Source organism: Arachis ipaensis, chromosome B8, assembly GCF_059453495.1.
Source record: "Arachis ipaensis isolate K30076 ecotype BB chromosome B8, ASM5945349v1, whole genome shotgun sequence".
NCBI lineage: Eukaryota > Viridiplantae > Streptophyta > Magnoliopsida > Fabales > Fabaceae > Arachis > Arachis ipaensis.
This window is the reverse complement of record NC_142443.1, coordinates 132,243,186-132,297,300: the sequence shown is the minus strand read 5'-3', so window position 1 is coordinate 132,297,300 and position 54,115 is coordinate 132,243,186. Positions and strand designations below refer to the sequence as shown.

The 54,115-nt window shown below is 33.9% G+C and overlaps 6 protein-coding genes across 11 annotated transcripts; all 6 read right to left on the bottom strand.

Annotated features, from left to right (window-relative positions):
• Window positions 1-4,757: 4,757 nt before the first annotated feature.
• GR1 (protein gamma response 1) lies at window positions 4,758-10,715 on the bottom strand. 2 transcript variants are annotated; one of them, XM_016316276.3, is made up of 4 exons: window positions 9,741-10,715; window positions 8,552-8,629; window positions 6,269-6,355; window positions 4,758-5,692 (listed from the first exon to the last, which is right to left on the bottom strand). In XM_016316276.3, exons 1-4 carry the CDS (start codon window positions 10,516-10,518, stop codon window positions 5,025-5,027), a joined length of 1,611 nt encoding a protein of 536 aa, XP_016171762.1. In that variant the 5' UTR covers window positions 10,519-10,715; the 3' UTR covers window positions 4,758-5,024. The 2 variants fall into 2 exon arrangements, with proteins under 2 accessions (XP_016171762.1, XP_020965556.1); XM_021109897.2 differs by lacking the exon at window positions 6,269-6,355 and having other exon boundaries at window positions 9,741-10,705.
• A 2,604-nt stretch (window positions 10,716-13,319) lies between these two features.
• On the bottom strand, window positions 13,320-13,733 carry LOC148549891 (protein FAR1-RELATED SEQUENCE 5-like). The gene has a single exon (XM_088495832.1). It carries the CDS (start codon window positions 13,731-13,733, stop codon window positions 13,320-13,322), a length of 414 nt encoding a protein of 137 aa, XP_088351958.1.
• Window positions 13,734-23,497: 9,764 nt separating this feature from the next.
• On the bottom strand, window positions 23,498-24,730 carry SAP5 (A20/AN1-like zinc finger family protein). The gene has a single exon (XM_016315566.3). The coding sequence runs from the start codon at window positions 24,383-24,385 to the stop codon at window positions 23,843-23,845; it is 543 nt and encodes a 180-aa protein (XP_016171052.1). The 5' UTR covers window positions 24,386-24,730; the 3' UTR covers window positions 23,498-23,842.
• Window positions 24,731-31,353: 6,623 nt separating this feature from the next.
• LOC148549889 (uncharacterized) lies at window positions 31,354-32,781 on the bottom strand. The gene is made up of 2 exons (XM_088497665.1): window positions 32,677-32,781; window positions 31,354-32,582 (listed from the first exon to the last, which is right to left on the bottom strand). The coding sequence occupies exon 2, from the start codon at window positions 32,123-32,125 to the stop codon at window positions 31,355-31,357; it is 771 nt and encodes a 256-aa protein (XP_088353791.1). The 5' UTR covers window positions 32,126-32,582; window positions 32,677-32,781; the 3' UTR covers window position 31,354.
• Window positions 32,215-32,574, bottom strand: LOC148549890 (uncharacterized). Its single transcript, XM_088495831.1, has one exon. It carries the CDS (start codon window positions 32,572-32,574, stop codon window positions 32,215-32,217), a length of 360 nt encoding a protein of 119 aa, XP_088351957.1.
• Window positions 32,782-33,595: 814 nt separating the features above from the next.
• On the bottom strand, window positions 33,596-49,155 carry LOC107614268 (uncharacterized). 5 transcript variants are annotated; one of them, XR_015896946.1, is made up of 5 exons: window positions 48,970-49,155; window positions 44,871-45,944; window positions 44,719-44,773; window positions 44,518-44,639; window positions 33,596-33,866 (listed from the first exon to the last, which is right to left on the bottom strand). XR_015896946.1 is itself a non-coding variant. In XM_088497662.1 (5 exons), the coding sequence occupies exon 5, from the start codon at window positions 41,030-41,032 to the stop codon at window positions 40,253-40,255; it is 780 nt and encodes a 259-aa protein (XP_088353788.1). In that variant the 5' UTR covers window positions 41,033-41,726; window positions 44,518-44,639; window positions 44,719-44,773; window positions 44,871-45,944; window positions 48,970-49,155; the 3' UTR covers window positions 39,722-40,252. The 5 variants fall into 5 exon arrangements, 3 of the variants coding, with proteins under 3 accessions (XP_088353788.1, XP_088353789.1, XP_088353790.1); XM_088497662.1 differs by lacking the exon at window positions 33,596-33,866 and adding an exon at window positions 39,722-41,726; XR_001614353.3 differs by lacking the exon at window positions 33,596-33,866 and adding an exon at window positions 42,075-42,400.
• Between the last annotated feature and the right edge of the window lie 4,960 nt (window positions 49,156-54,115).

Below are 54,115 nucleotides of genomic sequence, written 5' to 3'. Positions count from 1 at the left end.
ATCCAAGAGAGAGACATTTGCAGGCTGTAAAGAAGATTATTCAGTAGTTGAAAGCCTCACCAGGAAAAGGATTGCTATTCAAAAAGGAAGGGATTTTATCCATGAAAGTATATACTGATCTGACGACGCTGGATCAATTATTGATAGGAGATCCACCTCAGGATATTGCATGTTCTTGGGTGGAAACTTGGTGACATGGAGGAGCAAGAAGCAAAATGTAGTTGCAAGATCAAGTGCAGAGGCGGAATTTAAAGCCATGCCCAAGGGATGTGCGAATTATTATGGATGAAGATCATACTCGATGACCTCAAAGTAAAGTGTGAAGCTCCTATGGAACTGGTTTGTGATAATAAGTCTGCCATTAGTATTACACACAATCCAGTTCAACATGACCGAACAAAGCATGTAGAAATAGACCGACATTTCATTAAGGAGAAATTGGACAATGGTCTTATAGCCACCAAGTACATCCCTTCAAGACTCCAATTGGCAGATATGTTCACTAAGGGACCTCCCACAGAGCACTTAAAAGACCTTACTTGCAAGCTGGGAATGATAGATATACATTCATCAGCTTGAGGGGGAGTGTTGTAATTATTCTATAATTAGTACAGATTTGTTTATATTAGGACATATTTGGTGCAGATTTGTTTTGAATAGCTTTTATTACCTGTTATTTTCTTTCCTTAATTAGGTTGTAAATAATCTTTATATTCTGTATGTAATCACACTATAAGTGAAACAATTCAGGAATAATATTCAAAAATCTTCTTTTCAAGTTGGTAGCAGAGCTCCCGATTCAGAGGGTTCTGCTTCCGCATTTTTCCAGGCAGCCTTCATTGCTGCAACTATACCTGTTTCGGTGCCCTGCCGCCGCCACTGGAATTTTTTCGACGAGTTTCTGAACGAGACCACCACCATCAGAAGCGGGATTTGTCGATCTACAAAGCCTAGGAGATTTCGTTGCCATCGGCCACTCCACACGCGTTCTCTTTGATTGCGACGCTGCTTGCCCAAACACGATCGTCGGTTTTCTTTTTTCTTCTTCTATCTTCCTTTTGCTACCGATTCTTACCAATGACGGATGATAAGATTGCGCCTCTCGTCAGCCCCAATAATCTACCGGTGTTACAAGGGTCGTATCGTTTTGATGAGCGCAACTACCTCCAATGGTCTCAACTGGTTCGCACTACTCTCAAGGGACGAAAGAAATTAAATCATCTATAAGGGAACCCTCCAGCCACGACAGACCCCAAATATGAAGCCTGGGATGATGAGGATGCTCTTATCATGACCTGGTTATGGCATTTTATGACACCAGAAATCGGCCATAATTATATGTTATTCCCCACTGTTAAGGAGATTTGGAATAATCTAAGTCAGGCATACTCAATGAAGAAGGATACTGCAGCATGTTATGAAATAGAAAATAAGATCTTCAATACTCTGTTTTGACTATGAATTGTCCATCCCTCCTGTACGACCACCTTAGAGTATCTTCTTTATCAAGCATGCTTACCGGTGTTTGAAAGACCTTTTCTCTTATAAAATCTGGGAATAATTCCTGAACCTTTGTTCTGTTACAATTTCCACCTATATCAGCATGTCCGATACCTTGCTAACATCAGAATGGCGTCTTTCCAACGATTGTCTTAATCCGTGAATCTAGTTATCCTCCCATATGTTAATCTTAAACTTATTTTCTACACTCCACTTTCCGTTCCTTTTAAGAAAATTTCTTCCTTGCAAAATGCTACTCCATGTCCAAGGAGCTTTCCTCTTCTTCTTTGCCTCTCAAAATTCCTCCCCAAAGAAGTATATGGCTTTGAGGATTTTAGCCCACAACACATCCGAGTTATTTGCTAGTCTCCATGCTTGCTTAGCCAACTGTGCTGTGTTCTGATGACAGAAATCTTTGAAGCCCAAACCCCTTCTTTTCTACTCACGCATAACTTGTCCCAACTTCTCCAATGAATCTCCTTCTCTTTACCCGTAGATTTTTACTTGAATCTTACTATCTTTGAGCACAGCCTTCTACAAAAATTCTTAAAGAATCTAAGGATACTCATAGCATAAGAAGGAATGACTTGAATTATTGCTTTGATGAGGACCTCCTTTCCTGCTTGATTAAGAAGGCTTTTCTTACACTCCTCTATTTTTTCGGTCACTTTTTCTTCTATCTATTCCAAAGATTTTTTTTTATCTTCCCCATTGCCTAGCATTTTTAGGCATTTTCCGGGGTTGTCCCAAGTTAGAATGCCTAAGATGTCTTCTATATTCACTCTGGTCTATATTGAGACTCTGTGTCCGAAAGTAATCCTTGATTTCTCCAAATTTATCATTTGGCCAGATGCTATAGTGTAGGTGTTTAAAATTTGTATGAGTTGGTATACTTCATCCTACTAAGCTCCTGAAAATATAATACAATCATCAGCAAAGAGAAGGTAAGTGAGCGCTAAGCTGTATGAGCCAGTTTAATCCTTTTTTATTAACTTATTATTTTATGCGCAAATCATCAAAATAGTGAAAACTTCAGATGCTATGATAAATAAATAAGGGAATAGAGGATCTCCCTATCTAAGTCCCCTTTGAGGGATAACTTCCTTAATTAGGTCTCCATTGATCTTGAACCTGTACTTGACTCCCCTTATGCACTTTATAACTAGCTCTATCCACTCTTGACTGAATCCAAACGCTTTCTGAACCTCCTCCAAAAAGTCCCATTTCATCCGGTCATAAGCCTTGTTCATATCAACCTTGATAGCCAGCTCTTGGGAGTTTTTCATGACCTTCTCTGTAAGAACGTGAAACACTTCTTGCACTATGAGAATTTTGTCTTGGATAAGTCTCCCTCCTACAAAAGCACTTTGAATCGAAAAAATAATGTCTTCTATAAACTCTTTTAACTTGGTAACCATAATCTTTGAGATGATTTTGTAGATAAAATTTTAATAGCTGATCGGTCTAAGGTGATTTAAACTCTCAGTTTGTTTTATCTTTGATGCCATAACTACGTGGGTGTGGTTCACTTTCTCCGGCAGTTCACTATTTTCAAAAAATTTTCTGACCACTGCTCCTACTTCTTTCCATAAATCCCTCCAGTGTTTTTAGTAAAATTGACCATTCAACCCATCTGGTCCTGGAGTCCTTAGACCATTCATGCTGAAAGCCGCTTTCTTAGCCTCTTCATCTGTGACTTTTCTCAATAGTCTTTCATTCATATGATTGGTGACTCTAATAGATATTTTATCCAGGAAGTCCCATATGTTTACCGAACCTTTGGTAGTATAAAGGGATTTAAAATGCTCATCAATGAGTTTTTTAACTGTATTCTGCCTTGCACACAGTTTTTCTCTACATTCTTAAAATTTTCAATTCTGTTTTGGTCTCTTCTTTAGATAGTTGAAGCATGAAAGAAGGCTGTATTTTTATTCCCCCATTTGATCCATTTCAACCTCGATCTTTAACCTCAGTATTTCTCTTCCCTTTTCCACAGCTCAATTATTTTCTACTTTGCTTCTTGAATTTGTTTTTGCTTCTCTTCAGAAAATTCTGAGTTCCGTAGTTTTTGTAACTTGTCTTACTATTTGTCTATTTCTCTATCAACTCTCTTAAATTTATCCTTGCTCTACTTCTTGAGATATGTCCTATAAGTGTTCAATCTCCCTAAGAACTCACCCCATTCCCCTTGCTTGTCCAAGCCTTTGGCCCAAGCTCTTCTTATGATGTCTCCGCATTCTACCTCATCGTCCCAGTAGACTGGCCTCGTATTTAAACATTCTCTTATTGAAGAGTATTAACTATTAAGAAACCGGGCCTTTCACAATAAAATTTTGTTTATAAAGCATAGAAAGCCATTTTAAAGTTTATGACAATGACTCCGTCCAATTTTCCTTTTTTGTGCAAAAAAATAACTATTAAAGGTTATGACAATGACCCAGCCACCACGAAAGTTTAAACTTGCTTTTTTTCTTAAAAAAAATAACCAATGTGCTACGTTTTAGAAAGTTGCTAAAATCTCACTCTTTTAAAACTATCTAAATATCACACTTTTTATATTACTATAATTAGTTATAATTAAAAATAAAATGACAAATCAAATTAAACAATTACCAGCTTAGCAAAAGAGTGATACTTGAATAATAAGTTTAAAAATTAGGCTAAGTTTTTTAAAAATAGAAGAAGATTATGCGTAATTCAGTATAATAGTTAATGTGTTTTTTTCCTAATATAGATTTTAATTTTTTAAAATTTTAAATAATAAATTGGACCTTTAAATTTATGTTGAAATATTTTTGTTTCCCCGTAAAATAAATCAGAAGATCTGATTTGCACATTTAAAAAAACTTTTAATACTAAAATACAAATTTAACCCTCAAATTTGCATGTTTAAGAAAATTTAAAATATAAAAAAAAAACAAATCTAAAGATCAGATTTGCATGTTTAAAAAAAGTTTTTAAAAAGTCACATGATCTTCACAAAAAAAAAAACACCAAATTTTAACATTGATGAAAAACACCACTGGACAACACCAAAATTAAGAAGTGTAAAAAATATAGTATTTTGATAATGAGTTTCAAAAAGACTCATTAGTAAAAAACCCTCAAACTTTGACACCATAGTCAAGTTTCCTGCCCTCATTTTCAAAAAACAAAAAAGAAAAAGAAGAAAAATAAGTGTATATCTAAATGAACAAGGCAAAAATAAATTATTTATAGGAATAATTCAAAGCATTTCGATACCCGTTACAAGAGTGTAGTAAAACGGATAAATTTATCTTCTAATAAATGGGAGCATGAGGTTTATTTGTTACAAGGCATCTAATACTATTATTAGTATAAGCAATGCCTACAAAATATGTTTAGTACACTAGAATAATTTTGTTTAAACAAATTGTACAAGTCATTGCTCTTGCAATCTGAAAGGTTGCTTCTCAAATTTGAACTTGTATTCTCGTTTTTACGAGACCAAGTTGCTTATCACTCGTAGAACAACTTACTAATTAGTAAGCTAGATTATATACTTACATTTCAGATTCAAATCCAATATTCCAAAATCCTTCAGGAGTCATAGGTGGAACATACCTATATCGATGCCTAGAAACACCATCATGATGTTCACAGCGGAAATTCTGCTCACTTACATCATGGTCCTTACCATCAGCACTAGGAAGAACAGCTTCATAGAACTTCCTACACTGTTTGCATTCAACTCCTTTCAAATTTTCACGCTCGGCTTTCTTCCTCACCGGTTCAATGTACTTGAAACTCCTCTTGTTGACCACTTGAATTGAAGATTGCTTCTTTAGGGGACTGCTTCTAAGATTCAAATTCTGTGTTTCATCGTCTGAGCTGTTCATGACAATGTCTTCCTCAATTGGATTTGGGAGATCTTCCTTAATCAACTCTCTATTCAAATTTTCTCTCACATTCTCAAGTGGTGTATCAAGAAAATCATCATGGAGGTCAGGACCTGCTCGACTTTGATGTGCCCGGGTCTGCCGCCAAGAAGATGCACGCCGTTTTGTACCAGATACAGAAACCGGTTTTGTGTTTGACGGACATCTTGGGACACGAAAAATGGAAGGAGGAGGACTCAAATCGGCCCCTCTAGCATCTTCCAATATCTTCTCCTCCACTTTGATTGTGTCACAGGCAGCAACAAACACATCAGGATTTGTATTCTCAAGACCTAGTAAAAATAGGTAGTGGATGATCTGTTATTAACCTATATTGTACTTTCAACACAAATCTATGCAAGTGACTCAATTCAACACAGACTATCAGAGTTAGGGCCATCCCATACCAGACAGCAAAATGGGATCAGAGATAGGGAAAATGGGTGGAGATTAAATTGAGGCAGTGTGTTTTACAAAGGGTGAGGGTGAGAAATACAAGGGATAACCATACTGCAACAGACAAAGTAAGTATAGTTAAGTGATGAGTTCACTAACGAAAATGAACACTTATTCAACACACTAAAATCACAATATATCATTTAGCAAGCAAAATCCATGCAAGACACATACTTGCATACATATTGGTTGGAGCAAAGACTAGATCCAAACAGACAAGGAAATATTAAGACCATGCAGATACTTAAGTAACAAGAGCATACAAGCATCCTGCGTTACGCAGGGTCTAGGATAAGGCCGCACCCAAAGGTGTAACGTAGGTAGCCTAACCTGGAAAATGAATTAGTGGCTTATCCATGGCTTAAACCTGTGAACTTGAGATCACAAAGCAACAAGGACTATTGGAAATTTACCTTCCATGTGTTCCTCCGGGATTTCACTCTTCACTTTAGCTGCTTTGCAAGCATCCTTGGAGGTATTACAGGTCTCAAATGCACCATCTGCAACCACATGCAATAACTGATTGTTCACTTTGAAGGAGACAAAGACACCAGATTTTAAATTGCAATCTGCAATTGCCACTGTAGCTACAATACTAATAATTTCTAAATTTTCCACTGCCACAGTTGCAGCACACACAAATCATAAATTCACTAAATATATCAGAGTAACTGTTTGTGCTGATATGTCAGTGTTGGACAAAACGTCAGTGTAATATTGTTTATCAGTTGGTAACTGAAAACATGATCAGCCGTCGACATGTCTCAGACTCTCAGCTACTGCAACACTCACTTCTGATCAAAAGGTTACAACTCAGTCCACTCTGCGTATCCAATTTTTGAATAAACTCTCTCAACCACTAATGCCTCTTATCAGTGTCCCATTTCAAATCATCTTTCAAGCCAACCTTTTTCTCCTCAGTACAGTGCGTGTATCTCATTGAAGTCTCTTCTCATTATTAACCTCACTTCTATGGCAGCGAGATATCCTAAGTGAAGATTTGTTATGAAAGAATAACTTGACACCTTGGAAAACTTGAACCAATAACTCATTGAAAACAATAGTCTACAAATGCACATACAAAATAAGTATAATATAATGGCTCGGTTATCCCGTTGAACAATGGTTCATGGAATTTGTGACTACCATTTTACTTTGAGGTTTCAAACATTTAAAGCCAGTCATTATATCTTTTTCAATGGAGCAGGCCATTCTTCTGTAGTTCTCTCATTCCTACTCAGTTGAACTCATTTCTCAATTTAAGCATGCTCCGTAAGAGGCATCCAATGAAGCTTAACAATAGAGTATTTCCTAGCCTTTGCAAAGCAAATATACACTTTCACATGTTCAAGACACTAGATTCCTTGATGCTAAACCGGCTGTTGCATTACTATGTATAACAGAATCCGAAACTCAAGATCTAGCCCTTTTTGTGATGATTCTTGGTATTGAAGAGCCACTAGCAGAGAAATATTTGATTGTAACCAAACCAGCCATTACGTATGCAGTTAATATGCCTGGTCAATTCATGTCTAAGACTAGAACAACTTACTTTCAAGTTGTTCACTTCCTGTTATGTGTTTTAAGGACATCCTTGGCTAAGGTTATTATTTTCTCTTTGCAACTCATCTTCAAGCCTATGCAGATGCAGATTCATGATTGTCTTGGTAGAAGAAAGTAGGTATCACAACATAGTATTATCTTTGGCGATTTCCTCGTCTCTTAAAAATCATAAAAGAAAAGACCATTACTATATCGTCTGCTGAAACAGAGAATTCTTCCCTAGGAGTCTAAGCCATTAAGATACTTGGTTAAGATCTTTACTTGCAGAATTAGGCTTGACAATTGACACTACAATGGCTTATTGTGAGAACCAGACAGCTATTCACATGTGTGATGTATCCACAATCCAACATTTTATGAATGTCCCAAACACATTTGAACTGATCATCATTTCATCTAACAAAAGTACATTCAACATCTCAGCAAATTGGTGCATATTCCTCAGCACATCAATTAGTTGATCTATTAATTATGCTCCTGCTATTGAAAATATCAAAATTGCTACTCAATATGGGAAAGAGCAATATCCTCATTCCATCTTGTGGGACAGTGTCACACTTGTATTTTGGTTAGAATTTATTTAAGTAGTTATCTATCCCAGTTATATTTCAACTTAAAAGATTGATGAAATTTTAACTACACTTTTTATAGAAATCAGTATAATATGTCAGTGTAGAAATTAGCAAACAAAAGTGATGCATGGAGGCATAATTTAGCATAAACTGATCCGAGTGAAGGCCAGTTTGTACCAGAGAAACACGGAATCAGAGACAAGAAAATCTAGAAAAGGATAATACAAATAATGAACACATATATATAGATTAATATGTCTAACCAACTTCTAAACAAACGCCCACTCAATCTTCTGACTACCTCCTATTATGACCTGTAGCTAACTTAACACTAACATAGTGTAAAAGAAAGCAATGTAAACATTATGGGATGATGGATTGCTTAACAAGAAAATGAATAACTTCTCAACTCTTCACTATCTCAAATCTCAATGTAGAAAGCCAATAAAGGTACTTTCATACATATTGATCGAAGCAACAACCAATTTTCTCAGTCCAAATGATATAGCAAATATTAACACCATGCAAATATTAAGAGTCTGGAAAGATAATTTAATTTACCTCCCAAGTCTTCTGGGATTTCATTCTCCACCTTACCTGCATTACAAGCATCCATAGAGGTCTCTGAGTTCTCCACAACTGCAGTTGCATCACAGACAGACCATGTTATAGTAACTGAATAAACTGTCTTTGTAACTGTGCTGCCATGTCATAGCTAGTTAGAATGCTAATTCTATGCTCTTTTTTTATTGAGGAAAAAAACAAATAAACAAACGAACTTAGTAACAGAGAATGATTGAATGCTTGGCTAACACTTATTTCTGATTAATAGAATGCAAGTTACTCCAGAAAAATACACTCTTTTCTTCAATTTCTTCTGTTTTCAATATTTTTTTTCCTGCTTACTTGTTTTCAATCAACACAGCAAGTTTGAAACTCAAATGTTCCTTGTTTATGAGACTACAAATGACCAAAAGTGTCTTGTTAGACAGATGATGAATAATGAACTAGCAACTAGAAAATTCAGTTAAGTGTTAAATATACCTCTAATCTCTAAATAATTATATTGTGAAAAATAGAGGATCAATTAGGAAGTAACAGGAATTTCAGTTAAGTCACCGTTAATTGTGCTAAGGAGACATATAATGTAATTAATCTGGTTTTCAATATCTGTCAATTTAGTCATTTGCATACTAATTAAACTATTAAAGAATTCTAAATAAATAATTAATTACAAATTTATTTACCAAAAAATCCTGATTTAATAACTAGTTTATATTTATATTTTAAATATTTCATTGTTTACTATGCTTAATATTGTTTGCATGGTAAAATGAAAAATATATTTAACATATAATTACATTGAAAAATGTGAAAATGACTAACATATTGAAACGAGAAATTCCTCTAGAGTAATGAATATTGTGAACTAAGGTGTAACAAGAATCTTAGTAAATATTTATGCCTTGATCACATTTTCTAAAACATGAACATATTAAAATAGAGTTTAATTTTGATGACCTATTTTACACTTTGATGACTATTCACGCAGTCAAGTCAATGTAAAAGATATTTATTTTTGCTAATAACAATGTAAAAAGATATTTATTTTTGCTAATACGGTGTTATGAATTGAATACACCTGTAAAACGGTCATAGTGCATCAAAATTAAAATTAAAATATATATTAAAAAAAAAAAGTGAAAACAAACAACAGTACCATGTTGGATGACAGGAAACTTAAGCTTACATAAATCTTCAGATTTGTTTTGCTGAATCATGTTTTCGTCGGTGATCCCAACCTTGCGTCGAAGGTAATTATGCTGAGACTTAAGCTTCTTATATGCCTCAACCAAACGATTCTTCTTCGTTCTCTCGCCATTCAGCTTTGATTTCGTATTCTCCAATCTCTCACTCATCTCCCTGCACGAGCCCTCAGCCTTGCTAACCCTCTCTTCCAAAACCCTAACCTTCTCGGCAAAACCCTCATTCTCCAACCTCAAGTTCTCGCGAGATTCTCCAACCTCCCGAGATCTATCACTCAGCTTCTTCTCCAACTCACCGATCTTCTCCAAAAGCACCTTCTTCTCCCTCTCAAAACCTTCAATTTCGTTCTGCCGCGACTTTCTCTTCTGGCAATCTCTGAACTCCCTCTCCCTCTCTGCCTCCTCCAGCTCCTCAATCCGGTGCCGTTTCGCCTCGTTATCGACGCGGAGCCGGTCGAGTGTGAGCGAGAGCGCGTTCTGCTTGTCCTTATGGATCTGGAGAGATTCAAGAATGTTCCGAAACGAGTTGGAATTTGATTTTAAATTGGGGAAGAGGAGAGTGCAGAAGATGTGTTCGATCTGCGCGATTCGCTCTTTCGCGTCTTGGATCGACGCGACGAGGACGGTGCTGAGTCCGAAAACGTCTTTATATTTGGGCTTGTCGTCGTCGCCGCCGCCGTTGGGAGGAAGAAGGTGTGGCGGCGATGAGTTGAGGAGAGGGTCTGTGGGTAGTTCATTGAAGGGTATTTCGGGTATTTCCATTGTGAATTGGATTCCAAAAAATGGAAGAATGATGGAGACGTAGGAAGAGATTCAGAGTTGAGAGTGTGGAGACTGCTGAAGTGCAGGGAAACCCGCGCGGGTATTTTGTGCTTTTCATTTTCAGTTTTGAAAAAATGAGTAGCGTGGCGCGGAAGGACCAGGGCAAAATGTTACTTCGTTCCTAGCTGCTTGCCGGTGAAAAAAGTGAATTTTGAATATAATAAAATAATATATTTATGTATAAAATATATAATTTTTTTGAAAAAATATTTTTTTTGTATTTTATTATTTTAAATTAATTAATTACTAAAAATTGAATCGATTTACCTAATTAACTGATTTATTGTTAGTTGATTTTCATTTTAAACCGAACTAATTTGGTGACCTATTTCTAATTAACTGAACTGATTCTCAATTTTCAATTCGGTTCTTAAAATATTAATTTTTGCATAAATAACTTTTTTTAAAAAAAAATTTTTTTTTGGTGACCAAAAAAAAAAATATTTAATTTTTCTAAACAAGTTTTAAGAAATTTTTTTATGTTTTTATTTTTTTCTCTATAAAACGTGACAGTTTTTGGGTTTAAATATTTTTTGTATGAATTCTAATGAAAATGTCAAAAATATTTTTAAAAGTGTAATTTATAGAAAAAAATAATGATTTAAAAGAATAATAACACTTTTGGATAAGATACCCTAAAATAATAGTATTGTTGGAAAAACGAATAAAATTCGACAATAATTTAATTACCGTCGGAAATGATTAGACCTTGTCAATAAATGTTTACCGTCGAAAATTTTTCTTCCGACAATAATTACCGTCCGATGTTGCGACGAATTATCGGCTCGAAAAACTAGTTGGTGGTGCAAAAAAATGTCGTTTCACGCACTATTACCGTCGGATTAATCCTACGGTAATTCTGGCGGTAATGTCAATTTTTTTTTAATTTGAAATAAATAATCAATTTTAATTTTAAATTTTTTTTACACAATTAGTGGTCCATTCATAAATAATGAAAAATATTTATTCAAAATAAATAATACAATATTCAAATAAATTAAAAAAAAAGTACACCAAATAAATACAATGAAACAATAAAATGAAAAACTAAAAACTAATAACATTAAAGAAGTATGAACACAATCCTCTGAATAAGTTATGGCTTATATCCGATCGATTCACGACATGGCTACTCTTGATGTAGGGGTGTTTGCGCTGTACATTCTTGCTCCATTGAGGGAGAACATAGCATGATGGTACTCCATCTACTCTGTAAGCTGAAAACACAACAAGGCAACGGCAACACAGTATATTTCTTTATTCAAACATATTGCAATTGCACCGAACCTTGTGTGACGAAGGGTCAAAATGAATGTCGTAAGTGCAATACCTATACTCCCCGTACAGTAGGTATTGATCGTCCACATTAACGCGAAACAAATCACCCTCTCGTGTCACGCCACGGATTAAACAATCACCTTTCTTCCTGAATTTTTGTTGGACTTCCCTAAACATACTGTATGTGTATTCTTGTTGAAATTGTCTCTCAATTGTAGAGTTGGATGTACATGAGATAACTCCTTTAGAGTCTGCATCATCGTCTTCTAGATCTTTTTGTTCTTTATTCCCAAATATGTTATCATACTCATGCACAAGCTGAACCAAACCACTCTTGCAATGTAAAAATCCGCTGTAAAAAATATACATATTTTCACTCTTTTGAATACTCTTCATACCAGCCGAAAAATCACCTTAAAAAAATATTAAAACCTATATTCGTCGGTCATTATAAAGATCTACACAAAAAAATAAGCACCTCCATGAAGTCTAGCACAAACATAGATTGACTTAGGAAAGGAAACACAAAGCGAACTTGAAAGAGATACATCCAATATATTATACTAAATAAATGAAACTTGTGTGGCAGCTGTACTTGATTTTGGATTTATTAAGAAGTCTATTTCAAAATGCCACCTATGAATTATGATTATATTTAGGTTAGATGCAATATTGTACTTTTGAATAAGAAAAAGTATTTATTACTTAATAAATACAAAGTTTTATATAATAATTTTTAAACAAATAATTATTGAGCACTTAACCAAACCCTGTTGACTATACTGGAAAACGACCTTCGAGGATTAATAGCACATATATTCAATCATAGAGATAAATAAATAGATTGATTTCAATTGAGAACATACAGACACGTGACAAAAACGTAATACAAAAACTAAAACTTGATATAGGATAGTGATAACGAACCTGATAGCCATATGTTTTGTCTTAGGTCGAACTTTGCAATGAATTCAGTCCAATCAATTTCGAAAGATTTGACAGACCGAGCATTCTATACAATGCCGGTCATTTTAGCATGTATTTCTCTATACCGAGCATATCCTCTGAACTTACTCGGTATCTTCTTCAAAATATGCCATATGCATCATCAGTGGCGCGTGTTTGGAAGGACATTTCTAATAGCACCAAACATTACCTTACATTGGTCCGTGATGACACCCTGTGGCGCATTACCCATGCACTTAACCCATTGCGTAAAGACCTACTTAAAACTCAGGATTTCCTCATTCCCAAGCAAAGTACAGCCAAGCAGGGTGGACTTCCCGTGATGGTTGACACCAATAAAAGATGCAAATGGTAGTCCATGCCTATAAGAAAAACAGCCACTTGTGAGGACTTGCGATAATTTCAAAACAGAAAAGCTTTCACAAGAGACACAATCAGACACATACTTGTTTTCTCCTGTATGTTGTATCAAACGACACCACATCTCCATAATATTCCTACGATGTCTTGCATCTTGCATTTACCCAGAGCACACTCCTAAACGTGTTAGCATCGTCAACATCTACTGCATAAAAGAAATTTGGATTGATCTCTTTCATTCGCAAGGAATAGCTCAACATTTCCTTATCATCTGCATTATTATCAGCACAACGGACTTTGCTTGTGATGTAGTTCCTCACGTCCTTCTCTGAGTAACTCAAGTTTGATGACCCACCAACCTCGTTGGCCAATGCGGGGTAGGTCTTGTTGGGCCATATGCCAACCTCATTGTTGTCCTCAATCACACACTTAGCATGCATGCTCAGTTCTCTGTACTCGTGGTAATAGACCGATTGCTTAGCAGAACAGGGGTGAGTATGCTTCAATTCTAATTTCGACACTATCCTATTATTCTTATCCCTATCCAACATCACGTACATCCTTACTTTGCATCTCGTTGTTGTTATTTTCTTTACCCGAGCTACTGCCTTCACTCAGGACTCCTAATAACCTTCCTGATTGCAATGAATCGATTGGTTAATAGGGATCCTTAACTCCTTCCCAGTCTTGTCAAAATTTGTGTTTCTAATCTTAGTGACGAACCGAACATTCTTTGCATAGTTCGAATAGAATCCATGTGCCTGCTGCAACGAATCAAACTGCAATCCTACATAGGGGTTTTCCTTTAGAAGAATGCCACTATGATCCAGCAACTACAAATTCATCTAGAAAAAAATAAAAATCAATGTCGTATGCACATAAAAATTCGACTCCAATCTCTGACTTAGTGCTATCGTAACAATAAAATATAATTCATACCTCGTGACTCAACTGTGAATCATCATTTTCCAACATAATCACATATGTAGCTTCTTCCACCTGTAGTAAAAAAATCTCTAATACAGCTGCGTGAATCAAATAAAAAATATCAATTACTGCTTTTTGATCCAACATAATAAACAAAGACACATCCACTGGTTTATATAAAAAAATCTACTACTATACAGTGGAAGATCAAATAATGCTCACAATTAAATAATAACAAAATGAAAACATATTAAACAACTCATTAAATTGTTTATTTAAGTTAAAATGCAAACATTTGACCTTCAATTATTAATCGCAATTGTGAGAACTTAATCCCAAATTAACAATTGAAAGGAGCACCCAAAAGATAGAAATAGTATACAAACAAAAATATTTAATTTGGAAGCATTTACCCCTACACATTCAAAACTTGCGTACCTATTTTTTTAGGTGAAATTCTTCCATAGTATATACATTGAAAAAAAGAAAGCAAGCAAACTAAAGATAGTAGTAGTATCCAATTTGAAAAGAATGTGCATTAATGCATGCGCAGTGATGAATTGAAGCATAAATAATGCAAAATTATTAATTTAAGCACACAAATGTAATGTGAATCATATTGTTGTGGAGCCATGTATGCATATTCCATCAAGCTAATTAAGCAACTAACAAGGCTCAAGTTGATAATCATCCACTGGTTTACATAAAAAAAATTCACTATTATACTGCAAAAGATAAAAAAAAAATGCACAAGATTATCACTATTGCTACCTACCAAGACAAAAATTAGAACAAATTTGAAAGGAAACATGCAACTTGCATAAAAGAATTCCACCAAAAACAAATTATATATCATAGTTGGAAGATTCAGTATGCATTAAAAACAATCTACACCAAGTATACTACTAAACCACCACTTACCTTAATACATTGTCTCCACATTGACAATCATCACCACTCAAGCACGGACAATGCTTTCTGTGCAATTAGAGTGATCACTCACATCATAGCAAGTGTCATTCGATCCTTATTCAACCTTTGATGGTTCCATTGATGCAACACTACGGAAATGCTTACAGTGGCAACCATAGCACCGTGTTGACGTCATTGTTGTTGGGCGGTCTATTCGGCGTTATGACGTTATGACGATGGCGCATGCATGACAACGACGACAATTGGAGTGTGGTTAGGATGCGATCGCAGTGTGTGTATTGAGTTTCTCCTTGACGGGACGGTGTGGTTGAGAAATGGAAGCGGAGATGGTGGCACGACAATGGCACAGGAACGACAACAGTGCAAGCACGATGATGGCGACAGTACATGCGGAGGGGTTGTGTGCGATTGCCGGGTTTAGGTTTGGTTTAATGTTTTTCGTAATGTGAATATGGAGTTATTATTTTGGGCAATCCTTTTTTTCAAATTCTTAATTAATGTTGATAATTAACCTATTATTTTTATTAACAAAATAGTTATTAATTATTGGTGTTACAACTTGGCTGATTATGAGTTGGTCTCTAATACTTTTCCTATTATTATTGAGGTATTAACTAAATGAATAACATTCAACAAGTAGTGCAACTAAGCTGCCAATACATACATTTAGATTAAACATTAGGTGCGGTTGTTGAAAATTTTTTGTCCTCTCGAACATTTTCTTATTTTTAATCATTAGGCAAGGTTGTGTTGTATTGTGTTGTACTCTTAAGGTCAAATTTAGAGATTTGGTTGAGACATTAGAGTTATTGCTATCCAATATGATTTGATTTTCAACTTGTATTATTACTTATTAGGTTTTTCTGATTTGTTACGTAGGAATATTTCTACAAAAATAATTGGATTGACAGAAAACCAAAAGATTAAGTTATAAACATAATAGCATATTGGGTTTGGCTCCATAACCTAGCTTATCATACAGATTTGGAATTTATTCTTTGAACTATGGGTCTTGAAAATTATTTGTGTTGCTTTGGTTTTTAATCAAATTCTTTGTTGACAGTGCAATGGATTTTAATTTATATGAGAATATAAAGTTGATAGTAGTTTATAGTTCAGAATTCAATGCAAGTAGTCTATTATTGTTCTGTCATTTTGATGAATTTAGAGTGGCTCTTTCTATTTAATCAACAAGCTATACCATCTTCAACATTGAATATCCAACTATAATCAAACACCAAGTAGAAACATGATATTATGCATTATGATTTTTTATAGATATTATGCATTTTGATTATTCATGTTTTAGATTGTCCCAACTATATGAATTTTATTTTTCTGTGGAAGATTATGATGTATTTTATACCAATTATGCAAAGAGAGTTAATTTTTCATGGAATAGAAGATCTACTAAGTGGGATCAAAATGAATAGATTACGTACTAAATCTTGGTATGGTCTAGAACTGGTTATCGAAGATCAAAAATTGATTTGCTAAAGAAGACAAATCCAACTTCTGATAAAAACTATAAAGCTAGGATAATTGTGAAGAGGGATAAGAAGCTGGAGTATATGTTAACCTCTGTTAACACTCAGCATAACCATGATGTTAGTCTTAGCATGGCAAAGTCTCTAAAGAAGAACAGGAAACTAAGTTTGCATGTCAAATGGATAGCTGAGATCAATGATGAATCTAGTGTTACAATGAGAAATACCTATCAAAGTTTTAGCAATTGTGAATGGTAATCATGACAAATTGATTTTACAAAAAAAGATCTTTGTAATTGTATAGTAACAAATGTCAGAGTCATACAAGAGGAGGGGATGCCCAATCATTAATGCAATATTTTCATAAGATGTAGCAACAAAACCACAACTTCTTTTACAAAGTTAAATTGGAAGAGCAACACTACGTAGAGCATGATTTTTGGGCCAATGCTAGAAGTCATGATGTTTATGAGTACTTTGGCAATTTTGTGAGCTTTGATACGACATACCAAATAAATAGGTACGACACCACAATTATATATTTCAAGTTAATTATATCTACTCTTGTTTTTGCATGTGTGTGATGTATAGGGATAGGCAAAATAGAATGCATTTGATACTACTGTGCATCTTATACTGAGTTTGATTATTTTATTGAGTGAGTTTGATTAGAGTATGATTATATCATGAGGTTAAAACTTTGATTTAGATTTTTGAGTTTGATTGCTACTTTGGCAACTATAATTGGATTCCCAATTTTGATTATAGGTATGATATGCCTTTTGTCTCATTTGTTGGGGTTAACCACCATGGCCAACCAGTGCTACTTGGTTGCGCTCTTCTTTCATGCGAAGAAGAGAGCTCATTTGTTTGGTTATTTGATAGTTGGATCCGATGTACGGGCGGCAAGCCGCCTATTAGCATATTGATGGATCAATGGAAAGCTATGTGAAATGCCATTGAAAAATTCTTGCCGATGACACATCATTGATGGTGTATTTGGCATATCTTGAAGAAAATTCCAGAAAAATTAGGAGCATACAAGCAATTTAAAGAGATTAGTGGTGAGATAAGACATATTATGTGGGAGTCTAGGTCTAATAAAGCATTTGAAAGCTCTTAGATTGCTTTTCTCAATAGATCCAATTCGCATGATAAAAATTGGTTATCAAGTACATTATAAGTTTGATTATTTTATATCTAATGTTTGATTATTTATCAATTATTAATCATAGGCCTTATAAATTTAATTATACACATTTTATGTTTTTAGTTTTGTACGAAGAACGTGACAAGTGGGTCTCTGTTTTTCTCAGCAACAAGTTTTCGATAGGCATGAGTTGTATTCAAAGGAGTGAAAGCATGCATGCATTTATGAATAGCTACCTAACCTCAAAGAGCAATTTGCAATAATTTGTACTATAATATGACAATTGTCTTTCAAATAAAGTCCAAAAGAGATATAAATTGGATAATGCTACCTTTAATATCATTATCCATTGTGTTACTGTCTCTCCAATTGAGAAACAATTTCAAACAAAATATACTCATGGCATGTTTAGTGAACTTCAAAAGAAATTTAGGGCAACGATTAATTACATTATAACAAAAGATCATGAGGAGGGTTATATTATCACTTACAAGATTATAAAAGAGATTGAGCATAATGATAAGATGTTTGATTCTATGTATGAGGTGCTATTTGATTCCTCAACTCCAAATGTTTGTTGCCAATACCATCTTTTTGAGTCAAAGAAAATCTTATGCCGCCATAGTCTTTTTGTCCTTGGTCTTGAAAGAGTGAAGAAATTGCCAAACAAGTACATCCATGATCGGTGGAAGAAAACTTTAAAGTGCAAGCACAATAGCATAAAGTGTAGCTATGATCATTTAGAGCCCGCAAAGAAACAATATTATGACATGTGCAAGCAATTTTATAACATTGCCGAAGTAGCTGCTACATCTAAGGAGTTCACCAAAATCGTACATCGTGTACTTAACTTGAATTAGGTTATGTTGTTGGAACCAAATGCCTCTATAATGAATAATATATATGATTAACATTCAAATGAGGTAGATAAAAATGCAAATGGTTTGGAGATTCACAAGCCCCAATAAGTATCACAAAAATGTCGAAAGCATAAGAAGAGGCTTCAATCTACTATAGAAGCAATTATTAAACAATATAGGAAGAAGAATCTTCAAATTGCTAACACTAAGAAACATAGCAAGAATGTGAAAGAGAAAAAAGAGACAAGTCCAGTATTTGATTGATATTATTATTATTGCTAAAATGTTTTATTATCACGTTATTGATTTTTATGTTTTTTTTAGCCAACCTTGGAGTTACCGTCAGAATTGAACATGAGCTTTAACTAATCAAACACAACAAACTTTAAAGACAATTTGTTTTTTAATGGAATGTATTGTAATAGGGAGTATCAAGGAACAATCAACTGGATTTATATCCCTTTAAACTCAATGTAACAAAGCTATTATTGATCAAAATTCGAAGCATGGTATGAATATTTTTTTTCTAGCTATTTGATTGTTATTCATCATCTAGCTATTTAATTTGTTTTTTCTAAAGTTTGTTTTTCTATTATTTATGCAGGACATATCGTGCTAGTTTGGATTGGCTTTTTTATTGAAAAAGTTTTTTTTAACTAAAGTAATTTTATCCAATTTAAAACCTATTTGGATACGTCTTTAAAAAAGAGTACTTTTATTAAAAAAAGCAAATTATTTACTTTTTCTAAAAGTTAGCAATACCTTGTTTCTGAAAAAAAAAAGTAAAAGCAAAAAAGATATTTTTAATACTTAAAAACTCTTTTTAAAAAGTCTATCTAAATGTGAAATAATTTTTGTCTGTTAAAAGGAAATCTTTTTTAAAAAGATAAAAAAATAAATACTATTTTCAAAAGTCAATCAAACTAATCCATCATCTACCATAGATAAGATAACACAACACAAAGATAATTGCATTCTTAGTTACTTAATTACTAAATAATTGTGGCTATTTAGTTGATATGTTATTACTTCTTTAGGATATTATTAAATTTTATTTTATTTAGACTGAAAATAATAGAACACCAATGTTTGAGTTAAGTATAATTAGGTTATATGTTAACTTTTTCTATAATCCCAAGTGTGAATTTCTAGTTCTAGTTTTTAGATATTTACTATTTGAAACTTTAATTATGTAAATTTCTCATTTATCTTTATGCTATAATTAGATTATAATCAAACAAACTCTAATTTATATTATAAAATCTAGTTATAATCAAACATTCAACAAGGTAATAATCAAATTTATATTACTCTAACTCTAAAGAGCTTTCATGTACTGTGCCTCTTGTAAACTTTGAGTATAAATAGTTAAATACATAATAATAGAATTACTCGTATGTTGTTGTATTAATCAAAGTCAAATATCTAAATCAAATTTTAACCTCATAATATTATCATACTATAATCAAACATGGGACAAAATTCATATTATAAAATTCGAGTATAATCAAACTTAGTATAACATGTATAGTAGCAACAAATAAGAGTATTCCTACTATCAAACACTCATTTGGACTACAATGTCAAGATAATCTCTAAAATATGATACAATGAATTATGTAAACAATTAATTCTTTTTTCTTGACAAGTTAATTTTTCTCGGGTTTTCGTTTCTTGATCTCTAGTTATTTTCTCTAAGGATGCCATTCCGACATTCACATATGGAGTAACTTGGAAAGCTCCTAATTTCTTTTGTCTTAGTGTTTTTGCTTCATTGGGTGTATTCAAATCTTTCTTTTTTTTTCTTTTTTCTTTCTTTTGTTTTTATCACCACTCTTTGGGGTTTCCTTCTACTTTTTTTTTCTTTTTGTTTCCAACCTTTCCTTTTCCCACAAATTTTATCATTATTGGACAACTCTAAAATCTCAGTCCGATGACTATTTTGTAGGCTTAGAAGTAATTGGATGATGGTATTTTTTTTAATGTGTTGTAACCATCCTATTATTATTATATAGCAATCCATGTTATCCAAATTAAATCATACACACATATTTAAAAGAATAGAAAAATAACATATATTTTGATTTGATTTGATTATATATACATAGTGCTTGTTTGGGCGCCATTATTTTGAGTAGTAAAAATAAAAGCACTATAAAAATAATAAAAAAAATCTTTTTGAGAAGCTGTAATTTACATCTTTTTTTAAAAAATCTTTTTCTCTTCAAAAAAAGATGTTTTTCATCTAATAAATAAACAAAAAAGTACTTTTATATCGTTATATCCAAACATAATTGATAGATAAAAAGATCTTTTTGCATGAGATAACCAAACATAGAATTACTTTTACTTTTCCATAAGATCTTTTAAAAAAAGATAACTCAAAAAAAGATCTTTTCTTAGAAGTTCACCCAAACAAACTCATAATCAAACTATTACTTACATTAGTCTATTGTGGTATTATTTTAGATGGCTCCCATAGTGCCATTGATTTCATCCCAAACAAACCACAATCAATCATACATGTTTGGTTGATTAGGCAAGTCCACATAATTGTTGGGCTCGAGAAAATTTGAGAATATTCAGGATCTGTAATTACTAATATATTGTCGAGATAACTTGCCTATTAAAAAAGTAATAAAATCGTTAAACTTAAATGATGATCAAATATCAAACTCACTAAACATAATAATCAAACCTAGCATAACATGTACAATAACAACAAACAAGAATATTCCTACTATCAACTAAGATGCAAATGAACAATTTGAGCAAACAAGATACTAACATCAACATCAATATCAATAAATAATAGTAACAATAATTGTAAGGTTATGAGTTGAATATGAGAAAATGTATATATAATAAGTAGACATAGATAAATTAAAGCATATTTATTCTCTGGATTATTGACATTATTTTTGTACTGCTGTCATGTAAGGCATTCCATTAATATTTAACTTTGACCTCACAGTGGGACTACATTGAAGTTAAATGATCCTTTTTTTGGATTTAAATAGGACACTTTAAACCTTAAGAACCTAAACAGAATTACACCCAAACGTAGATGACCAATTTAGTACTTTATCATTTTTTTTTTATTTTATAATAGAAAAAAATCCTTTATGCTAAAAAGACTTATAAAAGAAAAACAAATGTAAATAGAATAAGAAAGAGGTAAACGGTAATCAAAATATTCTGGTGGTGCTGACAAAATGGTACTTGACTTATGTTATTGATAAAATTGCCTCTGAAAATTTTTAAAATTTGGCAAAATCACCTAATAGTAAAAGAATGACGTTACAGTGAATGGAAAGTGCTGATGTAACCGTCGGAAGAGAGCTTCGATTCTTCTTCTTCAACACGCTTCTGCGTCTCCTTCCACCATGGCAGCTGAAAAAGAAGACCGCCATGGTACGCCGCTGCATTCTTCGTGTTCGCCGCTTGTTCTTCTTCAACACGCCATTATGTTCCTTTTTGCATTCCCTTCCGCCAGGCCGCCATGGCACGCCGCTGCGTCCCCTTCTGCCATGGCAGCATTTCAACGCGTTCTCGTGTTTACTGCCTCTTTTTCTTCAACACGTCGTTGTGTTCCTTCCGCGTCCTCTCCGCTATGGTAGCACTTCACCGTTGCGTCCTCTTCCGCCATGTCAAAGAAGAAGTCGACAGAAAACGTTGTGGGAACTCTTTATCATTATCGGAGCTCTTTTTCGATAGCTACATCAGCGTTTTTCATTCACCGTGACGTCATCCTTTTATGGTTCGATAATTTTGCAAATTTTAAAATATTTCAAGAACTATTTTATCAATAATAAAAATCGAATATCATTTTATCAACATTTAATCTGCTTGCTCAATTAAATAAATAATACATCATCATCACGCATGTTTAACGGACAAGCATGTCACGCTTCATAAATCGTAAGAACTAAGAAGCGCTACTAAGAAAATTCACGTGCGCCCCTATGGACTTTTCCTCCCATACTTCGGATTTTGGTATTGATGCAATGGATTCATTGGGACTTTTTCTCGCTTATTTTTAGCGCTGTAGTTGGTGCCCTTTGCTGGCACTGTAAGGACAAAATAAAATACCTTACCCTATTAAATGGTCTCTCTAAATATATATTTTTATTTTTCCTTTTTAGCAATTCTAAAATCGTGTTGTTCTGAAAATTTATTCCCCCTTTTCCCCACAAAATACAAAGTAGCCCAGAGCCTAAGAAATAAGAAGTTAAGATTATCAAGTTATAATTGCGATTAATTTCAATAGTAATAATAATATAACAAATTAACAACTAGCGCAAATTTTATAATCGGCACCCACCACCAAGGCCTTGCAATTTGCCAATTTGATATTGACTTCTCCATTTATTTTTTCTGAAATAATCTTGACATTCCTCGAGATTCTTCTAAATGTAAAAAAAAAAAAAAAAAAAAAAGAAAGAAGAAGAAGCAGAGCCCAATAATCATACGCAAAACCGAAAATACCAATATTTTAATTTAAGTATTAATAATAAAGAAAAGCAAAATATTCCTCTCGCAAGTCCCATAACTTACACGTGTCGACACCCTATAGGTTCACAAAACCCAGAAAAGGTTAACGTCACATCAAGAACGAAATATCGTACGCACGATATCTCGGGAGAGGACTCAACTCATTTGGACCCGCTCACATCACTTATCTCGCAAAATCGCGTCTCTCAATTTCTCGATATAATCGTCACATATCAAATCAAGTGGGTCCAGCTAACTTTCTATCATCATCACCGCTCTCGAAAATTCCAACTTCAAAGTACAAACGCCAAATGACAACTATATCCTCGCACCCCCATCAAATTTACTTCGCATTCCCAGAATCCGATCCTCTCAATCCTCAATCTCGTTCCCCGAATTCAGAACATTTGAAAAAACAATCGAGAATAAAAACCCAAACATAAAGAGAAAAATCAAGCACATAATAATCACAATCACAATAATTATAAATTTCCAATCCAAGCTATTGAAAAAAAACATAAAATATAATTTAAAAAATAAAAATGATCAAAGCTTGATCTAACACAGAAGATCACAGAGAAAGGCTTCATCCTCTCCGGTTTAACAAACCACTCAGCATAAAACCCACTTGCGCTGAGTTTTTGTTTTTTTTTTCCTCTGAGAAAGAGAAACACGAATAATTAATCTAGCCACGCGAACACGAAACGACGATCGACGCCTGCGTTTCGTGATGTTGTCTTTTCCAATTTTCTCCTTAGCGATCTCTTCCGTCGATTTCGTGGAAACGAGGGGCAATTCGGGAAATTCCATCAGACCTTAACGATCTTCGCGGCTTTAACCACCGGATTCTCTCTAGCGATGGCTTCCCTTCCCGCGGCTTTGTAATCGTAGGTGCAGTCATGGCGATCTGAGTACCGGTGCTCTGCGCAGAAAAGCTCGCCGCACCGGCACCGGAATCCGGTGAGACCAACTCTCCTACGGCAACCGGAGCACCGATTCACGACACGCTTCGCCTCGGACGACGTCGTTTCACCCCGATCCGTTCCCGAATTAGCCTCTCGCGGATTCTCCTCGTCGTTCGACGGGTGAGATCTCTTCGGCGAACGAGTTGACGTGGCAGATCTGGCTGTTGCGGTGGCTTTCTCATCGGAGAATCTAGAAGGCTGCTGCGAGATCGGCGTTGTTGTTGTAGTAGTTGTGGTAGCGGCGGCGGCGGTGGTGGTGGCGTTGAAGCAGTTCTGGCACATGTTGTTCGTGGCTGGGTTACCTGTTAAGCCACAATTATTGACGCAAGGGGTAATGGTTTCTGGAACCTTGAACTCCGTTTCTTCTTTCTCTGTTTTCTGAGCCATATTTTTTTCTTTTCTGTTTTCTTTTGGTTCGTGTTATGAGCTTATGGCCCTTTCGAGTTGAAGAAAGAAGAAAAAGAGGGGAAAGAAAAAGAAGGTTTGGTTTGTGTTTTGTTTTTAACGTTTGGGAGTTGCGAAGAGAAAACGGAAAAGTGGGGGAAATGGAGGAATTGGGGGTTGTTGAGAGGTTGGAGGATGAAGAAGAGATTGGGAAGAAAGAGAAAAAGCGGAATGGGTGGATTTGTAAGGAGATGGGGTTGTGAGGTTGGTAATGGAAATAGAATATGGACCTCAGAGAGACGCGTATCAAACATTTGCATCTCAATCTAGAAATTACTCATTTGCCCATACCCCTTTTTGAATTCTTTATTTTGTTTTTGTAATTTGTGTTGCCTTTCTTCTTTCTTTACTTTTCTTGTCCCCACTCCCCACCACCTCCACTGGCTTCTTGTTGCCTTCTTCTTTCTCTTTTGACGTGTTCCTCTCATTATTTTACTTTATTTATTGTTGTAACCTTGCCCTTTCAATTACTAATGTTGGTGGAGATGCTCTTCAAGTTGAGTTTGTAAAAATCAACAAGGGCAAATTAATAATTATCAACTGATTATATTAAGGTAAAAATTTAGAAATTTTACGTAAAGTTGATAAATAAAAACGGTTAAATAATTTAACTAAAATTTTATCTAACGATTTTTAATTATCAACTTCACATGAAGTTGACTACACTTAAATTTTCACTTTATATTATATATAATGAGTACGATTTTCTTTCATTTTAATATTCAAAGAAAATGATCTGTGTTGTGTTCATAAAGAACCATTATCTTTTTTTTAAATTAATGTGTTAAAAATAAGTAATATTTTGTGTAAATAAAAGAATATTGTATATAATCTCAAAGGACATTGTCGTAATTTAACCAGACAACTATTATAAATATAGTTATTTAGTAAAGTTTACCTTGGGTTCCATGAACAGATTTTGAGTCTCATCGGCTGATGAATTTTTTTTTTTTTTTTTTTGGTGTCTTCGGCTGATGAATGATAATTGATAAGTTATATAACTTAAATATTCTTATAATATTCATATCTAATGATGCCTTTTGCGCATGTTATTCTTGTTTAAAATAACCATAATTCTGTTTAGGCGCTTCGGATATTTGTTCGTTAGGAAGCAACAATTAATTCTTAATTTTGGATTTACTTTTTGGTGGATAAAAAATTGGATATAAAATCGATTATATACATATTGTTTTTCAAAATATTGAACCAAAAAAAATTGTTTAAACAGAATATTTAAAACAAAATGGTTTTTGATGAAGAGAAAGCAAAATGATTTTTAGATAAAAAAAACCTGATATAATGTTTTATATACTAACTTCACACTAAACCTGTCTTGCTCTAATCTTTGAAGGGTTTTGACTATTATTATTACGGTTCAACTAGGTATCCTTTAAAAATCGTACAACATTTAGCTTTTTATTACAATAATTAAAAAAAAGGATTATTCTCTACATACAAGTCATTTACACATACAAGTCTATACAAGTCATTTATATTGTATTGTTTAAGAATTTTTTATGTATGTGTATTGATAAGTTCTATATAATTCAAAACTCTTCCTCTTCTTCCTTGCATTATAAAAGTGAATTTTATTGAATTAGGGTTAACTTGTATAAACTTGTATATCAAAAAGACTTGTATGTGTAGTGGGTCTCTAAAAAAAATTAAAACAAACACAACTAAAAATTATAAATAGATTTATTGTCTTTTTAAAATTAAATACACATTCAAAATACAATCTAAAAAAACTGAAATTTAAAATTTAAATTTTAAATTTTTGTTTCAGATTTAATATATTTAATTATTAATATATTATAATTTAAATACATATCTAAAAATCAAATTATTCAAAATTCAAAATTTTGATTTTAAAAATATAAAATAAACCTTAAACTATCAAATTATTAATTAAACTCGTACAAAACACTCAAAAAAGCAGAGAAGTCACGTTTGCGCCATGTCGAAAATTCAGAGGCGCACATGGAAAACTCAGAGGTGCACATCGAGAAGTCATCCTCCACTGTCGTTCATCCTCTTCCGCGCTCATTCTCAACGCTGTCTTCCTCCTTTTCGGAGCTCATTTACAACGCTGTCTTTTTAATGTTTAAATTTAAATTTTAGATTTATGATTTTGGATGTGTTTTAAAAATATTTTCTGTATAACATCATAATTTTAGATGTGTTACAATTATTTTTTAATGTTTAAATTTAGATTTTAGATTTATGATTTTGGATGTGTTTCAAAAATATTTTCTGTATAACTTCATAATTTTAGATGTGTTATAATTATTTTTTAATGTTTAAATTTAGATTTTAGATTTATGATTTTATATTTTTTGTATAACTTCATAATTTTAGATGTGTTACAATTATTTTTTAATGTTTAAATTTAAATTCTAGATTTATGATTTTGGATGTGTTTTAAAAATATTTTTTGTATAACTTAATATTTTAGATGTGTTACAATTGAAAAAGAAACTACAATTGAAAATATTTTAGTTTATGTATATAATTATATTCGACCATTCATAATTGTATTATTAACATTTGTATTGTATTATTAAAGTTGACTGATTTTAGATGTGTTTTAAAAATATTTTGTATAAAATATCATACTATCATATGTATTATAATCGAAAAATAACAACACAATTTTAAATTAATTGTTGATTATATACTTTATTTGCAACAACTTTATTAATAAAATTAAATAAGATCAACCTTGTTTCAATTAAATCAGCAGAGTGTTTTTATGTTTAAATTAAAATATAATTAAAAATATTGAACATGATATTTCTTAACAAATTAGATAAACACATGTGTGAAAAATAATGATACCTTTTTACGAATGCAAAATGAGAGAGTGCTTCAGCTGGAAGGTGGTGATGGTCTTCACCAATAAAGACGAGATGGAGAATTCAGCTGGCAGCGTCCTTTTTGGTTTGGGATTCACTAATGCGTGTGAATATCCTGTAGAATAAGGAATTTAAAAAACTGTATCTGTTACGTGAAGTTACGAAAGTAAAGCAAAGTCACCGTAACCACTGTGAATTTTAAAATTTAAATTTAAATTAAAATCTAATTATAGATATGTATCTACAAAATAGGAACATATTACACTAAAAAAATAATTAAATATTATTTAAATCTGATTAAAGGCTGATTAATATTGTACAACTAGCATTTCTCTTATTATTATTATTATGAAAATACAAATACAAGGCACGGTACAAGAATTTTCTTAGATGAATGGGGCAAACCGAACCAATAGATTTTTCGAAGAAACGGTGGTGTGTATAGTTGTGTTATTTGTTAACATTGAGTAGCACTTTTTTCCACTCTCATTTTTAAATTTTTGTTGCCTTGGAGTAACGTGATCGCTTGACGATGGGAACAATGTTGGTGAGGAACAAGGAAACCTAGCTAACTTCACATCAAAGTGATCCTGTTACTTGCAGGTTGGCAATGGCGGCAAATTCGCAATCATACACAAATTTAATATTTTGTTTATCTATTATCTCACTCATCTTTCGTAACCCAATGCAATTTTAGGTAGAGAGCCCTATTTTGGGCACGAGATCTGGACCAAAAGTTATAATATTCCTCATTATTATTAATCATCAATATTTTTTACTAGCTAACCGATTATTTTTCAGGAAAATATGTTATTTGCATTTGTTTTAAAGAAAAATTAATATTTGTACCACGTAATCCTATAAATTGCCCATCACAACCCCCGTTTATATGATTTGTTATTTCTCTAATTTTATATAAACAATAGGACGGGAACATCGAAACAAAATCACAACTATGTAATCACTACTCTAGCATGGGTTGTTCCAACAAGGGATAGTGATATCAATAAATGTGTTATTGGCGTATTGCTACTCATATTTGTCTCATAAATTGGGTTAACAACTAACAGGTATCTCTTTATTGACTTATTGTTAGATGAAATATAATATTTATTTCATATAAATCCCATAATTTTATTAAATAATAAGGGAGATAGAATACAAAATGATTGCATAATAACCCAATTTAATTGATTTTTTAGTTAGACAATTGAAATTAAATAATCTATAAACATTTAGCACAATTTAATGGTAAAAAAAAGTTGAATTATTAATATAGAAATCATATCGATTTAATAGAAAATGATATTTGCATATTTAAATAGATAGATGTTTTAATTTTGTACATTAAATTTACAACCATTAATTAAACGGTATATTTTTATCCACTTTTATTTATTTTATCTTTTTTACCTCTAATTTAAGATAATATTTCAAATAAATAAACAAATTAATTAATAAGAGCATTGATGAAGATCATAATGTAACAAATCATAAAGATTGAATTATCGTGTTGGCATATCAGACTTATTTTAAATATTATATTCATTCAACATTTACTTGTATTTTAGATTTATTAACTATATTTTAATAGAAAATAAAAAATACTTTAAATATTTTAAACACATTTATATAGACAATATTATATTCATAAATTATATATATATTGAAGTAAAAAGAGTTTAACACAATAAGGTAGAACAAAAAAAAAACAAATAATTACTGACAACTCAAAGTATAAAATAATTCTTAGTTATCTTTGGTATTATTATTAACAATTAAAAGATTCACCACCAATTTACTCATCAAAGAGTGTAAAGAATTTGTTTATAATTTTTACTATATTTAAATTTTGATTTTTGAAGATTATATTGTTTTTTTTAGTTAAATTATTTAGATAACAATAAAAAAACTAATCAATTATTTTTTATTTTATTTTATTTTATTTTATTTTTTGCTGAAATATCGTCAAATTTTTAAAGTGTTGCTTTAGTATGTATTATTATTTATTATTTAAAAAAGATATTATAAACATTAAAAAATAAATTTGACATTAAAATGAATGAAGGATCATAGATAAGTGTGTCATAGATAACATGTGGGTTCTCAATTTGGTATACTATTGGCTTGGCTGGTTGCAGGTGCCACTAGCCCACTATCCGTTATGCAAACTTTTTTCCTTTCTCCTTTTGTTTATTTATCATTATTGATTTATTGTTAATGTTGATAAGTAAAACCGCCCCAAGTTGAAAGTGGACGACGAGAGCGGGGCAAAACGGGAAATTCAGACGGTAAAAAATTGGTGGAAGGAGCCGCCCAATCTGACCATGGTAGGTCGGTAGCTGCTCTCGTTTTCTCAGAGGTCATTTTCGTCAGCTCATGGTGACTGACACGTGTGCTTCCCACGCTTCAAGCACCTCCTCGCACAACTTGACCCTTTCGCATGGGGCCCACCCTATATGATTGTGATGGGAGTATATATAACCCTTTTTCTTTGTCTTATTATTCGTTTTTCTTCAAAATATTCCTTTTATTATTAGGTGCTTAATTGGAAATTGGTTCCTCCCAACAGTAATATTTTCTTTCCTACGACTTTATTTGGATATAGAAAAAAATAGAAGAAAAAGTAAAATTATTTGTATGTTATTTAGATTAAAAGAAAATAAATAAAAAAAATAAAAAAATAATATTTTTTTATTTGAATAAAAAAATAAAAAAAATTATAATAATATAAAATTATATTAATATTTTTATCTATATTATATATAAATTATAATTTATTAATAATAAGAAATAAATGTATAATTTTATTTATATTGCCATATTTTTTTCATTTTTTTTTATTTGTGGAAAGAAAATAATTTAATGAGTCTTATATTTTTTTTTTCCTAAAAAAAACTTATTTTTTTATTTATTTTTTCTTCTTCCATTTTTTTCCCTTCAAATTCCTTCAATGTGTACATGTTAACTTTTAAGATCAAATATAAGAGTCGCGTCAAACAAAAAAAAAATCTACTATTATAGGGATTAAAGGTGAATTTATTTAAACTATTATTATGTCTAAACAATTGGAAGTTTACACTTTGTTTGGATGTTTGATGGAAAATGAGAGAAAAGAAAATAGGAAAAAAGAAAATGAAAGAAAAAGTGAATTTCTTTGCATGTTGTTTGGATGTAGAGAAAATAGATGAAAAGAAAATAAAAAAATTTTGTTTGAATAGAAAGAAAAATAAGAAGAGAGAAAATTATAATAGAATAAAATTACCTTATTACTCTTACATATATTATATGTAAATTATAATTTATTAATGTATTTAAATTATTTTTCAAAATTTTAAATGTCATAAACAAAAGTTATATATTTGTTTTTCAAACAAATACATATAAATAATTGTGTAAAAGAATAACAAAAATTACTCATAGATTATGTCATTCATTTCTTTAACTATACTACAAGAAAATATCACTAAATCGTCTATACGTTAAAAGTTGCTAGTATTTGTTTCTTACTACAAGCGATGAAAAATCATATACAATTCTTCTAAACATATAATAAAACACCAAAAGAGTAACAATGATCAGGACTTCAGAAGAGTAATATTTTAACCCCACACGCTAATTTTAAAAAAGGTAATACTTCATATTTAGAGTCATCAGCATGTGCATAATTCCAAAAAAAATTAATTCCACATAGTTAGAGCTATTTGTATACATTTATTTTCAAAAAGAATATTTTTTCTAGTTAAAGATATTAACACATGATCTATTTTTACTTGTATTAAACAGATACTCATTCACAAATATCTTCAAGTATCATGATCCCTGCACAAGCATACACAACAAATATAAATTACTTAACATAAGGAGTTGATCATCATAAATTATTTTTTCAACATTTTTCTATTCAAAGAATAATATCAATGAATAGTGATCTGTTACCATGTGTTAACATAAATAAAACATAGAATGATATCTTGATCAAGCACATGGAGATATAGTCATAGATTACAGCAACAAAAATATAATAATAAATTATTTATTAACAATAACCTCAAATTCAACAGAAATTAAGTCCTTCATACCTGTAAGGGTGAATGTTTTCTGGAAGTACCATATCTCCTAGGCGAACACTAACAGCAGTCATGAAATGAAAAAGAACATCTAGTCGCAGTTCAGGTGGGATACCAAAATTTGGTGCTTTTTTTTGTTCATTTTCACATAAGAATTGATAACATTGCATCCGATATGAACCTATCAAACTCAATTCAGTCAACATATCATATACATCTGATTCGCTATAAATGCGAGGCCTACTTTGTTGTATTATAGCTAACCCTTTTTCAGCAATTGCAACTTGTCTTTCAATTAATGAAACTTGTTTTTTGGCAACCGAAACTTGCCTCTCAGCAACAGAAGCTTGTTTTTCAGCCATGTCATGTAGTTTGCTAGAAAGATAATTACCCTCTTTTACAACATCGGCCATGGTAGTAATTTTCAAAGTAACTTTTTCGTATTGTGCCTCCAAAAAATCATTCATTGGAGTCTTACGCTTAGTACCTCTTGTAGTTGAAGTACCTCCTAATTGAGTTGGCTCACTATGAGGAGCACTTGGTGAATCTATATTAGCAGAAAATATTGGGGTATCATGTCCCATATTAACATCTATGTCAGAAAAATCAATGTTTTCAAACGAGTCATTCAAGTCAATGTGATTTCTATCAAGTTCTTGAATCCTTTCTCGTGAAGTAGCAGCCCCTTTACCAGTAGCTCTATCGGTTCTGAACAACTCCTTCAAAGTATCATAATGCTTAATTTGCATTTTTTTCATTTTTCTGCTTGTGGTTTCTCCGACGTGAACAAATGTTGAAATAATTTTTTTACTAACTTCATCAATAGTATAACTAATAAAAGCAAAGATTAAGATACCTTAATAAAGTCTTGCCACACTTCTTCTTCAGCTTCAAACTTTTTAGTTACATGATTCCACGCAAATCCACTTAAGTGATGAAATAAGTCGTATGCCTCAGCAAAATGATCTTTCAATGTATTTATTCTATTCTTTATCTGGTTCTTTGTTATATGCGGGACTATTGCTATGTTCAGAGTCTTCACAACATTGGCATATGCTTCAGTTGTCCACGAGCCATCGTGTCTATTACCTTTTGATGCTTCCTCTGCTAATGCATTTAGCAAAACTTCATCCATATCATAAGACCATCTTAAATTGTCTTTCGAAGGTTGATTGAATTCTGCTAATTTATTTTCCTTATTCGGCATTATCTAACCTGTAACAATCCCATAAAAAATCCAATCAAACAATTCTGAGTGTAAACTATACATACATATGTATACATATTCACATATATAAAACATAATCACCTATAATGTTTGATACACATTCCACATTTCGAACGCAATGTTATCTCTTAACAATGATGCATGCCTATATTCCTCATCACGTGGTTGATTTGATTGTGATCTATCTATGCTTTGTTCTTGTAGCAATTCTCGATCAACCGCATCAATTATAGACTGATCAACATCGACACCCATAAAAAAGTTATGCAGTATACAACATGCTAAAAAAATGTCTCGCATAGTTTCAAATGAATAATAAGGTTCAGTGTCGACGGCTATAATTGGGAATCTTTTCTTTAGAACTCTGAAACATCTTTCGATGACATTTTTTAATGAAGAATGTCGGTGATTGAATAATTCTTTGGGATTTTGTGGCTCACATACAGATTACTCTTTCAAATGATACCGAACACCTCTATATGGTGTCAGTATCCCATGCTTTAACATAAATTTAGCATCGCCTAGATAATATTTTCCTACACCAGTTACAGACACAAATTAAAATATTGCATACTGTGACTATGAATTTAACTTTATATAGAAGATTTCATAAATAACATTATCACAGACCTTCGGGTATTTGAAGTGGATATTTCCTACTTAAAGCATCTTTCAAAATTCTTGAGTCAGAGACAGTTCCTTCCCAACCAGACAAGAGATAAGCAAATTTCATATCAAACCCATAGGCAGCAAAAACATTTTGTGTGGGGTGATCTTTTCTTCCCCCGAAAATGAGGGGCTTCCAACCTTGATACCTTCACACGACTATGAGTTCCATCTATGGCTCCAATGCAGTCTTTGTTTGGAAAGTATATTGACATATTAACATAACAATTTTGTAATTATTTCATACACAATTTCATAAATGTCACTAACTAAATTGAAATAGTTAGTACCTTAAAAAACAGATAGAATAGACTATTATTATGTATTTCATAAGGAACATACTCATCAGATGGTTGCTTAAAGAACTCTCCCTCTAACGATAGAATAACATATAGGACATTGTGAAAGTGACGACTAATTGTCTCCCCGGCCGGTTGAGCTAACCTCTGCACAGCTTGCAGAGTCGCAGCAGCATTCGCTTCCATGGTATTCGCCAGATTCGTCATCGCCGCCATGAACTCGGCATGGTTATTAGGTGGTTGCTCATTCCTACTTTCTCGTATACGTACTCGACCTCGTTCGCAAGTGGCCATTAGGATTCCTGTCTACACCAAACAATCGATATCAAGGTGATCAGTCTCAATATCAAAAGTCTAGTACTTCAATTATCCCAAACAGGCACTCACAAACAAGCATGCTATGTATATATCAATTAGATAACCTAATAGCATCAAATAAAAGACACACAGAGTATGCAATGAAGCACAATCGGTCCATCCCTCAGGCTCACGAGAACGAACCGCTCTGATACCACCAAATGTAACACCCTAATTAGCCTAAGATTTACCTCGCATCGTAAAGCCAAGGTTAATCAGAGATTACGACAGTTTTAAGCTCATACATAATATATATATAGAATAGTATAATCTAGAAGCCCGATGAAGGATATAGCTCCAAGTCAGATTTTAAAAAGCGCAAAACGTGCTAACGAAGCGTCTAACTTGAAGCACAAGATACAGATAAGATATATCAAAAGATAGTAGTATAGTATTATAGGAAACTAGCCACGGCTCACGGAGTTTAAGCCGGCAAGCCATATACAGACCAGAAAGAACCATACAGTAAAAACAGCTTGTACAAATTTGTTCTCTCAAATACAAGCCTCTAGGCAAAACCAAAATATAAAAGTGAAAGACATATATAAAATAAACCAAAAGACTCAAAAGATGTCCAGATCCTCCGCTTCTATCACCAACTAGACAACTCACTGAGGTGGGTTGCGACCTGCATCTAAAAAATACAACAGAAATATGGTATGAGAACCGGAGGTTCTCAGTATGGTAACAGTGCCCAGTGATGTAGGATATAAGACCCCAGGACGCCAAAGGCAATCTTAAGCTCCATATCCATCACAATATTCAATCTTAAAGCATACTAAAACAAATAAGCATAAATATATCAATCTTAATATAACTAAACCGGATAATCTATCTTAGGAGATTTCTATTCTAACCAAACACCGCTGTCCCACAGCCTTTACCAACCTATCCTCCATGCGATCCCATTGTCACTGCCTTCCGAACCTCAATCCCAGTAGAAAACACAGATAATATACAATGCAAGTAAAACACAAGTATTGGCATATAAGGCAATTAATTCAAATAGCAATTAGGCATGTTATTCAAATAGGTAAGCCATTACAAGTAGACAAAGTATGCAAACAGATAGAAAATGCATATGATGAATGCCTGCCCTACTAGATGTGATATCACATTGTCAGTTTAACTGGCAACCCAACACATCTCCATGGAGATGTTGCCCTTTGGAATCATTATTGGGAACCCCTAAGATATAGTGCTCGGATCACTGTCCAGGGTTTTGTGCCTGCACACTCTTATTATCCGAAGAGATGCGAGCGGGATACTCTTGCCACCAACCTCGCATCTAAGCACAAGCGGGACGAACCACCGCCCTTACGCTGCCGCCGCTACCTCGACAGGCGGGATCCAACCACAGCCCCTGCCGGGCGCATAGCGTCTCATAGTCTCAATATCAAAATGATACATCAGTGGTTTTCAGAAAACATTTTCAGTGTGTCATGGATCCACCATCTCATTCCGAGTCCTCAACTCATCTCAACCACTGTCAATTCACATTTTTATTTCGAACTCATTAGTTCCTCAATTCTCATCTCATACATCAACCATTCATCACATACCATCAAACCATTCCCAGTACACCCGAAACCTAGACTTCCATCTTCTAAGTTTTCCAAATAATATCTTCTAAATCCTTTAAATTCTTTCCCATGTTTTAAATATTCAAAACTAGGCCCAAGAGTCCTAAAATGGTGTTAGAGAAGCTTACAACCTTGTTGGGAAGTTGGAATAGTTGAAAACAATGAAAAATTTGAGAAACAGGGCGTGTGCGGCCGCACAAAAGTGTGCGCGCGCACGCCCAGGAAGATTTTAAAAGTGTGCGTACGCACAGGGGTGTGCGTACGCACAGGGGTGTACGTACGCACAGGTACTAAAAATTATAAGGTCTGTTCACTCGCACAGGGTGTGCTAGCGCCCCCAACAGATGACCCTTCCCGACTTGTGCGTGCGCACAGTGTTGTGCGTCCGCACAGGTCGCAATTCTTCGTTGATGTGTGCACAAGCTGTGCTAACGCTGCAAGAAAAATGCATTCTCCTGCCTGTGCATGCACACAGGTCTGTGCGTCTGCACAGATTAAGATTTTCGCAGAATTGTGCATGCGCACATATCAGAAATTCTGAAATTCTGCAACTTTGCAGAATTTCAGATTTTCAACACCAAATTTGATTGGTCATAACTTCCTCTACAAACTTCCAAATTTTGCAAACTTTATATTGATTTAAAGGGTTTTTAATGAACCCTCAATAAGCAAATTTCAACCAATTTTGAAAACCAAGCCGAAATTTATGATCAGACAAATTTCATTAAAAAAATCAACTTTTACCCAAAGTTCACAAATTACCAATTTTCCCAATTTTCATATCTCAAACCAACCAAAACAATACCAAACTCCCCTCTACAGCACAATCTACCCTCTTGGGTCACTTTTCACAATTAATACCAATCATTCCATCCTGCTTCATCATTCTCAACCTCAATAATCAAATATATATAACATTCCAAACACATATCCACTAATCATCATTTATCACTATCAATCTTCATCATCAACTCAACCATGCTTCATATTATTAATCAACATTGTTCATTCATCCAAATCCATCATATCTCAACATCATTTAACAACATCAACAATATCAATTCATTGTACATCATCAACCAACCAATCATCAACAACATATAAATTTTCAAACCTATCCTATGGGTCACTAGCCTAAGTGTCCATGAATATTATATACTACATAGAGAAAACCGAAACCATATCTTGGCCGATTCTCAATATGCCCTTAACCCAAAATGAGCACCACAATGATCACCAACAAGCTTTCCAACACAATCCAAGCTTCCAACAATCACCAACAAGCTCCAAACTCATAATAATCAAACTATATATACACAAACCATCAAAAATCAACCTAGGACTCATAATAAATCAAAATTTCACAAGAGTTCAAAGCCTCTTACCTTGTCCAACTATTTTGGAAGCCAAAATCAACATCAATCAAAGGCTAGAGTGTACCTAAACACCCAAAACACAAGATTTCACTCAAAACCAAAACCTAATATTTTCGAATTTCTTAAAATAGAAACTGGGCAGGATTTTTCGAGATTCATACCTCTTTATCTAGATGAAACTAACGGGCTCGGAGAGAGCTTTACGTAGCAACTGACGGCATGCAAAACGGAGCACTGTAGCTCAAGTTATGAGAGAAAGAAGATGAATGTGAATAGTGCTTCTTGTAACCCTCACCTCTCTTCTCTCACTCAACCTTGCTGCTACTTGTTGTGTTTGAAAGTGGCTGAAATGGCCACTTAATACACTTATATATTGTTGGGCTTGGGCCCAACTTGGATCCGGTCCAACCCGTTAGCATTTTTAGCCCGTTTGGTCCAACTTCAGGTCAAACCTTTAAAATCAACGCCCAGTTTTTCATTTCTAATGTTTTTCTAAGGTTTTTGACTGTTTCCACTTTTTCTCATGCAGTACCTGGCAGACTTGAACCGGTTCAACTGGTTCAACTGTCGGTTTGCGATTTTTCACAGTTTTTTGCAGAAAACGCATTTTCTGACTCAGAAAGACCCACCGAGTCCAAAAATCATATTTAAATCCTCAAATTCTCACTCTAACTTGTCGAAATCTAATTTGGGAAATATTATCACTTAATTAACCGGTTGATTAGTTGCGGTTCTTACATTCTCCCCACCAAATAAGAAATTTTTCCCTCAAAATTTGAATTACCTAAGAAAAGCTGGGGGTAATCCTTTTGCATCTCGGACTCCAATTCCCAAGTGTGCTCTTCAACTCCTGCTCGCTTCTAAGCAACTTTGACCAACTGAACTTCCTTTCCTCGCAGCTTCTTCACACTAGAGTCGTCAATTCTCACTGGCGTCACTTGGAAGGTCAAGTTCTCCCTCAACTCAACCGACTTAGGTTCCAACACATGAGCTACATCCAGCGTGTAGTTACAAAGTTGTGACACGTGGAATACGTCATGCAGGTTAGACAAGTGAGGTGGCAAAGCAACTTGATACGCCACCGGCCCGAATCGCCTTAAAACCTCAAATGGTCCAATGAACCTCGGATTCAACTTCTTGGTTTTAATGGCTCTTCCGATCCCAGTTGTTGGTGCAACCTTCAGAAATACATGTTCTCCTATCTCAACATCCAACGGTTTCCTTCTCTGATCCGCGTAACTCTTCTGTCGACTCTGAGCAGTTAGAATCCTTGCACAAATCTTCTGAATGTTCTCAGTAGTCTCTGCTATTACATCAGGATCCAAAACACTTGCTTCACCAGATTCATACCAACAAAATAGAGACTGGCACTTCCGTCCATACAAAGCCTCATACGGAGCCATCCCAATGCTCGAATGAAAGCTATTGTTGTACGCAAACTCCACCAATGGCATGTAACGATCCCAACTCCCGAGTTGATCCAATACACACGCTCTGAGCATATCCTCCAATGTCTGAATAGTCCTTTCCGACTATCCATCTGTTTGTGAATGATATGCGGTACTGAGACATAGCCTCGTACCGAAAGCTCTTTGGAAATCTCCCCAAAATCTTGAAGTGAATCGGGAATCACGGTCCGATACTATGCTCGGACGGCACACCATGCAACGTTACTATCTCCTTTATATACAACCTCGCTAACTCTTCCATAGAACAGTTCACTCGGATAGGCAGAAAATGAGCGGATTTGGTTAAGCGATCCACGATCACCCAAGTTGCATCAAATCCCGACCTAGTCCTCAGTAAACCGTTCACAAAGTCCATTGCAATTTCTTCCCACTTTCATTGAGGAATTTCAAGAGACTGTAGCATCCCCGACGGTTTCTGATGCTCTACCTCCACCTTCTAACACGTCAAATACTTCGATACCGTTGAAGCTACATCACCTTTCATCCCAGACCACCATAACATCTCCTTTAAGTCTTAATGCATCTTCGTGCTTCCTGGATGAATAGAAAACCCACTGATGTGAGCCTCCAACAATATGTCTTGCCTCAAACTCCCGACATATGGTATGCAAATTCTTCCCTTATATCTCCATAATCCTTCACCATCCTTAGTGAATTCTTCATGTCTCTTCTCACCAACTGGTTGAAATAATTGTTGAAACTTCTGCTCATCTTGCTGAGCCTTTTGAATCTCCGTCTTAAACGTACTTGAAATCTGCAACTGATACAAACAAGCTCTTCTGGCGACTTCACCAATATCCAACTTAAGATCCACAACTTATCCACTAACTCCTCCCCCTTGATCCTCATCCAAGCAATTGTCAAGGACCTTCGACTCAATGCGGCTACTACCACACTCCGATGTTGCATCAACATGCAATCCAAACCCTTCAGAAAAGCAACACAGTACATTTCGAATGGTTCATGCGGTTTCGGTAAGATTAAAACAGGTGCTGAAGTTAACTTCTGCTTCAAAGTCTGAAAACTCTCTCGCCTTTCGCTGCATCACTCTGATTATCGTCGTTAAGAATTCGAAGATTTTTCCTTAAACCAAATACCGATTTGTAGTATTTTTCAAAACCTTTAAAACAAGTTCAATCTAAATGAGTCCATTGTTAAAACCTTATTAAAAGAGTCAAAAATATTTTATTTGTAAATCAATCATCTTAAAGCATGATTTTCCTAAATTCATTGAAACCCTTAAATCAAAACCTTTCCATTTGAATCCCTTTTTGGATAAGTTAAATTTTGCAAACCAAAATCGCAAGTTAAGAAAATCTTAGGACTCACCTTCCTTTTTAAATCGTATCATTTGATCGAAAGTTCCAATCCTAGTTTCAAAACCAAATTATTTAAACCAAAGCTCCAAACCATATTCGAAAATCATTTTAAACCTTAAAACTGCAAAAATCATAGTTTAAAAACCGCAAAGGCGTCAGTCGGTATTTTCGTTGCCACTAGTGCTGAACCGCACCCATCACCCACACAGGGTACCGACAAGACTTATAGTCATGCCTGGTAACCATTTCGGTACGTCCACTCGGATTGTTCGTCATCACAAGTCCAAAATCCTCGACTACTACCACTAGAATCCTTCTTTTCCCATGGTTTACTCTCAACACGACTCTAAGCCCTTGTAATCCTAACGGCGACTTGCAGATATAGAACTAGGTTATCCCCATATCCAAGCAATTTAATACTCAAAGCATACGCTTACCTCTCGTCGGAGGATCCGACCCCGTCGCATCACGTGTATCCAAGGTACACACACGGCATGACTATTGATTCTGACCCTCATCTCGGTTCTTCCTACGGTGACAATACTTAGATATATGTCCAGGTTTCCCACAAGCATAGCATCGACCATTTTATTTTGCCTGATGAAACTGGGCCTTGTTGTCCCTTCTGAAGTTTCCTTGACCTTGCAAATACTGAGGAATATGTCCATCTTTCTTGAAGTTCTGTCCCTTTGGTCCGAGGTAATCATCGCGTTCCCTACTAATATTTCCTCCATGAATGTCCTTTGACGAGGCTACCGTCATTGCGTATTCTTCAACAACCCTCACATTGTCCACCAATTCAGAGAATCTCCTAGTCTCCAATGGAGCCACAGCACGCCTGATATCTTCCCTCAGTCCTACTTCGTATTTAACGCATTTCCAGCCTTCATAGGACTCAGGGGCACCCTTACTCATCCTCGAGAACTTACAAAGTTCCTCAAACTTACTAGTGTATTCAGCTATAGTCATGGACCCTTGCTTCAGCTGTAAGAACTCCAACTCTCTGACCTCTTTTATTGACTCAAAAAAGTACTTCTTGTAGAAAGCTTCCCTGAATAACGCCCAAGTAATGCTCACGTTCTGTTGGTGTAGTAGTCGGCGCTCTTCTCGCCACCATTGCTGAGCGTCTCCCACTACTTGATAAGCTGCATGCTCTACGAACTGGTCATACGGTACATGTTGAGTTAGCAATGCACGCTCCACAGCTTGGAACCAGTTATTTGCTTCAGTATGGTTTGTTGAACCAGTGAAAACCGGCGGGTCAGCTTTCTGAAAAGTAGCTAGAGTTCTCGGAACACCTCTCAAGTTGCCCTCAGCACCCTCTCCAAATTTGTTTCTGCTTCTGGCCGATTGAGCTAACCTCTGCATAGCTTACAGAGTCGCAGTAGCATTCGCTTCCATGGTGTTTGCCAGATTCGTCATCGCCGCCATGAACTTGGCATGGTTATTAGCTGGTTGCTCATTCCTACTTTCTTGTGTACGTGATCGACCTCGTTTACGAGTGGCCATTATGGTTCCTGTCTACACCAAACAATGGATATCAAGGTGATCAGTCTCAATATCAAAAGTCTAGTGCTTCAATTATCCCAAACAGGCACTCACAACAAGCATGCTATGATATATCAAGTAGATAACCTAATAGCATCAAAGAAAAGACACACAGAGTATGCAATGAAGCACAATCGATCCATCGCTCAGGCTCACGAGGACGAACCGCTTTGATACCACTAAATGTAACACCCTAATTAGCCTAAGATTTACCTCGCGTCATAAAGCCAAGGTTAATCAGAGATTACGACAGTTCTAAGCTCATACATAATATATATATATATATATACACACTCAAGTTGCCCTCAGCACCCTCTCCAAAGTTGTTTCCGCTTCTGGCCGATTGAGCTAACCTCTGCATAGCTTACAGAGTCGCAGCAGCATTCGCTTCCATGGTGTTTGCCAGATTCGTCATCGCCGCCATGAACTTGGCATGGTTATTAGCTGGTTGCTCATTCCTACTTTCTTGTGTACGTGATCGACCTCGTTCACGAGTGGCCATTAGGGTTCCTGTCTACACCAAACAATCGATATCAAGGTGATCAGTCTCAATATCAAAAGTCTAGTGCTTCAATTATCCCAAATAGGCACTCAAAAACAAGCATGCTATGATATATCAAGTAGATAACCTAATAGCATCAAAGAAAAGACACACAGAGTATGCAATGAAGCACAATCGGTCCATCGCTCAGGCTCACGAGGACGAACCGCTCTGATACCACTAAATGTAACACCCTAATTAGCCTAAGATTTACCTCGCGTCATAAAGCCAAGGTTAATCAGAGATTACGACAGTTCTAAGCTCATATATATATATAGTATAATCTAGAAGCCCGATGAAGGATATAGCTCCAAGTCAGAATTTAAAAAGCGCAAAATGTGCTAACGAAGCTTCTAACTTAAAGCACAAGATACAGATAAGATATATCAAAAGATAGTGGTATAGTATTATAGGAAACTAGCCACGGCTCGCGGAGTTTAACCCGGCTAGCCATATACAGACCAGAAAGAACCAGATAGTAAAAACAACTTATACAAATTTGTTCTCTCAAATACAAGCCTCTAGGCAAAACCAAAATACAAAAGTGAGAGACATATATAAAATAAACCAAAAGACTCAAAAGATGTTCGGATCCTCTGCTTTTGTCACCAACCAGACAACTCACCGAGGTGTGTTGCGACCTGCATCTGAAAAACACAACAGAAATATGGTATGAGAACCGGAGGTTTTCAGTATGGTAATAGTGCCCAGTGATGTACGATATAAGATCCCGGGACGCCAAAGATAATCCTAAGCTCCATATCCATCACAAGATTCAATCTTAAAGCATACTAAAACAAATAAGCATAAATATATCAATCTTAATATAACTAAACCGGGTAATCTATCTTAGGGGATTTCTTTTCTAACCAAACATTGTTGTCCCACAGCCTTCACCAACCTATCCTCCATGCGATCTCATCGCCACCGCCTTCAAGACCTTCTCAATCCCAGTAGAAAACACAGATAATATACAATGCAAGTAAAACACAAGTATTGGCATATAAGGCAATTAATTCAAATAGCAATTAGGCATGTTATACAAATAGGCAAGCCATTACAAGTAGACAAAGCATGCAAACAGATAGAAAATGCATATGATGAATGTCTGCACTACTGGCTGTGATATCATATTGTCGGTTCAACTGCCAACCCGACACATCTCCATGGAGGTGTCGCCTTTTGGAATCATTATTGGGAACCCCCGAGATATAGTGCTCGGATCACTGTCCAGGGTTTTGTGCCTGCACACTCTGATGATCCGAAGGGATGCGAGCGGAATACTCTTGCCACCGACCTCGCATCTAAGCGCAAGCGGGACGAACCACCGCCCTTACGCCGCCGCTGCTACCTCGACAGGCGGGATCCAACCACAGCCCCTGTCGGGCGCATAGCATCTCATAGTCTCAATATCAAAATGATACATCAGTGGTTTTCAGAAAACATTTTCAGTGTGTCATGGATCCACCATCTCATTCCGAGTCCTCGACTCATCTCAACCAATGTCAATTCACATTTTCATTTCGAACTCATTAGTTCCTCAATTCTCATCTTATACATCAACCATTCGTCACATACCATCAAACCATCCCCAGTACACCTGAAACCTAGACCTCCATCTTCTAAGTTTTCCAAATAATATCTTCTAAATCCCTTAAATTCTTTCCCATGTTTTAAATATTCAAAACTAGGCCCAAGAGTCCTAAAATGGTATTAGAGAAACTTACAACCTTATTGGAAAGGTGGAATAGTCAAAAACAATGAAAATTTTGAGAAACAGGGCGTGTGCGGCCGCACAGGAGTGTGCGCGCGCACGACCAGGAAGATTTTAAAAGTGTGCGTACACACAGGTACTAAAAATTATAAGGTATGTTCACTCGCACAGGGTGTGCTAGCGCCCCCAACAGACGACCCTTCCCAACTTGTGCGTGCGCACAGGGTTGTGCATCCGCACAGGTCGTAATTCTTCGTTGATGTGTACGCGCACAAGCTGTGCTAACGCTGCAAGCAGAACGCATTCTCCTGCCTGTGCGTGCGCACATGTCTGTGCATCCACATAGATTAAGATTTTTGCAGGATTGTGCGTGCGCACAAGGCTATGCGTGCACACATATCAGAAATTTTGAAACTCTGCAACTTTGTTGAATTTCAGATTTTCAACACCAACTTTGATTGGTCATAACTTCCTCTACAAAATTTTAAATTTTGCAAACTTTATATCGATTTAAAGGGTTTTCAATGAAATTTAATTTTAAGCAAATTTCAACCAATTTTGAAAACCGAGGTGAAAGTTATGATCAGACAAAGTTCATTAAAAAATCAACTTTTACCCAAAGTTCACAAATTACCAATTTTCATATCTTAAACCAACCAAAACAATACCAAACTCCCCTCTACAGCACAATCTACCATCTTGGGTCACTTTTCACAATTAATACCAATCATTCCATCCTACTTCATCATTCTCAAGCTCAATAATCAAATATATATAACATTCCAAACACATATCCACTAATCATCAGTTATCACTATCAATCTTCATCATCAACTCAACCATGCTTCATATTATTAATCAACATTGTTCATTCATCCAAATCCATCATATCTCAACATCATTATTTAACAACATCAACAATATCAATTCATTGTACATCATCAACCAACCAATCATTAATAACATATAAATTTTCAAACCTATCCTATGGGTCACTAGTCTAAGTGTCCATGAATATTATATACTACATAGAGGAAACCGAAACCATACCTTGGCCGATTCTCAATATGCTCTTAATCTAAGATGAGCACCACAATGATCACCAACAAGCTTTCCAACACAATCCAAGCTTCCAACAATCACCAACAAGCTCCAAACTCATAATAATCAAACTATATATACACAAACCATCACAAATCAACCTAGGACTCATAATAAATCAAAATTTCACAAGAGTTCAAAGCCTCTTACCTTGTCCAACTGTTTTAGAAGCCAAAACCAATATCAATCAAAGGCTAGAGTGTACCTAAACACCCAAAACACAAGATTTCACTCAAAACCAAAACCAAATATTTTCGAATTTCTTAAGACATAAACTGGGCAGAATTTTTCGAGATTCATACCTCTTTGGCTAGATGAAATTAACGGGCTCGGAGAGAGTTTCGTGTAGCAACTGACGGCACGCGAATCGAAATACCGTAGCTCAAGTTATGAGAGAAAGAAGATGAATGTGAATAGTGCTTCTTGTAACCCTCACCTCTCTTCTCTCACTCAACGTTGCTGCTGCTTGTTGTGTTTGAAAGTGGCTGAAATGGCCACTTAATACACTTATATATTGTTGGGCTTGGACCCAACTTGGATCCGGTCCAACTCGTTAGCATTTTTAGCCCGTTTGGCCCAACATCGGGTCAAACCTTTAAAATCAACCCCCGGTTTTCCATTTCTAATGTTTTTCTAAGGTTTTTGATTGTTTCCACTTTTACTCGCGCAGTACCAGGCAGACTTGAACCGGTTCAACTGGTTCAACTGTCGGTTTGTGATTTTTCACAATTTTTCGCAGAAAACACATTTTCTGACTCAGAAAGACCCACTGAGTCCAAAAATCATATTTAAATCCTCAAATTCTCACTCTAACTTGTAGGAATCTAATTTGGGCAATATTATCACTTAATTAACCGGTTGATTAGTTACGGTTCTTACACTAAGCGGTGGAAGAAGAAAGACATGGTTCTAGTTTTTACATTATGACCTATAATTTGTAGCAATTTAGCGACTTGCTCTTCAATGGTAGAATGAATTGAATCATTTACTCTACCAGTTCCTCTTAACTTTTGATATAACTGCCTAAATGCTTCAGGGCTCGTATGTATGACATCTCGGCATTTTTCAGACGTCAGTAACTGTGTCATTAACTACGTCCGCCTATTTTCTCTTTCCAAGTTTTCGTTATTAATTTGCCTAGGCCTATATTATGATAAAAATTTCAAAGAATACAACGTATGCACCGTAACACATGAAAGAGATGTGACACAAATCTGTTATCTCTTTTCTAACTCTTCCCTGACACGAGTTAAGATTTGTATTGGTTCAGCATGATACAGGTCAGTAGAAGTGAATTGATTTACTTGAAATCCTGAGTCAGGTATGACGTTCGTTTTGTCTTCTACATTCGCATCTTCAATATTTTCGCTATCCATCTATGAAAATATAATGTTTAGAGTGAACATATCAATAATAAAAGTAACTAGAAAGTAACATATGTTATCACGTTTTAGCAATTCCTTTACGGTGAAAAAAAAATTGAAACTAAAGTTTGATAGAAAATTATGGTGTCACATTACACAGTATAAAAATACCTTGTTATGAGGCACTTATTACGAACTCGTAAATACTAAACTCGATTCCAAAGCTCACTATCATAAATTAAAAACTATAGATTTCAAGTGATATATTAATCAATGCATTGGATTAACACCAAAATTTAGTGGACTTAGCTACTAAAAGCACTTAATAATTTAGATGGTCAAAAACTAATTTAACCAACGCAGAATTTTGTATAGAATGTAAAAAAAATAAGTTGAAAATGTAGTGAACAAATGCTTTCTTGTGCGGATATTCTTGCTCTGGAAGCACTTAATATCTACTGTTATTAATTGCTTAAATTAGCAATGTTTCAATACATCTATCTAATTACATATAATTTTAGTGGCTAATAAATCAGGTTATTTTTATCCTAAACTATAAAAACTCTATTTGCTTATTATTAAATTTATATTTTTTTGGAACAAGTTTGTATAGGCAAATATATTTATATTAATTATGTCATAAGGCATTTATTAAACGGGTCAAAATTAATAGGGATAAGTATTGTTTTGGTCCCTAACGTTGAGGGTCAGAATCAAAACCATCCCCAATGTAATTTTTGATTTAGAATCATCCTTAACATTTTTTTCATATTAAAATCGTCTTTTTAACTTTTTACGGACAAAAATATCCTTTACCACTACCAGCACCTTTACCACCACCAACACCTCCCTTACTCCACCACCATCACCTCCCTTACTCCCATCAAATACTAATAATCAGAATCAGAATCAGAATCAAATTCAGAAGAAAAAACAACATCAAATTCAACGAGTACCCAATTCAACAACATCAAATTCAGAATCAACAATGTCAAATTCAACAACAAAATCAACACACAAAATCAGAATCAGAAGCAGAGTCAGAAGCAAAAACAAAGCAAAAGCAAATGTAGAAGCAAAAGAAAATGCAGATGCAGAAGATGAAGTAGATGCATAAGCTAAAGCAGAAGAAGAAGCAGAAAAAGAAGCAGATGCAGATGCAGAAGCATATCTGAAGCAGATGCAGAAGATGAAGCAGAACCACTGGCGCTTCCCCGACGGCATCTCATGGGCAAATCGGCGGCGACGGCTCAGCGGCGTGGTCTCCCTCCAAGGCCCGATGACGACGCGACGTGGCGGCGAGCCCTAGCAACGCCGGCGCATCTCCTTTCCCTCTTCTCTTATCCCCCGTCGCAGCTCCTCTCTCCTCTCTTCTTTCTTTCGGCGCCATCCCCCCTTCCCCTTTCCCCCCTTCCCCCTCTCCCTTTGCCTTTCCCCTTTTCCCCTCCCCTCCCCCTCGTGTTCTTTTGTTTTTTTATTTTATAATTTTTTATTTATTAAAATATGGGTAATTTAGTAATAAAATTAAAATTTTTTTTAAAAAGGACGATTTTAATATGAAAAAAAATGTTAAAGATGATTCTAAATAAAAAATTACGTTGGGGACAGTTTCGATTCTGACCCTCAATATTAGGGACAAAAACAATACTTATCCCAAATTAATAAGTACATATACTACATAAATATGATGATAATCACGTGCGTGGACATAATACAAATATGTATATATGTGTTAATTACAGGCTCAAGGTCCTAGTTGGGAAGTTCAATTAGGGAGGAAATAGTTTAACAGCAAATATAACCTTAGCACAAAAACTTCCAAGTCCTTTCATGACTTTGGATCAACTTAAAGTACTTTTTGCTGCTCAGGGACTTAACACTATTGATCTAGTTGCACTCTCGGGTATAATAATCTAGCAATTACTTTTTTACCAATAAATAATTATCTTTTTACCACTACACTTAGTTTTTGAATAAATTGTAGCCTTCACGTTGATTTGGTTGACCACTACATTTGGTTGTAATTTAAACATGTAATTAAGAAATCAAATCAATACAAAAAAGGAAACAAATAAAAAAGAAAATTAACAAATCAAACATGTATAAATAATTGTGATAACTGATGAACATGTGTACATATTCTATGAACATTGCAGCTGCTTAGTCCATGTTGAAAACACTATACTTTCTTTTATGTCCCTAAGTTATTTGAATTATTTAGATAGAAATTCTTCCTATAACATAAACAGTAGACATATAAATTATAAAAAGTCAATTTTTATCTTATCTCCACTTTAATATCTATCATCTAAAATATCGGCCATTTGTCAGGAATTATCAACCACCAATCTTTCATTAAACTAATTTAATTCAGATTTATTTTAAATTATTTAAATATACAGCAACACTCAAGAGGTAAAGCTTTTGACATTTTTTATTTGTTTTTCACACATCCACTTTTTATAACATTATTAATCACAATGTACATAGAGTTCATAATCACTAGTGAATCCTTTTCTTTCATATTTGGACCACTCCATAAGATTTAAAAGAACTTGTGTATTTATCTAATAATAAATTATTAAGATGTAGTTTTTGTGATTATGGGACACTACAAAAGGACAAGGTGCAGGGAAAGATAGTGTACTACGTAGGGAGAATGGGTAATTAAGACTTGATTATCAAAGAATTGGGTGGAGCAGGGACTATCATAGGCCTTGATAACAGAATATATGACTTCATAAAGCTTTTAAAAAAAATCTCATAATTTTAAAAGAAGGATAAATCATGTAAATACCTAATGAGTTAAAAATTCTTCCTTCTTGGATCAAAATAAACTGGTACAGTGAAACATAAGGTCAAATATAAAGGGATTTTGGAATTATAATGAAAGACCCATTTGAAGACATAGAAAAAGGCATAGCTTATTTTTCGACTACAAAGATGAGTAGCATCTATAGAATGTAAAATCAGAATAACATCTTAGTTGAAAAACAAAAGAAGAATACGAACTATTATGTGCAAGAAAAAGACTCACCTTTGTCTTACGGATACACGGATGAAGACGTAGTGGAGCTCTCACGACAACGACGAAGCTGCTGTGGCGATGTTGACGACGGTGGAAACCTGCGGTGGCTCTGTTGAGAAGGACGACAACATAGGAGAAAAGTAAATCAATTTTTGAGAGAGGGAGTTAGGGAGTTTGGTTTTTGTTATTGAAAGGATAAATATAAAATTTTAACATTGTTTGGCCATCCCTTTTCAGTTTCATTGAAGCAATGAGAAAAAAAAAATTATATGGGCCCTACGCCTATTTTTTTTGTTTTCTACCTCTTTTCCACTCTAATCCAAACAAAGGAAAATGGACTTTTCCATCTATTTTCTCCTCTTTCATTTTTCTTCCTTCCAAAATCTGCTATTCCAAACATTGTGTTAACGTTATTATAACAGGTTTAATTCGGCAAGGATGGGATAGATTTATTGTGGGAAAAAGATTTTTTAAAGTGACAATGTTAAAAAAATGGTAAAATGATACTTTAATTACATTTAAATTTATAATATTTATTATTTGTGAGATCCACTATCTTAATTTAATGGTGATTAATGGTATACTTTTTTTCCCTAAAATAACAATATAATTTTAGAGGAGTCATATCCTTTGTTGTGATATGAACGAATGTTCATTTAGTGACTTGTGATTTTTTTTATAAAATGAATGGCTTAGTTTTTTTTTTTTTTACGAAAAAATGGTTCAAATTTTTAATATTAACTATACTTAATGAAGTTTAAAAAATAAATATTATACCTATATAAATAAAAAAATAAAGTATATATATATATATATATATATATATATATATATATATATATATATATATATATATATATATATATATATATATATATGTTACAATTAGGAATGACAAACGGACCTAAATCCGTTGGGCCGACCTGCGTAACCCGCCAACAAAGGCAGGCCGGACTGAAAAATTGGGACCGCCAAAGAATAAAAGCCCGCCTAATCTACATTGCTTAAACCGCGGACTTTGGCAGGGCGGGGCAGGATTCCCTGCCAGGCTTAATTTTTTTGACAATGAGGTATTTTTGTAATTTTTTGGCCAAAACTCAACTTCCTCCAACCCAACTTACAAGAGTATGAAGATGAAAATTGAGTATTTTAGATTATGTTTATGTTGCTTTAGAGACAATATTTATAATTATGATTTGGATTATGTTTATTTTACTTTGGAGACAATATTTATAATTATAAAGATTTTAATGTTTGTGAATATAAAAAATATAATTTTTGTATGTATTTAGAAATTATAAATTTATTAATATGGTTGTGAAATTATATATATTATTTAGTAGTTAATAGTAAAAAAATGAGTTTTGGCGGGCTTAGCCCGCCAGCCCGCAGTTAGGCGGGACGGGGTTTTGGCGGGACGATGCGGGCTTCCCCGCTTGCCACCCCTAGTTACAATATATAATATTAGTGAATATATATATGAATTATTTCTATTATATTGAAATAATAATATTGGTGAATATTAATACTAAATTTTTTTATTTATATTTTTTTATTTTTTATTTATTTATTTATTTTACAATACATTATCGGTACGAGACTTTGATAAAAACTAAGAAAGACACATATAATAAATTTTCATTATGTCAAAGTTCTCTCATATTGAATTTAATACTCTTGATATATCTAGAAACAACTATTTATCATGAATATTATATGCCGAAATTCATCTTGATTCAATGGATCTTGGAGATACCATTAAGGCTGAAAATAAAGCATCCTAAAAGGATAAAGCCAAAGTCATGATTTTTCTTCGTCGTCATCTTGAGGAAGAATTGAAAAATGAACATCTCACACTAAAAGATCCTACAGATTTGTGGAAAAACCTTAAAGAAATGTATAATAATCAAAAGACAATAATACTTCCTCAAGTTCAATATGAGTGGACACATTTGCGTCTACATGATTTAAATGAATACAATTCAACAATGTTTCAAATTATCTCACGAATGAAATTATGTGGGAGAAATATAACTGATAATGACATGTTAGAAAAAACTTTCTCGACCTTCCATGTATTGAATGTACTCCTACAGCAGTAGTATCGAGAGAAAGAATTTAAAAAATACTCTAAGCTAATTTCTTACCTTCTTATTACTGAACGTAACAATGAATTACTTTTAAGAAATCACGAAGCGCGCCCAGCTGACGCCGCCTCATTTTCTGAAGCAAATGCCGCAAATTATAATCCCAAAAAAGATAAATGGTAAGACTTTGGTAACAATAAAAATTGTGGAAGAAAGAAAATTATTTTCACAAGAAAGGATCTCACCAGAATGGGATAAAGAAAGAAATAATGGCAAAATAAATCAACAGAGGATAAATGTTTCCGTTGTGGTAGAAAGAGCCATTGGTCACGTACCTGTCGTACCCCAAGACACTTAGTTGATCTTTGTCAAACATACTTGAAAAAGGATGACAAAGAAAATGAGACACATTTTGTTTCAAATGATGTTGTTGAAAATTACACCACTCATTATGTAATATCTGATTTCTTTAAAGATCTTGAAGGAAATATTGGTCATTTGATCAATGTTGGAAAAGTTTAATATTTGGATTTGTTAAGTTCTTATGTCAATAAATAATGTAAATTTTTTTGTTAAGTTTTATCTTCTATGCATTTGAATTTCAAGTATGATGTATATAAATAATGTTCAATAAAATATTATTGTGTTTAATAAAATTTATTGCTTATGATTAAGAATTTTAAAATCATTAAATATATCAAGTTCTAAAATAATAACAATAATAATAGTAAAATTTCGTATATGATACTTTTTTAGTAAAATCCCTTCCCGGTTCCTTTTCATAAATGGTAGGAGATCGGGGAGGGGTTTTACTCTACTTTTTTTATATACAATTTTACTGTGCATGTACTTTTACTTATTTTATGATATAATCTTGTTATTATTATTTGTCTTTGAAGAAAACGGTAAGGACATATAATGAAAATATTTGTCATGCGGATAGTGCAAGTTCGTATACTATTCTCAAAAGTAATATATATTTTATTCATCTTATATCAAAAGAAGAATGTGTTAATATAATTATCGGCTCAGGCAAAGCGATAGAAGGCTCCGAAAAGCTATAATTTTGTTTCTTGAAGGAACTAAATTCATAATAAAAAATGCACTATTGTCTATTAAATCTCTAAGAAACTTGTTGAGTTTTAAAAATATTTGCAGAAATGGATATCATATTAAAATAATGAATCGAATGAGAAAAATTATGAGTACTTATATATCACAACTTATATTAGAAAAGTTATCCTCACTTTCTTCTGGATTATATTATACTAAAATTAGTACAATTGAATCACATGCCATTGTAAACAAGAAGTTTACTAGTCTAAATAAATTCACAATTTGGCATGATCGATTTGGTCATCTTGGAATAACCATGATGTGAAAAATTATTGAAAATTTCCATGGACATTCAATAAAAAACTAGAAGATTCTTAAATCTAGTGAATTTTGTTGTGTTATATGTTCTCAAGGAAAGCTAATTTTAAAGTCATCACCAGTGGAAATTGGATTTGAGTCTCCTGAATTCTTAGAAAGGATTTAAGGTGATATATATGGACATATTCATCCACCATGTAGATCTTTTAGATGTTTTATAGTCCTATTAGACGCATATTCGAAATAGTCACATGTGTGCTTATTGTCTTTTCACAACCTAGTGTTTACGAGATTACTTGCTCAAATTATTTGATTAAAAACACAATTTTCAGAAATTTCAATCAAAACAATTTATCTTAATAATGCCGTTGAACTCACTTTTCAAACTTTCGATGCTTATTGTATGGTCAATGATACAAGTGTTGAACATCCGCTAACTCGTGTTCATACACAAAATGAACTAGCAGAGTCACTTATTAAACGAATCCATTTGTTTGCTAGACCCTTACTTATGAGAATAAATCCCCCGACCTCTGCTTGGGGCATGTCATTTTACATGTTGTTGCATTTATTCGCATAAGGCCAATAAGTTACCTCCAATTTTCTCCTCTACAATTAGCTTTTGGCTAGCAGCCAAATATTTTCCATTTGAGAATATTCAAATGTGCGATATATATTCTAATTGTCCCGCCTTATCGCATCAAAATAGGACTCCAAAAAAAAAATTAGGGATATATGTTGGATATGATTCTTCCTCTATAATGAGGTATCAAGAGATACAAACTAGAGATGTATTTAAAGCTTGATTTGTAGATTGTCATTTTGATTAATCAAAATTTTCAATATTAAGGAGAGAGAATAAGCTTCTTGAAAAGGAACTTAATTAGAATGCATCATCCTTGATGCATTTAAATCCTCGATCAGAGCAATGTGAACTAGAAATTTAAAAGAATATACATTTGCAAATAAATAGCAAATGAATTGCTTGATACATTTTCTGATACAAAGAGAATAACTAAATCCTATATACCAGCTGAAAATGTCCCAATTCGAATTAATGTCCTAGCCAGACAAATAGTCACCGAGACAAATTCACGCCAGAAGCGTGGTAGGCCTGCGATTCCAAAGACAAAATATCTTCGAAAAAGAAAAGAGGTAAATACTATTCTTGTTGAAAAATATAAAGATATAGTAAAGACATCTGCAATTGTCCAAAATTCTGATATAGTTTTGATGCCAGAAGACGTTCAGGAACTTGGAAATTCTGAAAATTGTGAAAATGATGAGCTCTCAATAAATTATGTATTTACAAGAGAAAAATAGAACCAAAATAAAAAAATTGTCAATGAAATATTTGCATATAATGTGACATTACACATCATGCATGAAAGTAAGGATCTTGAGTAAAAAACAGTCGAAGAATGTCGACAAAGAAATGATTGATCAAAATGAAAAGAAGTTATGAAAGCTGAGTTAGACTCACTTGCAAAACATGAAGTATTTGGATCTGTAGTATGTACACTAGAAGATGTAAAACATGTCGGATACATATGGGTATTTGTGAGAAAACGAAATGAGAAAAATAAAGTTGTACGTTACAAAGTTCGACTTATGACACAAGGTTTTTCACAAAGATCCGATATAGATTATGAAGAAACATATTTTCCTGTATTAGATACAATAACATTGCGTTA

What these genes read in the sequence shown, in the direction of transcription:
- GR1 (XM_016316276.3), bottom strand. Translation starts at nt 10,518, where the DNA reads ATGGAAATACCCGAAATACCCTTCAATGAACTACCCACAGACCCTCTC. An exon ending in AAACAAATCTGAAGATTTAT is followed by an intron (nt 8,630 to 9,740) that starts GTAAGCTTAAGT and finishes ATGCAACTGCAG; the next exon opens with TTGTGGAGAACTCAGAGACC. An exon ending in CCCGGAGGAACACATGGAAG is followed by an intron (nt 5,693 to 6,268) that starts GTAAATTTCCAA and finishes TATTTTTACTAG; the next exon opens with GTCTTGAGAATACAAATCCT.
- LOC148549891 (XM_088495832.1), bottom strand. Translation starts at nt 13,733, where the DNA reads ATGTTGGATAGGGATAAGAATAATAGGATAGTGTCGAAATTAGAATTG.
- SAP5 (XM_016315566.3), bottom strand. Translation starts at nt 24,385, where the DNA reads ATGGCTCAGAAAACAGAGAAAGAAGAAACGGAGTTCAAGGTTCCAGAA.
- LOC107614268 (XM_088497662.1), bottom strand. Translation starts at nt 41,032, where the DNA reads ATGCAGAGGTTAGCTCAATCGGCCAGAAGCAGAAACAAATTTGGAGAG.
- LOC148549889 (XM_088497665.1), bottom strand. Translation starts at nt 32,125, where the DNA reads ATGAAAAAAATGCAAATTAAGCATTATGATACTTTGAAGGAGTTGTTC.
- LOC148549890 (XM_088495831.1), bottom strand. Translation starts at nt 32,574, where the DNA reads ATGCCGAATAAGGAAAATAAATTAGCAGAATTCAATCAACCTTCGAAA.